Source organism: Lycium barbarum, chromosome 1, assembly GCF_019175385.1.
Source record: "Lycium barbarum isolate Lr01 chromosome 1, ASM1917538v2, whole genome shotgun sequence".
In the NCBI taxonomy this organism is placed as follows: domain Eukaryota; kingdom Viridiplantae; phylum Streptophyta; class Magnoliopsida; order Solanales; family Solanaceae; genus Lycium; species Lycium barbarum.
This window is the reverse complement of record NC_083337.1, coordinates 130,853,172-130,925,260: the sequence shown is the minus strand read 5'-3', so window position 1 is coordinate 130,925,260 and position 72,089 is coordinate 130,853,172. Positions and strand designations below refer to the sequence as shown.

The following is a 72,089-nucleotide window of genomic DNA, read 5'->3' as shown; positions in this document are numbered from 1 at the left end:
TTCGGGACAAAGCCCGAGGAGGATCCTGAGGAGTTTATCAGGAAGATGCGACGCACTCTAGATTTGATTAATGCTTCCGAGACAGAGTCAGTCGCGTTAGCTTCGTACCGGTTATATGATGTGGCGGCAAACTGGTACGAGTCATGGGGGCTATCCAGGGGGGACGGCGCTCCTCCAGCAGTTTGGGGCGATTTTTCTCAGGCATTTCTTGGACACTTTCTGCCCCCAGAGTTGCGACGAGCCAGATCTGATAGGTTCTTATTATTGAGGCAGAAGGGTCGCAGTATCCGGGACTACAGTTTGGAGTTTGATTCCTTGGCCCGATATGCACCTACTGTGGTGGCTACTATGGCGGACCGGATGCACAGATATATTATGGGGCTGGATCGGTATTTTGTTGATAGCTGCTTAGTATTGGCTGCTCAGCCCGGTATGGACATTGCCCGTATCCAGGCCCATGCCCAGGGCATGGAGGATCGGGGCAGAGGAGGACACCGGCCTGACAGGGGCCAGGATCGGAGACAGCCCAAGAGGGCCAGGTCATCTGGAGACTTTCGGGGCAGACAGCCCCAACAGCCGCAGCAGCCTAGCAGATTTTCATCTCAGCCAGCGCAGAGCGCGCCTCCCCAGCCTACAGGTCGCAGGTTCGATAGCCCAGGGTATTCAGGAGCAGGCCAGAGCTCCAGGGCTTCAGGTTCGCGGACAGATAGGGGTTCTGGTCAGATGAGGCCACCCAGGGTTCAGTGTTCTTTTTGCGGCAGATACCATACGGGAGAGTGCTACAGAGCCACCAGTGCATGCTTTTCTTGTGGCCGTCAAGGCCATTCTGTGAGAGATTGCCCGTATAAGGGTAGTTCGGGTGGTGCAGCGCAGCCTACCGGATCAGCCGCTGGGTCTTCATCGTCGTCAGTGGCTATGCGCCCTACGGGGCAGGGTTTTCCAGCACCAGCAGGTCGCGGCAGAGGTCGTGGTGGAGATTCTGGTATTAGCGGTCCTTCGAACCGCATTTATGCTTTGGCCAGCCGCCAGGATCAGGAGGCATCTCCTAATGTCGTTACAGGTACTTTATTGGTCTTCTCTCGGTCTGTGTATGCATTAATTGATCCAGGTTCGACTTTATCATATATTTGACGCCTTGTTGCCGGTAAAATTGGTATTATGTCTGAACCTATAGAGCCATTTGAGGTAGCCACACCGATAGGGGATTTTGTTGTAGCGAAACAGGTTTATAAAGACTGTTCTGTGATCGTTTGTGACCGTGACACTAAGGCAGATCTGGTAGAGTTAGATATGACTGAATTTGATGTTATTATGGGTATGGATTGGCTAGCTTCCTGTTACGCTAATGTTGACTGCCAGAATAAGGTAGTTCGCTTCCAGTTTCCCGGGGATCCAGTTATAAATTGGGCTGGTAATACAGCATCGCCGAAAGGTAAGTTTATTTCATACCTTAAGGCAAAGAAAATGATCAGAAAGGGTTATATCTATCATCTGGTTCGGGTGCAAGACTTGGACGCCGAGACGCCGACACTTCAGTCAGTCCCCGTGATTAATGAGTTTCCAGATGTTTTTCCCGACGAGCTTCCAGGTCTTCCTCCAGAGCGGGAGATAGACTTCTCTATTGACTTACTCCCAGACACTCAGCCTATCTCTATTCCTCCGTATAGAATGGCGCCTGCAGAGTTAAAGGAGTTGAAGGAGCAGCTGAAAGATTTGTTGGATAAGGGCTTCATCAGACCCAGTACTTCGCCTTGGGGAGCCCCGGTATTATTTGTGCGTAAGAAAGACGGGTCGCTGCGTATGTGTATTGATTATCGGCAGCTGAATAAGGTAACTATAAAGAATAAATACCCCCTCCCCAGGATTGATGATTTGTTTGATCAGCTGCAGGGCGCTAAGTGTTTTTCGAAGATAGATCTTCGATCCGGTTACCACCAGGTGCGAGTACGAGAGGCCGATATCCCTAAGACAGCTTTCCGGACCCGATATGGGCATTATGAGTTTAGGGTTATGTCTTTTGGGCTTACTAATGCCCCCGCAGTATTCATGGATTTGATGAACCGGGTATTCAGGCCATTCTTGGATATGTTTGTAATTGTATTCATTGATGATATCCTGGTTTATTCCCGGTCTGAGGCGGAGCACGCAGATCATCTGAGATCGGTATTAGGGGTACTCCGGCATCAGAAATTATATGCGAAATTTTCTGAGTGTGAATTCTGGCTGTCTTCAGTGGCTTTCTTGGGGCATGTTATTGCAGCTGATGGTGTCCGGGTGGACACACAGAAGATTGAGGTCATGAAGAATTGGCCCAGACCTATGACGCCCACAGAGGTACGCAGTTTCCTGGGGTTAGCAGGTTATTACAGGAGGTTTGTGGAGAAGTTTGCTTCGATTTCAGCGCCTTTGACAAGGCTGACTCAGAAGGGAGCTAAGTTCCAGTGGTCTGACGCTTGTGAACGGAGCTTCCAGTTGCTGAAGGAGAAGCTGACTACAGCCCCAGTTCTGACTCTCCCAGAGGGACCGGACGGGTATGTTATTTATTGTGACGCTTCTGGCATGGGGTTAGGCTGTGTATTGATGCAGCACGGCAGAGTTATAGCGTATGCTTCCCGGCAGCTCAAAAAGCATGAGAAGAATTATCCTACCCACGATCTGGAGCTCGCAGCGGTGATTCATGCTCTGAAGATATGGAGACACTATTTATATGGCGTTCATGTGGATATCTATACTGATCATAAGAGTCTCCAGTATATTTTCAGGCAGAGAGAGCTTAATTTGCGACAGCGGAGGTGGCTGAAGCTTCTGAAAGATTATGACGTGGATATTCTGTATCATCCGGGTAAGGCTAATGTTGTTGCCGATGCGCTTAGTCGGAAGTCTATGGGCAGTTTGGCCGATTTACAGCCAGACAGGAGAGAGATAGCCCGTGATATTCAGCAGTTGGCTAGTCTCGGGGTTCGTCTGGCCGATTCTGGAGATACACGGATTTCTGTTCGAGAGGTTTCTGAGTCATCTATCAGGGACGATATTAAGCGGCATCAGTTTGAGGATCCTGTCTTAGCTCGGTACAGGGACACAACCTATGATAAGGAGAGGACTCCGTTCGAGTTTTCACCGGACGGCACTATGTTATACAGAGGCAGGTTGTGTGTACCTGATATTGCAGGCCTTCGGCAACACGTTATGAGCGAGGCACATTATGCTCGCTATTCGGTCCATCCTGGGTCTACGAAGATGTACCATGATCTCCGATGCTTATACTGGTGGGACGGCATGAAGCGGGATATTGCAGAGTTCGTCGCCCAGTGCCCTAATTGTCAGCAGGTCAAGATTGAGCATCAGAAGCCGGGTGGACTGTTGCAGGAGATGGAAATCCCGACTTGGAAGTGGGAGGTTATTAATATGGACTTCATTACAGGTTTGCCTCGCACTCCACGGAAGTATGATTCCATCTGGGTCGTTGTTGATAGGCTGACGAAATCAGCCCATTTTCTTCCCATCAGGACTACTTATTCCGCCGAGGATTATGCCAGGCTCTATATTAGAGAGATTGTGAAGCTTCACGGAGTTCCTATATCTATTATTTCTGACAGAGGCGCCCAGTTTACGGCGCGTTTCTGGAGGTCGTTTCAGGAGGGTCTAGGGACTCGGGTGAGTCTGAGCACAGCCTTTCATCCTCAGAGCGACGGACAGGCCGAGCGCACTATACAGACGCTGGGGGATATGTTGCGGGCCTGCGTTATTGATTTCAGAGGCAGCTGGGATGATCACTTGCCATTGATTGAGTTTGCATATAATAACAGTTACCATTCCAGCATCCAGATGGCTCCGTACGAGGCTCTATATGGCAGGAAATGCAGATCGCCGATTGGCTGGTTTGATATTGGCGAGACAGAGTTGATTAGCCCAGATATGGTCCAGCAGGCCGTGGACAAGGTGAAACTTATTCGAGAGCGACTGTTGGCAGCCCAGAGTCGACAGAAATCATACGCGGATAAACGGCGTCGACCGTTGGATTTTCAGGTAGGCGATTGGGTATTCCTGAAGGTATCGCCTATGAAAGGCGTGATGCGGTTCGGCAGAAAGGGTAAGCTCAGTCCGCGTTATATTGGGCCTTATCAGATTGTTCGAAAAACTGGAAATGTCGCCTATGAGCTAGATTTTCCATCTGATTTGGAAGCGGTACATCCGGTATTTCATGTCTCTATGCTTCGTAAATGCGTCGGTGACCCTTCTAGAATATTTCCTGCTGATGATATTCAGGTGACGGAGCAACTATCGTACGAGGAGCAGCCCGTATCTATTTTGGATCGTCAGGTAAGGAGGCTTCCGAATAAAGATGTAGCCTCTGTTAAGGTACTGTGGCGGAACGATAATAGGGAGGAAATGACATGGGAGGCCGAAGAGGAAATGAAGAAGAAATATCCTCATTTGTTCTCTATACCCACAGGTAACCTTAAATCCCTGCTTTAATTTATTCCAATATCAATCGTGTGTCATATGTGATGTCTGTAAACATGAACTCCCCCAAAGTATTTTCAAACCCTATGAGATTAATTTAACATTCGAGGACGAATGTTCTAAAGGGGGGGAGGATGTTATATCCCGTATTTTTGAACCTCGGAGCATCTGCTGGGGTGGGGCCCACATACCGAGATTTTTTTTTGGAACATCTGAAAAGTCATATGAATCACATATGTAAAGTTAAACACAACTCATGAAGTACCTTTGGACCAAATCAAAGTGGAAACCCTCCAAACGAATATTTTTAAGAAAACGTTTTCGGGTGACCTGACTTTGGGGGGCAAAAACTGTATTGTAAGTTTGGAATTTCGAAAATACCTTGAAATAGAAGTTGTATATAATTGAATTAGCTTTCCATCCATAGGTCGTGGGTTCCCAGGTGACGTCGGTACAAGGAGATATGAACGTTTTAAGGTCGAAAGGTCAGTGGGCTAGGCCCAACTCGGGACCAACCGAGTTGGCCCAAAAAAATGAAAAAATAAATTCAGGCCCAAGTGAGGAGCCATTCGGCCATGGTCCATAAAAAGGATCCAAGCCCATGGAATTAAGTCATGTGGTCAATGAATAAAAGACCACTTAATCATCCAAATTCCATAGAACTTTCAAGAGAAAGAATAGGAGGAAAAACAAGAGAAAAACAAGAACAAAAGGAGGGCATTTCGGGTTTGGCCATAGAAAAATCACCCCTCAAAATCTTGCCTCTAAAATTATTTTCTTGTTGAATTCCTACTAAATTAAGTGTCCTCTACAACTTGGTGTAATTGTTTTGGAAGAAGGAGCACTTATTTCTTCAAGTTGACAACTTGTTCAAGTGAAGAAGTTTGTAGAAAAAGGTAAGAATCAATTCCTTTTTCTTGTGTTATGAAGGTTTGTTTATGTTGTGGTATGTGGAAAGGAGTAGAAATTATGGAAATAAGGAAGTTTGCAAAGTGGGTATGTATATATATATGTGGCCATGGGTGTATATATGTTGTATACATATATGAGTTGAATTTTATGTTGCATTCTAGTTGTGGTTATGATGGAAATTATATTGGGAATGAAAGTTGAATGAATTTTGGTTGAATTTGGAATATAGATGATTATGTCACTTTAGAATAATTTTGTGATATTATGGAAATGAAGTTGTTAAGATGTGAATTATGATTATGGTTGATGAATTTGAAAGTTGGAAATTTGTTATGAAGTTGTATGCCAAAGATTTGATGTTTTGCATAAGTTATGATTTTGGCGGAAGATTGTATATCATGTATATCGAGTGTATATCTTAAGGAAAACGATATGAAATGTTTCTAGAACTATATGGTGATGATCATGATGGTTGTTGAATATGAAATTATTGATCTTAGTTGAAAGTTGGGTTGAATTGAAGATTATGTCAACTTGTGAGAAAAATGACTAGTTGAAGGATATTTGTGTTTTTAATGTTCATTGTTGATATTGTTGTTGTCGTTTGGGTTGTTGTTGATGATTTATAGCCGAGTTGAATTCTCGGGGTGTCATATGTATAGGGGAAGTGCTGCCGAAATTTCGGTAGCCAAATATGCTTAAAGTTGAAATAATGGCATTAATAATTCACAATTGGTAAACTTGACCAATTGCAGTTTTTCGACGAAACGGGAAGTGAGTTTGGAAAGACTTAAGGAGCGCGAAAGGTATGTAAAGCAACCCCAAATTTTCCCTTGGCATGCCCCTAGTGTGTTAGGGTCGGATCCGGGCCTCCAAGGACCTCTTGGCCCTCGGAATCCGCAAGACAAAATTTCAGTTTTTCCTTCAGTAGAATTGAACCATTTTGATACGCTTTTTTTTTTCTGAAATTATGCAATTTTGCTCTAAATTATTCAGAAAATCATAGAATGTTTGTATAACCTTTTTAGGTGATACTATATGCGTACAGGGCACAATTTGAGCCCGCCGCCTTGGTTGTCCCAAGGCGGGCCCGCTATTTACGGTTTTGCCCCTAATGTGTTAAAGCTTCCTTTTTAAGCGATTTTTGAAAGAAATGTTTTAATTACCCTACTAATCGCTTAACGAATATTATTTTAAATATTCTGTTAAATATTATAAATTATTTTGACACTCGGAATGACTTCGGGAAAGTTATACTTCTGTAATTTATTATGATATCCGAAATACATTTATTATGATTCCGTCCGACCCCATTGGATTTGTTTGTCTTTGATACGCTTCATCGAGTCTTTGAAAACATTTATTATATTTTTAAATTGCATTAGTCTCTCACTACTCCATTCGTGGATGTCTCAATGTTTCCCCCACTGAGCCCGGGCCAGGATATGTTGTCAAGCGTAATTCTCTGCATTGTTCGTCGCGTCCCGATGTGAGGGGGCAGGTATACGCGTACATGGGTCTGTGGAGTATGATGTGCCATGTCCGCCTATTCTGATCTGATCTGTTATGGCCATTTTGATATGACATTATATGATACGGGGCCACGCCCCTTTTTCTGATTCCTCTGTATAGTGGCACCAGCGTCGGGAGGGTGGCCACATTCTGTCTGCCGAGTCCCGTGTCAGGGACCGGATATGATATGATATGACATATGTTTCTGTACGCATTCTGTCTGTTTTGGAAATATGCGTTTGACACTCTGGATTCTTTACTCATTTTCTGTAACCATTATGATTTGACTTCTGTGATTCCGCTTTACATATTCAGTACATATTTCGTACTGACCCCCTTTCTTCGGGGGCTGCGTTTTCATGCCGCGCAGGTACAGACGACAGGTTTGCTGATCCGCACGTTTAGGATCCCATTTCTGCTATTTTGGGGCGCTCTCTTCTACAGAGCCCATCTTTTGGTACAGTCTGTCACTGCTATCTGGATATGTACTTTGTTCAGGGTATGACGGGGCCCTGTCCCGTCTTATGATTATGATATGTTCTCTAGAGGTCTGTGGATACATCTGTGTGGGTTCTGTACATATGTTTGGGATATTCTGTTCTGTGATGGCCTTATCGGCCTATGTGTGCCAAGTCTGCTTTTCTGCTAAATTCTGTAGCGACCACTAATATTATTATTATATTATTATTCTGTTAATATGCTAATTTGGGGTATCGGGTACGTATAGGTGCCCAGCTCGGGCACTGGTCGCGGCCCACGGGGTTGGGTCGTGACAAAAGTGGTATCAGAGCGGTTCGTCCTCGGAATGTCCACAGACCGTGTCTAGTAGAGTCTTGTTTATCGGTGTGTTGTGCACCACGCCTATAAACAGGAGGCTACAGGGCATTTAGGATACTACCCTTCTTTCTGTCTTAGATCGTGCGATAGAGCTGTGTTATCAGGATGACCCCTTCCTAACGAGTGGCTATATTTGCAGATATGCCTCCAAAAAAGGCGACAGCGGCCCAAAAGGCCAAGTCAGTTGCCGTAGGAGAGACTAGCCGGGTCCAGAGGACTACCAGGGCCCAGGTATATATTGCTCCGGAGACTTTGCCCTAGACAGAGGGTTCTTCTACACCGCCACTCGTGGAGGAGATTGGGGCAGCCGTAGCTGCAGATCGGGGGACGACTCCATTGCCAGCTCCCGCAGTTCCAGTACCTGAGCCTCCAGCTCCACGGCCAGGCACTGAGGATCAGTCTATGAGGGAGGCAGTCCAGTTGCTGACGAGACTTGTGGCAGGGCAGGTTCAGGGGCATGGACTGGGAGGTGACCGGGCAGTCAGGCGTGATAGTTCGAGAGCCCGTGAGTTTTTGACTTGTAACCCTCCAGAGTTCTTCGGGACAAAGCCCGAGGAGGATCCTGAGGAGTTTATCAGGAAGATGCGACGCACTCTAGATTTGATTAATGCTTCCGAGACAGAGTCAGTCGCGTTAGCTTCGTACCGGTTATATGATGTGGCGGCAAACTGGTACGAGTCATGGGGGCTATCCAGGGGGGACGGCGCTCCTCCAGCAGTTTGGGGCGATTTTTCTCAGGCATTTCTTGGACACTTTCTGCCCCCAGAGTTGCGACGAGCCAGATCTGATAGGTTCTTATTATTGAGGCAGAAGGGTCGCAGTATCCGGGACTACAGTTTGGAGTTTGATTCCTTGGCCCGATATGCACCTACTGTGGTGGCTACTATGGCGGACCGGATGCACAGATATATTATGGGGCTGGATCGGTATTTTGTTGATAGCTGCTTAGTATTGGCTGCTCAGCCCGGTATGGACATTGCCCGTATCCAGGCCCATGCCCAGGGCATGGAGGATCGGGGCAGAGGAGGACACCGGCCTGACAGGGGCCAGGATCGGAGACAGCCCAAGAGGGCCAGGTCATCTGGAGACTTTCGGGGCAGACAGCCCCAACAGCCGCAGCAGCCTAGCAGATTTTCATCTCAGCCAGCGCAGAGCGCGCCTCCCCAGCCTACAGGTCGCAGGTTCGATAGCCCAGGGTATTCAGGAGCAGGCCAGAGCTCCAGGGCTTCAGGTTCGCGGACAGATAGGGGTTCTGGTCAGATGAGGCCACCCAGGGTTCAGTGTTCTTTTTGCGGCAGATACCATACGGGAGAGTGCTACAGAGCCACCAGTGCATGCTTTTCTTGTGGCCGTCAAGGCCATTCTGTGAGAGATTGCCCGTATAAGGGTAGTTCGGGTGGTGCAGCGCAGCCTACCGGATCAGCCGCTGGGTCTTCATCGTCGTCAGTGGCTATGCGCCCTACGGGGCAGGGTTTTCCAGCACCAGCAGGTCGCGGCAGAGGTCGTGGTGGAGATTCTGGTATTAGCGGTCCTTCGAACCGCATTTATGCTTTGGCCAGCCGCCAGGATCAGGAGGCATCTCCTAATGTCGTTACAGGTACTTTATTGGTCTTCTCTCGGTCTGTGTATGCATTAATTGATCCAGGTTCGACTTTATCATATATTTGACGCCTTGTTGCCGGTAAAATTGGTATTATGTCTGAACCTATAGAGCCATTTGAGGTAGCCACACCGATAGGGGATTTTGTTGTAGCGAAACAGGTTTATAAAGACTGTTCTGTGATCGTTTGTGACCGTGACACTAAGGCAGATCTGGTAGAGTTAGATATGACTGAATTTGATGTTATTATGGGTATGGATTGGCTAGCTTCCTGTTACGCTAATGTTGACTGCCAGAATAAGGTAGTTCGCTTCCAGTTTCCCGGGGATCCAGTTATAAATTGGGCTGGTAATACAGCATCGCCGAAAGGTAAGTTTATTTCATACCTTAAGGCAAAGAAAATGATCAGAAAGGGTTATATCTATCATCTGGTTCGGGTGCAAGACTTGGACGCCGAGACGCCGACACTTCAGTCAGTCCCCGTGATTAATGAGTTTCCAGATGTTTTTCCCGACGAGCTTCCAGGTCTTCCTCCAGAGCGGGAGATAGACTTCTCTATTGACTTACTCCCAGACACTCAGCCTATCTCTATTCCTCCGTATAGAATGGCGCCTGCAGAGTTAAAGGAGTTGAAGGAGCAGCTGAAAGATTTGTTGGATAAGGGCTTCATCAGACCCAGTACTTCGCCTTGGGGAGCCCCGGTATTATTTGTGCGTAAGAAAGACGGGTCGCTGCGTATGTGTATTGATTATCGGCAGCTGAATAAGGTAACTATAAAGAATAAATACCCCCTCCCCAGGATTGATGATTTGTTTGATCAGCTGCAGGGCGCTAAGTGTTTTTCGAAGATAGATCTTCGATCCGGTTACCACCAGGTGCGAGTACGAGAGGCCGATATCCCTAAGACAGCTTTCCGGACCCGATATGGGCATTATGAGTTTAGGGTTATGTCTTTTGGGCTTACTAATGCCCCCGCAGTATTCATGGATTTGATGAACCGGGTATTCAGGCCATTCTTGGATATGTTTGTAATTGTATTCATTGATGATATCCTGGTTTATTCCCGGTCTGAGGCGGAGCACGCAGATCATCTGAGATCGGTATTAGGGGTACTCCGGCATCAGAAATTATATGCGAAATTTTCTGAGTGTGAATTCTGGCTGTCTTCAGTGGCTTTCTTGGGGCATGTTATTGCAGCTGATGGTGTCCGGGTGGACACACAGAAGATTGAGGTCATGAAGAATTGGCCCAGACCTATGACGCCCACAGAGGTACGCAGTTTCCTGGGGTTAGCAGGTTATTACAGGAGGTTTGTGGAGAAGTTTGCTTCGATTTCAGCGCCTTTGACAAGGCTGACTCAGAAGGGAGCTAAGTTCCAGTGGTCTGACGCTTGTGAACGGAGCTTCCAGTTGCTGAAGGAGAAGCTGACTACAGCCCCAGTTCTGACTCTCCCAGAGGGACCGGACGGGTATGTTATTTATTGTGACGCTTCTGGCATGGGGTTAGGCTGTGTATTGATGCAGCACGGCAGAGTTATAGCGTATGCTTCCCGGCAGCTCAAAAAGCATGAGAAGAATTATCCTACCCACGATCTGGAGCTCGCAGCGGTGATTCATGCTCTGAAGATATGGAGACACTATTTATATGGCGTTCATGTGGATATCTATACTGATCATAAGAGTCTCCAGTATATTTTCAGGCAGAGAGAGCTTAATTTGCGACAGCGGAGGTGGCTGAAGCTTCTGAAAGATTATGACGTGGATATTCTGTATCATCCGGGTAAGGCTAATGTTGTTGCCGATGCGCTTAGTCGGAAGTCTATGGGCAGTTTGGCCGATTTACAGCCAGACAGGAGAGAGATAGCCCGTGATATTCAGCAGTTGGCTAGTCTCGGGGTTCGTCTGGCCGATTCTGGAGATACACGGATTTCTGTTCGAGAGGTTTCTGAGTCATCTATCAGGGACGATATTAAGCGGCATCAGTTTGAGGATCCTGTCTTAGCTCGGTACAGGGACACAACCTATGATAAGGAGAGGACTCCGTTCGAGTTTTCACCGGACGGCACTATGTTATACAGAGGCAGGTTGTGTGTACCTGATATTGCAGGCCTTCGGCAACACGTTATGAGCGAGGCACATTATGCTCGCTATTCGGTCCATCCTGGGTCTACGAAGATGTACCATGATCTCCGATGCTTATACTGGTGGGACGGCATGAAGCGGGATATTGCAGAGTTCGTCGCCCAGTGCCCTAATTGTCAGCAGGTCAAGATTGAGCATCAGAAGCCGGGTGGACTGTTGCAGGAGATGGAAATCCCGACTTGGAAGTGGGAGGTTATTAATATGGACTTCATTACAGGTTTGCCTCGCACTCCACGGAAGTATGATTCCATCTGGGTCGTTGTTGATAGGCTGACGAAATCAGCCCATTTTCTTCCCATCAGGACTACTTATTCCGCCGAGGATTATGCCAGGCTCTATATTAGAGAGATTGTGAAGCTTCACGGAGTTCCTATATCTATTATTTCTGACAGAGGCGCCCAGTTTACGGCGCGTTTCTGGAGGTCGTTTCAGGAGGGTCTAGGGACTCGGGTGAGTCTGAGCACAGCCTTTCATCCTCAGAGCGACGGACAGGCCGAGCGCACTATACAGACGCTGGGGGATATGTTGCGGGCCTGCGTTATTGATTTCAGAGGCAGCTGGGATGATCACTTGCCATTGATTGAGTTTGCATATAATAACAGTTACCATTCCAGCATCCAGATGGCTCCGTACGAGGCTCTATATGGCAGGAAATGCAGATCGCCGATTGGCTGGTTTGATATTGGCGAGACAGAGTTGATTAGCCCAGATATGGTCCAGCAGGCCGTGGACAAGGTGAAACTTATTCGAGAGCGACTGTTGGCAGCCCAGAGTCGACAGAAATCATACGCGGATAAACGGCGTCGACCGTTGGATTTTCAGGTAGGCGATTGGGTATTCCTGAAGGTATCGCCTATGAAAGGCGTGATGCGGTTCGGCAGAAAGGGTAAGCTCAGTCCGCGTTATATTGGGCCTTATCAGATTGTTCGAAAAACTGGAAATGTCGCCTATGAGCTAGATTTTCCATCTGATTTGGAAGCGGTACATCCGGTATTTCATGTCTCTATGCTTCGTAAATGCGTCGGTGACCCTTCTAGAATATTTCCTGCTGATGATATTCAGGTGACGGAGCAACTATCGTACGAGGAGCAGCCCGTATCTATTTTGGATCGTCAGGTAAGGAGGCTTCCGAATAAAGATGTAGCCTCTGTTAAGGTACTGTGGCGGAACGATAATAGGGAGGAAATGACATGGGAGGCCGAAGAGGAAATGAAGAAGAAATATCCTCATTTGTTCTCTATACCCACAGGTAACCTTAAATCCCTGCTTTAATTTATTCCAATATCAATCGTGTGTCATATGTGATGTCTGTAAACATGAACTCCCCCAAAGTATTTTCAAACCCTATGAGATTAATTTAACATTCGAGGACGAATGTTCTAAAGGGGGGGAGGATGTTATATCCCGTATTTTTGAACCTCGGAGCATCTGCTGGGGTGGGGCCCACATACCGAGATTTTTTTTTGGAACATCTGAAAAGTCATATGAATCACATATGTAAAGTTAAACACAACTCATGAAGTACCTTTGGACCAAATCAAAGTGGAAACCCTCCAAACGAATATTTTTAAGAAAACGTTTTCGGGTGACCTGACTTTGGGGGGCAAAAACTGTATTGTAAGTTTGGAATTTCGAAAATACCTTGAAATAGAAGTTGTATATAATTGAATTAGCTTTCCATCCATAGGTCGTGGGTTCCCAGGTGACGTCGGTACAAGGAGATATGAACGTTTTAAGGTCGAAAGGTCAGTGGGCTAGGCCCAACTCGGGACCAACCGAGTTGGCCCAAAAAAATGAAAAAATAAATTCAGGCCCAAGTGAGGAGCCATTCGGCCATGGTCCATAAAAAGGATCCAAGCCCATGGAATTAAGTCATGTGGTCAATGAATAAAAGACCACTTAATCATCCAAATTCCATAGAACTTTCAAGAGAAAGAATAGGAGGAAAAACAAGAGAAAAACAAGAACAAAAGGAGGGCATTTCGGGTTTGGCCATAGAAAAATCACCCCTCAAAATCTTGTCTCTAAAATTATTTTCTTGTTGAATTCCTACTAAATTAAGTGTCCTCTACAACTTGGTGTAATTGTTTTGGAAGAAGGAGCACTTATTTCTTCAAGTTGACAACTTGTTCAAGTGAAGAAGTTTGTAGAAAAAGGTAAGAATCAATTCCTTTTTCTTGTGTTATGAAGGTTTGTTTATGTTGTGGTATGTGGAAAGGAGTAGAAATTATGGAAATAAGGAAGTTTGCAAAGTGGGTATGTATATATATATGTGGCCATGGGTGTATATATGTTGTATACATATATGAGTTGAATTTTATGTTGCATTCTAGTTGTGGTTATGATGGAAATTATATTGGGAATGAAAGTTGAATGAATTTTGGTTGAATTTGGAATATAGATGATTATGTCACTTTAGAATAATTTTGTGATATTATGGAAATGAAGTTGTTAAGATGTGAATTATGATTATGGTTGATGAATTTGAAAGTTGGAAATTTGTTATGAAGTTGTATGCCAAAGATTTGATGTTTTGCATAAGTTATGATTTTGGCGGAAGATTGTATATCATGTATATCGAGTGTATATCTTAAGGAAAACGATATGAAATGTTTCTAGAACTATATGGTGATGATCATGATGGTTGTTGAATATGAAATTATTGATCTTAGTTGAAAGTTGGGTTGAATTGAAGATTATGTCAACTTGTGAGAAAAATGACTAGTTGAAGGATATTTGTGTTTTTAATGTTCATTGTTGATATTGTTGTTGTCGTTTGGGTTGTTGTTGATGATTTATAGCCGAGTTGAATTCTCGGGGTGTCATATGTATAGGGGAAGTGCTGCCGAAATTTCGGTAGCCAAATATGCTTAAAGTTGAAATAATGGCATTAATAATTCACAATTGGTAAACTTGACCAATTGCAGTTTTTCGACGAAACGGGAAGTGAGTTTGGAAAGACTTAAGGAGCGCGAAAGGTATGTAAAGCAACCCCAAATTTTCCCTTGGCATGCCCCTAGTGTGTTAGGGTCGGATCCGGGCCTCCAAGGACCTCTTGGCCCTCGGAATCCGCAAGACAAAATTTCAGTTTTTCCTTCAGTAGAATTGAACCATTTTGATACGCTTTTTTTTTTCTGAAATTATGCAATTTTGCTCTAAATTATTCAGAAAATCATAGAATGTTTGTATAACCTTTTTAGGTGATACTATATGCGTACAGGGCACAATTTGAGCCCGCCGCCTTGGTTGTCCCAAGGCGGGCCCGCTATTTACGGTTTTGCCCCTAATGTGTTAAAGCTTCCTTTTTAAGCGATTTTTGAAAGAAATGTTTTAATTACCCTACTAATCGCTTAACGAATATTATTTTAAATATTCTGTTAAATATTATAAATTATTTTGACACTCGGAATGACTTCGGGAAAGTTATACTTCTGTAATTTATTATGATATCCGAAATACATTTATTATGATTCCGTCCGACCCCATTGGATTTGTTTGTCTTTGATACGCTTCATCGAGTCTTTGAAAACATTTATTATATTTTTAAATTGCATTAGTCTCTCACTACTCCATTCGTGGATGTCTCAATGTTTCCCCCACTGAGCCCGGGCCAGGATATGTTGTCAAGCGTAATTCTCTGCATTGTTCGCCGCGTCCCGATGTGAGGGGGCAGGTATACGCGTACATGGGTCTGTGGAGTATGATGTGCCATGTCCGCCTATTCTGATCTGATCTGTTATGGCCATTTTGATATGACATTATATGATACGGGGCCACGCCCCTTTTTCTGATTCCTCTGTATAGTGGCACCAGCGTCGGGAGGGTGGCCACATTCTGTCTGCCGAGTCCCGTGTCAGGGACCGGATATGATATGATATGACATATGTTTCTGTACGCATTCTGTCTGTTTTGGAAATATGCGTTTGACACTCTGGATTCTGTACTCATTTTCTGTAACCATTATGATTTGACTTCTGTGATTCCGCTTTACATATTCAGTACATATTTCGTACTGACCCCCTTTCTTCGGGGGCTGCGTTTTCATGCCGCGCAGGTACAGACGACAGGTTTGCTGATCCGCACGTTTAGGATCCCATTTCTGCTATTTTGGGGCGCTCTCTTCTACAGAGCCCATCTTTTGGTACAGTCTGTCACTGCTATCTGGATATGTACTTTGTTCAGGGTATGACGGGGCCCTGTCCCGTCTTATGATTATGATATGTTCTCTAGAGGTCTGTGGATACATCTGTGTGGGTTCTGTACATATGTTTGGGATATTCTGTTCTGTGATGGCCTTATCGGCCTATGTGTGCCAAGTCTGCTTTTCTGCTAAATTCTGTAGCGACCACTAATATTATTATTATATTATTATTCTGTTAATATGCTAATTTGGGGTATCGGGTACGTATAGGTGCCCAGCTCGGGCACTGGTCGCGGCCCACGGGGTTGGGTCGTGACAAAAACAATGACGTTTTATACTTTATATTACCAACTATTCTAAAAAGTAGATAAAAATACTTTATTATATTTTTATTTTTCTACTATATAGAAGCATCGGTTTACTCATGTTTCGTCGACAGTCACTCTTAAAAAAAAAAGGGCTGGACCCCACCCTTCCCAAACTCATGAAAAAAAAGTGGACCCTACCCTCTCCAAACTCATGAAAAAAAAGATGGACCCAATATTAAAAAAAAAAAAAAAGGCAACGTCAAAAAAAAAAAACACGTGCACCCCATATACTAAAAAATCAAACAATATTCATGTAATTCCCAAAGGATCCCCATCAAGTCAATAATAGTGAATTCATTGCCACATGCATATTAACCCATTAGTGAGAGCAAATGAAATTATTGCACAACAAAAAACATGAACCTCATATTATTACTTTTCTTCAAAATATTTAATTGTTGTATTTGCTATTCCGACACATCATTTATTTGTTATGTTTACTAAAATAAATATACTTAAAATATATATATTTAAAAAATAAGATACAATTTAATTACTTTTTTATTTTTATTCTTACTCTCATAAATGTGAAAAGAGATTAATATCAAATGAAGATCAAATAATGAATAAGGTAAATTAGTCAAATTATAATTCTAATTCACGTTTCCTTAAAAAACCATGCAAAAGACAACATGACAAGTAAAATGAGTTAAACCGAGAATATTTACCAAAAATTAAAAAATAGCATTTATTCGTTTAAATAGAAAATTAATTTCTACTTTGTTTCGTTTCAAACATGTAAAATTAATTTAATAATTTGAATTAGAATTATCCAAATCAAAATTTGATAAAAAATAATAATTATTTTACACTTTTAAATTAATCGAATTAAAATTGAAAGTATCAACTGATGCTTAAATATTGCTATTATTTTATCTCAAAGAGAGGAAAATAGTTTATATTAATAAATTTTCGTAGCAAACACGAATAAAATAAAGTTTTAGATACGGAGCACAAACTACAATGTTATATTAATCGTATTTTGAATATATATATATATATATATATATATATATATATATTATCACTATCTAAACACAACTACATATACATAAATACACTATAATCCGAAGTGTTGGCCCGTGCTATAAGCCATCTAGTACTATATATAAGCATGAGTTTGGAGGTGGTTTCGTCGTCCACCTCCATCTCATGTAAAAAATAAAATTAAAAATAAAATAACGTGGACCCCATATTTAAAAAAAAAACAAGCAATATAAAAAAAACGTGGACCCCATATTAAAAGATCAAGCAATATCCATATAATTCTCAAAGTATCCCTCGTTAAGTCAATAATAGTGATTAATTTTTCAAAAATAGTTCTGTATATATTATTATGAAGCTTCATTTTTTAAAAGTTATTATTACAACTGATTACATTTTGTAGTTCCATGGGTGATATCTTATCTCACCAACTGTAATTCTCTAATCAAATTAATTGAATATTGTTACAACTGATAAAATAAATTTCTCGAATGTTTATTGCAGTACTGTTTAATATCCTAAAAAGAAACTAAGATGGGTATTACATTCTCAAAAGGCATTTTCCAATGTTTTAAGTTTCTAGTTATATACGGAGCACCGTAATAACCAAAATAATATATTAGTACACACTTATGATAGGTTAATTAAAAAAAAAAGGATAGAAATCTTATACCGCATCTATGCCAATATCATATGACACAATATACATAATCACCATATGTATAAAAAGTTTCATGTTTTAGCCTAAGGGAATGGTAATTCAAATGGCGTTTCCGTATTTAGAAGTAGTTAAAAATTCAATAAGTTTTGAAATTCTGATTCAAATTTGATTAACGCAGAATTTAAAAAATGTCTATTAGCCTTTTTCTTAAATAAAATTATATAAACTGAAACAAAAAATAATTCCATGACATAAATTATTGAACGTGGTCTAAAATTTGGTATCTAGTTTATTCATACATTACCAGGAACCCCCTCGTTCTTGGCTCATTTAAAGTTAAAATCTCCGAGAAATTAATAGTATTTCAATGGCGAAGGTTGGAGGCAATAGGAGCAGCAGTTCCAGATGGTCCCTGTCAGGATTTACCGCTCTCGTTACCGGCGGTACACATGGAATTGGGTAAAACGAACTTCAATACCGTAGTATTTATTCAATAGTTTTCAGTATATGTTTTTGGGTTTCAATTTGGATGAGTATTCAATTCATTTTAGGCATGCGGTTGTGGAGGAATTAGCGGAACTGGGTGCGACAGTATACACTTGCTCACGGAATGAAGCAGAACTCAACGGACGATTGCAAGAGTGGAACGCTAAAGGCCTTCAAGTGAAGGGTTCTGTTTGCGATGCATCTTCAAGGGAACAGAGAATTCAGCTCTTGGAAAATGTCTCCTCGGCTTTTGATGGAAAGCTGAACATTCTTGTGAGTTCTACAACATTCCCTTGTTAATGAATTGTTTGACAAATGGTCTCTATATGCAAAAAATAATTAATTACATATAAAGTTAACAAGTATTGTGGTGCTTTAAAATTGAATATTGTTTGTTCGAGTTATGAGTTATATCTTATTTTATGTGGCTTCAATTGGAACCAATTTAGCCAATTTCAACAGGGTTAATACTTATTTAATGGTGAAGAATAGGAAATACAGATGTACACAAGGGTGTGGCCTAGTGGTCAGTGAAGTGGGTTGAGCACTATGAGGTCTCAAGTTCAATTTCCAGCACAGACAAAAACACTAGGTGAGTTCCCATCTGGTCCTATTGTTGGGGGACAGAGCTACCTGGTACCTCTTGCTCGTGGGGAAGTGGCAGGTATCCCGTGGACTTAGTCGAGGTGCGCGCAAGCTGGCCTGGACACCACCACCAACAACATATCCAGCGGAATCCCACAATGTGAGATTTGGGGAGGGTAGAGTGTACGCAGACCTTACCCCCACCTTGAAAGGTAGGGAGGCTGGCCTGGACACCATGGTTATTAAAAAAAAAAAAGGAAATATAGATAGAAAGAGCTTATACAGACATTTATATTCTCTTGATTCATAGGTTCTTTCTCAGACTATTGTTGTGTATGGTATGATGGAAAATGTTTTCTTGGAAAACAAGTGAATTTTTTTACTTATTTTTTAGTGAAGTAAGTAAACAAAAACATATATATTTCCAAGAGCATTTATATGTAATCTAGAAAACACTGGGGGGTGGTATGGGGTGGGGGGTTCGAGGGTGGTGGGGTGGGATGGTCAAGGGGGCGGGGGTTGGGGGCGTTAGGTGGGTGAGGAGGAGACAATGAATTTGAAATGTCACTTATGGAACTTGTTTTTCTGATTTTTATTGGGGATGTCATTTTCCTCATTTTTGAAGAACTTGTTTAAACATTTTGACCAACCAAACATGAAAAATTGAAAAACATACCAATTAGAATGGTGGTGTTACATGTGTTTCCAAACTTTAAATTCCAATGTAATCCTTTAAAGCATCTTAAGGATTTTTATTAGTTATTAGTTCCAAAAAGAAGTTCTAAAGAAACTGTTGCATTCGCAATCTGCTCTTGGACATGTGTGCTTACTGTTTTGAGATGTCCCCGTTTCAAACAGTGTCAATTTTTTGAACCACATTATTGCTTTATCTTCTGGCATTAGATAAACAATGTGGGGACTAACATACGGAAGCCCACCACCGATTATACTGCTGAAGAATATGCGCGTCTGTTTGCTACCAACTTAGAATCTGCATACCATTTGTGCCAACTTGCTCACCCTCTTTTGAAAGCATCTAGAAATGGTTATGTTGTCTTTATATCTTCTGTTGCCAGTCTGGTGCACCTGTCATCTGGTTCTATCTATGGAGCAACAAAACGTTAGTTGTACTCACTCTATCGCTCTTTTGACTCCATGAACAACCGAAGATTGAGTGCTGAGATTTTTTCTTTTTCTTTTTTACTAACTTCAGGGGCAATGAATCAGCTCACGCGGAATTTGGCTTGTGAATGGGCAAAAGATAGCATTCGTGTTAATGGTGTTGCCCCTTGGTACATAAGGACGTCTTTGGTAGAACATGTAATATTCTTGATCTTGCTTATGCATTTGAGTTTATGATTCTCTTTGCACAAGTAATTGCAGATTGGAGATATAGATATTGAAAGGTTACCTGAGGAAAAAACAATTCTTTGATTTCACTGAGGCCTGATCGATGATGTAGTTCAGACTGCATTACATGCTCTCTAAGTGTCGTTTTAAGAGTTTTAAAGTTCACAACAAACAAACTAAATATGCAGCATGCCACATCATGAGCACATAGTGAATTATTCTTTTGCCTCTTGCTCGGCATTCGGGTATGTTACTCGGACTCTTCACTTTAGGTGCAGCGCCCGTGTCGACACGACATGGGTGTGGGATCCGTACCCGATCTGGTCAACTATTTTTGGGTACTTTGACCAAAATCGACGGAGAAATTCCAGACAGATCCAATGATTTCTATAATCAAAATATAAGCTAAGGTGGACTTGAAGAAAATGGAATACCTTGTATATTGAAATTTCTATGTCACTCCTTTTCCTTTTATCTCCTTTCGGGATTCTCCTCTGGATCAACATTTTCTCCTCAAATTTTCCACATATATCTCATAATTTAGGTTTTATAATTCTATTTTTAGATATTTCAATTATTTTTAGCCGAATCCTCGGACCTGTATCCATACCTGGATTCTTATCCCCGAATCTTAAAATTTAGATCATGAAGGATTCGACCTCTAGATCCGCACCGGTATCGGACACCCGCACCGAGTCCGAGCAACTTAGCTTGTTGCACAATGTGGCACATATCAAATTCAAAAACAACCATTACACAAATACATGTTGTGGCATCCTCTAACGTACAGACTGCAACAAGTATATGCATTGTAAAATGGGTCTTGTATGTTTTTAAAAATACCTTATACACACACCCGCAAGGGTGGCTCAATTGGTTGAGCACAGGGCTTTCATAATGGAGGTCTCAGGTTCGAAACCCCCTGCCTACGATAGCAAGGTATTTGCCTTCTGGGTCGAGCTCGTCGCACGAGGCTTGCCTAGTGCGGGTTATCTCTCCTGTGTGGTTTGCGAGTTATTGCACAGGAGCTGGGTTTACCCTGTGTGCACCCGAAGGGTAGCGGCTGCGGGTTTCCATGTCATCAAAAAAAAAAAAAACTTACATGGTGTATGGCAAATGGTAAAATAGCTTTCTGTCATGAGCTTTATGAGAACTAACTAAATTCATCATGAACTATCTAATTTTGTTATTTACATCGTCAATGGCCCGTTTAATCTGGATTTACACCATGTAAGCCCAATAAAGGGAGGAAGAGTTCCCTACCAAGGGTTTCTCTGTTTTCAAGGCTCGAATCCGACACCTTTGGTTAATGGTGGAGGAATCTCACCCATCCCACCACACTCCTTTGGTGTTATCTATTGGATCTTCAGCATATTCATTTAAGGAATGTATTGGATGTTGAGTAAATAACAGCTGGCAACTGCTAAAGCACTTGGATTCATATATCTATAGAAAACGTCATCATTTCCGGTGTTCACTTGGAAAAGGAATAGCACATGGCGAACAATTATTGTGCTTTTCTAGTTCCTTAGATCTATTCTTCAATTATTTTTCCTGTGAAGTCGTACTCTTTTCTTCTGTAATTGAATTTAATTTAGTTTCTTTTTTGGTAACGATTTGTATTCACAGTAAAATTCAGCTTCAATGGAAGCTGAATTGTAATATTTACAGCAAAAGTATAAGCAACACCCAAAAAAAACTTACACTTGTCCTATTAAATCTACCAGGTCTCCTATCTCCCCCCACAAATTTTGATTACACCAAAAATAGAAGAGATTTAGACAATTCATTCTAATTTTCTGGATAGAGCTACTAGTGCCCTAAAAAATTCTAGCGTTCCTTTCCTTCCATATTATCCACCAAACAGAAGCTGGGATGATCTGCCACTAGTCTTCTTCTCCACCTCTCTTCCCTACACTCTTCCAGCATCTGAGAAGCTCCACAGTAGTATTAGGCATACTCCAATTGATTCCAAGGATACAAAAGAACATGTTCCACAGATTTGTAGTTGTCTTGCAGTGTAAGAAAAGGTGCTTATTGGTTTCACCATCTTGACCACATAAGGAACATCTTGAACAAATTTGAAAACCTCTTCTTTGTAATTTCTCGTGGGTCAGGCATGCCCTTCTCGCAACCAACCAAACAAAACAAGAGACCTTGAAAGGGATTTTTACTTTCCAAATGAGCTTCCAGGGCCAAATCTCCATCAAGGTTGTTCTATGGTTGAGGTTCTAGTAAATAGATTTAACAGAGAAAGTTCCTTTGTTGTTCAATCTCCATTTTAGTCTGTCAGGATAAACTGAAGTTCCTCCAAAGGAAGCTAAGAGTTGAAGCATATTGGTTAAGCTTTCAATTTCCCAATCATAGAGGGCTCTTCTGAAAATAAGATCCCACCCTTGAGGGCTCCAAACTTGAATGATTTGTGCTTGAGCTTGGAGGCTTATAAAGTATAAGTCAGGGAAAGTTGATTGAAGGTTGTTATGGCCAATTCAGTGGTCTGGCCAAAAAGTAGTCTTTCTGCCATCGCCAACTATGGTAGCTACATTAGCCCAGAATTCATTCCACTGGAACCCAATAGATTTCCACACACTAGTACCATAAGGGCCATTAACTTCTTTAGTAATCCATTGATCTAGCATCCCATATTTCTGGGAAATGAATCTTTTCCATAAAGCATTGTCCTTTGAATTGAATCTCCATAGCCATTTCTGCAACAAACTTTTGTTGTGCAAACCCAAGTTCTTAATGCCTAGTCCACTCTCTTTCTTGTTCAAAATGATTGAGTCCCATTTGACCAGGTTCTTGCATCTCCTTTCATCATCAACTTTATTACCTTGCCAAAGAAAGTCTCGTCTCAGTTTGTCAATCTTTTTCTCTACTCCTCTGGGAAGTGGGAAGAGAGACATCATGTATGTAGGGAGGGCATCCAAGACAGAATTAATGAGTGTAGCTCTGCCACCCAAAAGAGAGGTATTGGGTTTTCCACCTTGCCAACTTCTTGTTACATCTCTCCAAAACTTCATCCCAGATTTCTTTGGATTTGTTTTTTGGCACCTAGAGGCATCCCTAGGCACTTAGTGGGGAGGGAGCCCACTTGACAACCAAGGTTCCATGCTAGATTCTGAAGATCATCGACTTGACTAATTGGATAGAGTGAACTTTTGCTCTAGTTGACATGAAGACTAGACAAGGCTTCAAAAATGGCCAGGATTGCTCTGAGATGTCTAATCTGCTCCACTTCAGCATCACAAAAAACTAGTGAATTGTCAGCATATAGTAAATGATTGATCTCCATATGGTTGCTAATAGTGGACTGAGAGTCGAAGCCTCTGATCCAACCATTAGATTTAGCTGTCCTAATCACGTGATTAAGACCTTTCATAGCAATAAAAAATAAGAAAGGTGACAATGGGTCACCCTGTATGAGCCCCCTTTGAGATTGAAAGAAACCTGCTGGACAACCATTTATCATAACAGAAAATCTGACATTAGAGATGCAAAATTTGATCCAGTTTATCCATTTGTGCCCAAAGCCCATGTCTTTCAGGATCTTTAGCAGATAGCCCCAATTGACAGGGTCGAAAGCTTTTTCGATATCCAATTTACATAGAATTCCCAGCCTTCCTTGTTTGAATCTAGAGTCCACTAGCTCATTAGCTAGTAAGGCTGCATCTATAATTTGCCTCCCTTTCAAGAAGGCCATTTGGTGTTCATCGATCAACTTCCACATGACTGTTTTTAGTCTTTCTGTGATGATTTTAGAGATGATCTTGTAAACTCCTCCGATAAGGCTTATATGTCTGAAATCTTTAAGTTCTTCTGCCCCATTCTTCTTTAGTATCAATGCAATGAAAGTAGCATTGAAGGATCTCTCAAATAATTCATTGTGATGAAAATTAAGAATGGTTTGCATTAGGTCTTCTTTTAGAATATCGCAACATTCTTTAAAGAAGCCCATTGTAAAGACATCGGGGCCCGGAGCCTTGTCGATTGCACACAATTTGATGGTATTTAGCACTTCTTCTTCAGAAAAAGGTCTTTGCAACCATTGATTTTCCTCCTCAGTTATCTTGGGGCAGCTAGCATAATTCAGAGAAGGCCTCCATCATTCGGTTTCTGAATATAGCTTCTCATAAAAATCAACCATAGCTTCCTTGATATCAGCCTTAAGTACCACTTCTTCACCTCCAACCATTAATCTGCAATTGTGTTGTATCTTTTGTGTGATGTTGCCACCTTGTTTTAACCACAAGACCTTGGATTTTTTGTCTCCAACTTGCTTCTTCATTTTTGGCTAGATCTTCCAATTCAACCATAACAGTTGCCCTGATCATCATTTCCTCTTCATTAAGCTCCCTATTATCCTGAATATGGTCCAGATCAGCCAGTTCATTCAATAGGCTATTTTTCTTATTGACTAGATCCCCAAAGTTTTGCTTGCTCCATTCTTTAAGCTTGTACTTCAGCATCTTTATCTTGCTGCTAAGTTTGAAATCTGGACAGCCATGGACCTCAAATTCAGTCCACCATTTTGAAACAAGTTCTTTCAAACCATCAACCCCAAGCCACCAATTTTCTAACTTAAAGTAAGAACCTTTGTGTTCCCAGATACCGCACTCGAGAGAGATTAGAGTGTGATCAGATTCAGTTCTGGGCAATAATCTTTGCCTTATATCTCTGAAGGCCTCCTCCCATTCCTTAGAAAAAAGGAACCTATCAAGTCTGGCATCACTGTTGTGATTTAGCCCCCTGAACCAAGTATATTTTCCTCCATTCAAAGGAGGATCATGAAGTTCCATGTCCTCTATCCAGCTTGAGAAATCAGTCATCACATTGGTGATTCTATGACAGAACCTTCTTTCAACCATGAGTATGATTGTGTTAAAATCCCCACAAGTAACCCAAGGGCCATCCCATAACCCTCTGATTACTGAAATTTCCTCCCAGCATTCTGCCTTAGCCATTCTGGTATGGGGAGCATAGACCCCTGTAAGACACCAATTGAAAGAATGATGAACAAAAGCAAAGTTGTAAATTCATTTTTGCTAATCCCCTTGTTCCTAGGTGTTTTTATTTTGCTGGGTGTTCCTTCCTTTTCCACGATCTATTTCCTTTTGTCAAGTTTAATGAATAGTGCTAGTGCCTCTTCCTGGTACTCTTCAAAAGCAGCGCCATATATGTTGCTTAACTCCAAAATATTGGACTTCACCCAATTGGAGGCCCTAGTTTCAGCCTCAGAATGTTCCTGAGGCTGCATGGTCACTGGTTCCGCTTCGTGAACTTGCATAATTTGCAAATTTGTGCCATTTTGTTCTGCTGAAATTACTTGCTCCGTCTCATCCTCGATAATTGTCATTGCATCAATATCCTTTTCTTTTCCAGTTTCCTGGTGATTCAGAAAAGAAGAAGAGGGATGAGATGATGGGGTGACTTCCTTGCACGCCGTGTTGGCAGACTCCCAAATTGAAAAGCTTTCCAAGAATTTAGAAGCAGTGTCTTTCAATTCTGAGAGAAGTGAGGCATTCGTATCTTCTAAGAGGTTCTTTTCAATAAGTGGAGCCTCACGTGCTGCCTCACGCGGCTCACTTAAAGGCTGAGGGAAAGTTTCTACTTCATCAATCTCCTTTTGGTCCAAACAATTAAATTGATTTGGGCCCAACATAATATGGGCCTTTTCCCTATGAATTTTCAGGTCCTGGTTTGAATTTGAAATTTCCACTTGAACAGCTGTCTCTTGGGGCCCACATGACGTGCCCACGTGGTCAAAGAAAATCCCCTTTTTCTGTATCATATCTGCACACGTACCCTTTGTCAGGGTTTTTGATATCTGTTGGACAAAACCTTATACTCCTTTTCCTTCTCCGATGGAAAAACTTGCCAGAATTTCAACCCAAATTTGGATGGTAAAGAGGATGGCCCCTTGCTCTAAGGTTACTTCTCTGGGAATCTTTTTCCCCTTTCCTCTAATTTTGATTTTATCCCATTTCAAATGATTACGGAGTTGTGTCTCTTCTTCCGTCTCAATCCAACCCCCACAGTAGTCTCTGATGGCCTTAAAGACATTTTGAGACCAAAATTGAAGTGGTAAACCAACTAGTTTGTCCTCGACTGAGTTGGGCAACTCATCGTGGTCAACAGCTCCTGACAATGATGTCCACCACTGAAAGTTGACTGGTAATTTCTTCCAACGTCATTCCCCCTCCATGATCTGTTCAGCAGTGATTCTAAAAAAAAAATCAAAGAGAAATTTTCCATCTCCCATCTCGTATATGTTCAATCCATGGGCTTGCTTCCACAGAGAGCTGGTCCAACGCCTAACCGCTGAAAGTGTGGGAATCTCCGATGAGTTCATAGGGAAAGTACCAACTAGACATTTATTGAGAACTTCATTCTGGGAGTTTAGGGCCTCTTTAATATGGATGGGTTTTCCTTTCATTAATGGCTTGCCATCAATAACTACTTGATTAGACCATTTAATGTTTCTGAGAGCATTTGTATATGGATGATCCTTCGATGCCAATCTTGGTTCTACAACAGTGATTCGGCGTCTCTGACTGCTTAAAAATCTACCAACCTTGTCAGCTAAAAAGGTCCAACCTACATTAAAAGCCACTTCTGGTATAATAAGCACTGATTTTTTCTTTCCTCTGATGCTTATAATACTGATATATCTGCCATAGCTATTATAATTTCTGGAGCAAAAAGTCTCGGAAAATTGTCTTTCTTCTTCCATCTTCTCACAAAGTTTCCTCGGGTCTTAGATGCTTCGCGAAGTGTCTGGAAAATCCATTCCATGGTGTTCCTGTTGAACGAGACTCTTCTGATGAAATTCTTACTTCTCTTAGTCCAATCGTACCATGAATCAGCAGTGTTAGAAGACTTAGCAATATCATAGGACTTGAACCCAACAGCAAAATAAATGATATTCTCCATTTGCTAGAAGTAGTGATCTGAGTTACTAGAAGAAGAAATAAAAGGAGTGATTTTCCGGCATAGTTCCCAAGGAGAACTGGTCGGAAGAAGATTTGAAGAGGAAAGGATGTGAAACTAGGGTTCTGTTGATAGTCTGAATTTTTGGTCTGAGAAAAGGGAATTGTGTAGATTTTTGTGGAAGACAGTAATTGGAGGTCATGTCGGAGAAGCAGTTGCGATCTCCGGCGAGAAGATTAGAGGAGAGAGAATGTCGGGAGAGGATATTTTAGGGCTTACCTCGTTTCCTGTGCCTGAGAGCAATTGATGCATATTGTTAACTATGAATTTAATTTAATTTCTTGCTCTTATATTATTAAGCATAATTGTAGTAATATATTTCTAGATGGCTAATGACTTTGGAAAATGGTTAAGTCTAATTAATATCTTTTTGCTTTCTCTAAAGGTAAAAAGAATTTAAAAAGTTCCCTGAATGTGACAAGAAAAAATTGTTATTGCTTTTTCTGTGTAGAAATTTTTGTATGTTTTTGAAGACTAGGGTTGCTTTTTGTGATATGTATTGCCAAAGTATGTTGATGATTCCTCTTAGGAGAATTGTTATCTGGAGTTAATATCATTGAATCTAGCCCTTCCTTTATTTTATATTTATATTATCTTTTCACTTAACCACATGTTTTCCAATTTTTACTGAATTTTATGGTTTTCTTTTGCAGTTGCTTGAAAATAAAACATTTTTGGATGGAGTAATATCTAGAACTCCCCTTAGACGTCCTGGAGAATCTCAAGAAGTTTCATCCCTGGTAGCTTATCTTTGTCTACCTGGGGCATCTTACATTACCAGGCAAGTTATAGCGGTTGATGGAGGATTCACAGTCAATGGGTTCGAAATGACAAGCTTCTGATCTTTGTTCTCGTCTAGAGATGGTAGCCGAGCTTATGCCTTGAATATCTTTTATGTGTAGATACTCATCTTCTTTGTTTCTTAGTGATCAAGTTGAGACCATCATGAATAAAGCTCTTTTAATATCTTCCTTAATCCTTGTTTATCGGATCATAAGATGGCATCCCTCATTAATTTACCCCACTTGCCTTATTTACAGAGTATAAAATCGAGTTTTCTATCTTTTTATTTGGTTCTCTGGGAACAGCATTTTCTGTAGTTGATTATGTTGGGTATCATTTTAAGTTGTTTTTCAGCCTGCACGTTCCTTGCAATTAGTTCTTTCAAAGTGCACTTTTGTATTTTGTTTAAACTGTGCGGCAGGAAACTTTTGATTATTTGCACATGTTTGTAAAGAATAGCGGAAGATTTTTGAACTCATTCGACGTGTGGGTTCTTCTCTAAAGAACTTTCAATTCAAAGGAAAGGTGATGCTAGCAGCTTGTGATCGAGTTATTCCGGTTTGGCAGTAGTCCCTGTTATTTGCATATGAGTCATAACAATGTTGATAGCTCCTATTTTCATCAACCCCCAATGTGGAAGTGTTAAAACTTTCACCCAAAACAAGATTGGCGTAGATCTCATTGAATGAAATCTGGAATAGAACGACTCCTAGTATGGTCTAAGATGCAGCTGTGTTGATGTCTTCCCATCTGCCTAAGTCTTGGTGGGCAGAGTTACCTGGTTAGCATGTGGAATAGTTGAGGTGCGCGCAAACTGATCCGGATAACCTGTCATAAATAAAAAAGAAGAAGATTACAGCTGGTGTATTTTGACTTCACATTTAATGACCTCATCGTCTATCATTTTATGTAGTGTTATTAGGCTTCTTAGAATATTGTGATAATAGTATCTGATCTAGGTAAGAGTTGTAATTAACCTTTGTTTTAGTAATTCTCTCTTACAAGTTAGTCCTAAATACACACGTAATGGTTTTATTTCGAGAGAGCTGGATTATTGATTCCTTTTTGGTCGCAGCTGAATCATTGACAGAAAGAAGTTTTGTGATGATGTGCAAATTTTCTGATCGTAGCGAGGGTTAAGGTTCTTATTGTTCGCTCCCTCCTTGAAATTGCACTCTTCTTTGGAGATGATAGTCAGAAACAGACTTGAACTACATCACTTTTCGCGAGTTTCATACCCAAATTATCGGTTATTCCCTTTTCCTACTTGAACTATCAACTAGGTGTGTTTTTAATAAATAGATGGTGATAGTTCGTAATAGTTCAACTAGGTAAAGGAAACAGCCGATAGTTGGGGTATGAAATTTGCGAAAAAGTAATAATTCAGGTCAGGCATATTTTCAATCAATAACTCTTCTTCTTTGTCGTCTTCCTTATGTCAAAACAGTTTATATTTGCATAAAAATATAAATTAGTGCATTGGAAATGTCCAGCCTTCATTTGTTGGCAGATATGGAAAAGAAGGAATGCAATTTTGCATGGTAATAGTATGAGCAAGGCTAAGGTTATATATGGGATAATCAAAATCTATATAACCTTGTTAGATCTTTATATCCTTGGTTGAAGAATGTTCCGCAGGATTGGCCCCATTTCGTTCAATACTTGGAAGGATAAACACTCCATACAAAGATTAGATTAGTGCATTGGAAATGTCCTCATGAAGGGTGATTTAAATGCAACACATATGGTGCTTCAAGGGGTAATCCAAGACCAAGTTCAGCAGCTTTTTGTGTGAGAAATGAGAGGGGAGATTTGATATATGCTAGTGCAAGGAAGCTGCAAGAAACAACAAACATTGGTGTAGAGGCAAGTGCAATCCAGGATGGTATAGCATATTGTATTGCAAATCATCTGGTTCCTGTGGTTATAGAATCAAATTCATTGACCATGATCAATATTTTAGAAGGGATATGGGATAGTCCATGGAAGATCAGTGTGGAAGTGAGAAAGATTAGGCAATCGAGAGATATAGGCCATGTGCAGTTTGCTCATATCATGAGAGAAGGCAATGCACTGGCAGAGTTTTTAGCTAACATGGTTTTTGATTTTGCAGGTTCAATCCAAATACATAGTTTTCAAGACTTACCAATAGCTGCAAGGAGGATTCTGAATAGTGACGAGTGAAATGCCATATATTAGGTATTCAACACATAAGATCAGAGAGCCAGATTGATGCAAGATGATGCTACAACAGCCTGAATGGAATTGCAATAGTTAAGACTGTATAGTCATCTAAGGTTATCCTATCTAGTGTGTGGTATTAACAGTTTCTGCTAGAAGGATCTCTTTAGCTGATTATTAGAGGATACATTCTGTATTCAACTTGTTGTCCACATGTTCTACATGGTTTCTCATTCATACTAAAAGGCAGCAGCTTCACAACACCATCAGATAAAGAGAGTGCCAATTTACTGCTTGACTTGTTCACATGGATTTGATACCATAGCACCTGGTGAGAGCTTGAGGTGTCTGATAGTGGCATCAATCCAAAGCAGCAAATGAGGGCAGACTTGACCGATTGATGGAAGTTTGGTTGCATCTGCATCACACTTAGCTTTTGTTTGTTTCTTTCTCTTTTTCTTAGTTAGTCTAGATTGGTTTTTATCTTTGTTCTGTGACTTTTCTTGTGTAAATATGTCTCTTTTTATTAATAAAACATCACCAGCTCTTTCTGTGTGATCCTTTTGCCAAAAAAAAAAAAAGAAGTAACTTGAATCGGAATTTCAATCAGCTTATTCTAATGTGTGTGATATATATCATATAATACTAAAAGTGGGAAGTCCCATAGTTAAACGTTGAATTACAATAATACCCTTTAGAAATTGAATGACCAATTTACCCTCTACCAAGTAAATTACGTCCTATTAATTAAATAATAACTAATTAATGACATCCTAATACTATATCAGTTTCGCCGAAAAAATGCACATAACCTGAAGTTGGCTATTAAATTAAGATCCCATATTAAATGGTAAATTATGGCTTTTAGTCTTCAGAGAACTGCCAATTAATCACAATTCAAGTCTCTTCCCCTTCTAATAAAGTGTCCACGTCCACGTCCAGTAAACATTAATTTTCCTTTACATTCCATTTACTCTAATTTACTTTCAAGTTTTTGCTCTTGTTGGCTTCTCATTTTCCTCTATGTTTTTTAAATGAACCTGTAATGTAATATTTTCACCTATCAATAGAGTGTATTTCATAGACATTTGATATCATCTGTCCTTCCCAAATCGTTCCAGTTTCATGCATGAACTCGACACCAAATTATTTGGGGGTAAAGTTGGTTGGATACGAAAAGAGCAAGGTATTAGAATTTATTTAAAATTTTATAGTGCAAATACATTTATTCTCTTTTTATTATTTGTAAGCGTCAAAATTAGCATTTTTATCTAATTCTATGTAATATAGAACAAGAATATGGATTGTTTTTCTTTCTGTTACTTAAAAAGTAGCTACTAGCTTTAGCCACTCGAATTTTCGATATTCCTTTTTTATATCTTATCAAACGATTAGCATCTTCTTCTCTCATGTACGGTTTTGTAAAGCGTCAGTAAGGGTGATTTATCTGTCAACTTTTCCACTATCACCAAAAAAAAAAAAAAAAAAAGCCCAAGCTTAACCTTATGTACAAGTGTCAGAGTACGATTAACCTCTGGATTAAATCACTACTTATATACCCGAGTTTTATTAAAATTTATTGATTGTGTTACAAGATAATTGATCACGACACCATTTTAATTTGATGAATTATACAATCATCCCCCTTTTCTTCTTTTAATTCCGTTTTAATTAGTGTTGTCATAGATTATGATTCGATTATTGAGTGTTCTTTAAAAAGTTCAGCTTGTGTTCTTTAAAAAGTTCAGGGTATGTATCTTTTTTATTTAATATTTTGTTGCTCAAAATTAATTAAAATGCTACACTAAATCTTTTTAAAGTGAAACTTTTGGTAATATTTGACAGATATAATATGTTCCATTGCGAAACTACTATTGACAAGGACTATAATTTCACATCCGTAGCCATTATTCTAATATTTTTTATTGAACTTGAATTTTTCTTTCCTCCTAATTCTTAGATTTGATTTGAAATATTTGAATTTCAATTTAAATCATGCAAGTGAAGCACCAAGAAGTTGCTAACGTCATATCAAAATTCACAATAAATATTCTTTTACCAAAATCACATATCAAAGTACTCATAATTTCAAAACAAACAAAAGGTACATATATGATGGTGTAGGTCGCAACTGCTAACTAAGCTACTTTTACCTACTTTCATAAGTACACTGGAGACAAAGTTTCCTGGCATGTCGGATAAAGTTAAACATCATAGCCACCATTACGTTATAGATTCATCCACTATGGTAGTAGCATTTAGTACTAGGAGTTGGGGGGTTGGGTTGTTGCAATTCTCCCTTTAAAATAGGAACCAAACCAGCTGTCCTACATATTTTGCCATATAAGGAATCCACTTATTTCTTGCTCCATTAAATAGTGGTACACTATTCAATGACGAAGGTTGCAAGGACTAGGTTAAACTACATTTGCACAGGTTAAGTATAGGTGAAATCAATGAACGAGTGAAGTAATATGTTTGCTCAATATTTGCTTATACCAAAATGAGCAAGTCAATTGATACGTGGGCTCTGGGAGGTGGAGATGAAACAAAAATGAGAAAATTACATCATAAGTCAAGCTTTTAGAATTAAGCACATAAATAGCACAACTTTTAAAGTTCTTCAAAAATAACAGATTTTTTACCTTTATGATATATTTAGGAAATTATTATACCAAAAAGAATCCCCCTAAATTAGGGATTCAATAATATTTACTCATATTTTATTATCATTTATCTCCCTTCTTTAAGGGATAAACCCATATCTATTATATAATTTATCTTTCTTCTTCAACAGATAAATATCTATCTTTATCAATTCTCTTTCTTATACACCCCTCAACTGCTACTACATCTTCTTATTCATTTCTATTTTTTCTATTGGAGGTTGAGAGTTTTCAAAAAGTTGGGCGAGGCTAAGATTATGAAAAAAGAGATTGAGTTATATTAAAATAATTATTACAAAATCTTTAAAAGATCATATTTATTAAAATCTAATATATCCAACAAATTCACAACAGATTCGAAAGTGAATTATTATATTATTATGTATACTGCATATATAAATATTATTTGGAGCACATAAAATTATACGAGGTACAAAAATTTATCACACAAGATATAATTAAAGTATACGTGGTATATGAAATGTATACAAGGTTTAATAAAATGTATAACAAAATTATATGAGGTATATAAAATTTATTATACAAGGTATAATAAAAGTATATGTGGTATATGAGTTGTATCCAAGGTTTAATAAAATGTAAACAATTTATAACAAAAACTTATACAAGGTATAACTAAATGTATATAAGATATAAAAAACAATTACAGAAGAATTGATAAATATTTTGTATAAGTTTTTTCTGATAGAAATTTAATTTTAAAATATTACTTACTCTCTCCTCCAAAAAAATTGTCCTGTTTTGAGTTGACACAAAGTTTAAGAAATAAAGGAAGATTTTTGAAATGTGTGATCCAAAACAAGCCTTAGATATTTGTGTGGCTGTAAATCATCTCAAAAGGTTAAATTGTTTCTAAATATAAAAATGGGACAATCTTTTTGGGACAGACTAAAAAGGAAAAGAGGATAATTTTTTTGGGACAGAGAGAGTATATGATATTTATATAATCAAAAGAGTTACAAGAGTGCATATGCTTAAAATATTGGGTATCGTACAATTAATGTTTTGTTTACCTTTTATATGCATATAATAGGGATGAAGAAGTTATGGTGTTGAAACTAGATGTAACCGATTTGGAAGATATTACTAACAAAAAAGTAGGAATATGGGAGGTTTCCTTATACATAGAAAGTTGCTTTATTATAGAACTCTTAATTAAAGTGCTACTAAAAGTTTACTACATTTACTTGTTAACAATATGTAAATATTTTTATATTTTTGTCTACTTACGTTTGTTTCCCAAGAAAAATTACTAGGAGCCTGTTTGGATGGGGTTAAAAAAAGCAGCCCAACTTATTCTTTTTGGCTTATAAGCTGCTTTAGATAAGCTAAGCCAAACGGGCTCAATTATATTTTTGGGCTTATTTTAAGCTCAAAATGGCCTTAAGCTGGCCAGCTAAACACTCAAAAAAGCTAAAAAAACAACTTATAAGCGGTTTTCAGCCTTTTTTTTTTTTTGCGCGGATTGCCGTTCAAATTGGTGGTCTTTAAGTATTGCCCCTCGCCTAACACCCTGAGGTTGTGGGTTCGAACCCTAGCTCAGTAAAAAAAAAATCGCAAGGCAGAATTTTCGTGAGGCAAAGGTTGAGGCAGAATTTTGCAAATCTGCCATGCAAATTCTGCCTATTTGGGCCTTAAGGCAGAATTTGCATGGGCACAGGCAGAATTTGCACTGGCTAAAATTCTGCCTGTGCAGGCAGAATTTAAAGACCACCATTTTGAGGGATAAAAATTAAAGACCACCTCCAGCGAAGGGCAATCCTGCAAATTGCTCGTTTTCAGCAACTTATAAGCCAATCCAAACGGGCTCTAGGTCATAATTCAATTTGCGCAACTAATATTCTGGTTCTTTATTTGTCTATTCTTTTATAGGTTGTTTAATTACCAAATCAAAATAATAAAAAGTCTTTTATCTTTCAAAACTATATCCAAATAAAAACGAAACCCCACCTCCCCTTTCATTATATATGTTTTTTATGAATCAATTTGGGTTACATTTGAGGCTCAATTAAGGGTAGAGGGCTAGCTTAATTTGTGAGCTTCCGGCCTTCCACAAGTAAAATAGAGGGTTTAAACACCATTAGAATCATAAGACTAGCATTCCCTTTTGCTTTCCCCATTCTCCCTCCCCTAATGTAATAATAAAAAAAAAATATGAAGCTCAAATTGGCCTAAACTTTTAGATAAACGAGTTTGGGTTATGCTCAAAATAATCCGCCAATAAATATACATCTAGTCTAACCTGCCTAAGTCTAGGCGGGTTGGACGACTTATATATTCATGGACTAATTACACCTGCCTATATATATATCCACACACATACATACTCCCTCTATCCCATTTTATGTGATACACTTTTCTTTTAGCCTGTCCCAAAAAGAATGATACATTTCTATATTTAGAAATAATTTAACCTAAAACTTCCCTTTTTTTCTTAATGAAATGATTTAGAGTCACACAAATATTTATGGTATGTTAATTTTAGACCACAGATTTCAAAAGTCTTTATTTTTTTTCTTAAACTCCGTGCCTAGTTAAACTATATAACATAAGTTAGGACGGAGGAATAGCATATATGGAGTTCTAGTTTTTTCTCCTCTCAAAATCCTTTATTTGGAAAAGTATTCAATTATGGATGTATGATCATATTCTTTTTAGGCATGCTGTTGTGGAGGAACTAGCCGAGCTGGGTGCGACAGTCTACACATGTTCACGTAATGAAGCAGCGCTTAAGGAATGCTTGAAAGAGTGGTCCGCGAAAGGCTTTAAAGTGAAGGGTTGTGTCTGTGATGTATCTTCAAGGGATCAGAGAGTTCAACTCATGGAAAACGTCTCCTCTGCTTTCGACGGAAAGCTGAACATTCTTGTAACTTCTATAACTTCTCCTCCTATGTAGGTATTGGTCAAATGGCCCAGGAATGGAGCCCAAAATACTATATTCCTCTGTCCCACTTTATGTGACACATGAAGGGTAAAAAAGAATTTTTCTTTGATAACGATTTTTTTAATACTAGTATCAGCCTTTTGCATATTTTAAATTATTAATTATTGTGACTTATAGTATGTAATCTAGTTTTATATTGAAAAACTTGAAGGATTTATTTCCGAATTCACACCGAAATTAGATAGTTTGATTCTCTTGTACTCTAAATCGTCTAAAAAAAATGGGACGGAAGGAGTACCATTTTGTAATGTGTATAACCGAATATAACCCAAATTGCTAGCATTAGTGTTTGTGAACTCGATGAGTGGTATGTGGCCAAAACCATTTTAGCAGATATCCAAAGCCTATTAAGCATTAACATTCTTTTTTATTAATAGAGTTCTTTGTCTGACTATGTTTGATTGATACTGTTCTAATTGAGTAAGTTTTCACATGTGTTTTCAAAGTTGCTCTTGGACATGTTTGATTGATACTGTTCTAATTGAGTAAGTTTTTACATGTGTTTTCAAGGTTGCTCTTGGACATGTATGCTTTGTGTTCAAATTTTCTGAGCAATGTTATTGCCTTATATATATTTTAATTAATTCGGCAATAGATAAACAATGCCGGGACAAACATTAGGAAGCCCACTAATGTAGCGTATACTATTTTATGGATTAAAATGCAAGCTGAGTATATATTACGTATATTTCACTACTATATACTATATATTATTATTATTATTATTATTATTTATGTATATTAACTAGTATATATTATATATAAACAAACAAAAAGTATTATATATATAATACAATTCCTTGAACAAGTATATATATTCTTATACTTTTTTTTTGGTGAAGAAAAAACTTTTTTATTCATCTCCACGCGAACATTTACAATGAAGAATATAATAATCAGGAGTCAGCTCCCCTATTCCTAGTGTTGCTCTGCCCTTTTGGTTCTCTACTTCCTTTTACAGTTTATATATTCTTATACTTATATATCACGCATATTTCACTACTATATACTATATATTATTATTTATGTATATTAACTAGTATATACTATATATAAACAAACAAAAAGTATTATATATATATATATATATATATATATATATATATATATATATATATATATATATATATATATATATCTTTGACCACATGCATTATTATATATATTAGGCATATATTGTTTATTATATTAAATATATACAAATATAAAATTTAATTGAGTTAATTTTCCTATTTCATGGAAGAGAGAGAAAAAAATTAAATAATAGATATGTGACGGCAGAAAGGAAGTCAAGTTTTATGGGATGGGGTATCAATTATTATTAAGATCCTATTTTAGTGGTAATCCATAAGTAATTATATTATTCTAATTCTATCTATGTATTGTATATTGTATACTTTATACGTATCAAGTATATTGTAATATTATACAAGGTATATAATATCAAGTATATTGTGCCATTGTATACATTATATAATATTAAGTATACCATATACAACATATAACATTGATATAATATTAATTATTGCGCTATTGTATACTTTTACATAATATTAAGCATATTATATCCAACATTTAACATTGGTATATCAGCTATTTTAATGAAATAAAATACATATATAAACGCAGGCACACATATGTACAATTAAAAAGTTACAAATTATTTTTATACTGAAGCGTTGATAATAATTACTATATATTCATGTACTTTTATTAAGACTAGATTAGTGTACGCGCTTTACGCGTGACCAAAGCGCGTATCTCATTTGATAGCAAACACTATAGAAGAAAATGAACTTAGCTATGAACTTCGTCGCTAAATTGCTCATAGATAATTAAATTTTTTTTTTTTATAATTCATTGCTAATCAATCGCTAAATAGTATTAGCGACGAATTTTACTATTTAACTTTTTGTCGATAATTCATGTTTATTCCGTAGGAAAAAGAGATCTAAGTTGTTTACATGAAGGTAAAATTTTGTATTCGTTTTAAAACCCAAGATGTCGTATCCGATTCCATATTCACTATGAAATTATTTGTCTAGCCGTCTTTGATAATTTGGGATGCTTTATCAATTTATTTTATTTTTAAACCTTCAATTAATGGCCACTTTCATTTTTGATTATCGAACTTATTGATTAGTTCAAATAATAAACATATTTATATAAGGTAAACTTTTAATTGATTTAAATTCCGAAATAGTAGGACTTCCTACATAGTGGTTCAAATACAGAAAGATTTAGTAAGCAAACTATTAGTTGAATTTAAAGTGCTAAATATTGGGAAATAATTTAATTACGATTTTGTTCAATATGCAGAGTAAAAAAGACAAATGACATTTGACTTTTACCTCTCTTTTTTTCTAGGAAAAGAACGCAAGCTTCTAAAAGCAATCAATCATAGTCATTGAATCAGTGGCGGAGCCACATAAAGCCGAGGGTGTTCATCCGAACCCTCTTGGTAGAAAAAAATACTGTTTTTACAAGGTTAAAATTATTTTTTATATATATATATAGTAGATGTTGAACCCTCTTAGGCTTCTTCGTATGTTTATTTTTTATATTTTGAACCCCCTCGGCGGAAATCCTGACTCCGCCACTGCTTTGAATCAAGTATGAATCATAAACAATCAAACATCCAGTATGAATCATGAACAATCTAACTGATTTAGTCGATTAACTAAAATTTTGTATCCCAACAATATTACGCTAAAAAAACAGAACGTTCTATTTATATTGAGTAGTAAGAGAGTTGTTAATTATGGTTCACAACTAAATAATGATCCATCTTGAGAAATTGGCAAAATCATCTTTAAATTGTTCTAGCCCAACATAATTTATGGTCAGCTCCAAGTCATATTCTGCATATGGCTGAGGTTACTCTTATAAATTCTACTAGATGATGAAAGTCCGTGCTAGCACGGGTCCAATACAAAAAATAGTATCATACTTTTCTTTTTAGTCTGTCTAAAAAAGAATGACATATTTTTATGTTTAGAAATCATTTAACTTGAAACTTCCCTTTTTACCTTTAATGAAATGATTTAAATCCACACAAATATCTATGATTTGTTTTAGACTACAAGTTTCAAAGGTCTTTCCTTTCTTTTTTAAACTTCGTGCCTAGTCAAACTATGTCACATAAATTAGGACAAAGAGAGTATCTTTTAGTAATATAATTATGGAATTTTTATTATAGAAAGTATTATAATTCAATTAATTGAAAATATCAATAAATTATTTTACTTAGTCCGCTTTTCCCATATATGACATTCCTAGTTTGGTTCTCCAATTGAAAGATTTGAAATACACCTTCTCCTACCGAGTTTCATGTCATCATCTCTTTCTACTCAACAACACAAAAAAACGCTTTAATGTATTAGCATCTGTTGTAATCTTCAATTTTTAAGTATAGACCAACTTCATCATTTTAAAAATAAAATAAAATATGTGTATACATTTCTTGACCGTTTATATTTCGTCTTCTTGATGTTATTCCTCATTATTTGTGTGAGACATATGTGTCTAAAATTAGTGCATTTTTATCCTTACGCAAAGGTATAAGTTTTAAATCTTTTGGCTTTATGACTTCTTTAGCGTTTTTGTGTTAAATTTAAATTGTTATTTTTTTCCCCTAAATTTCTCTTCATTAAATTTTCTCTAAGCATACCTTTATTATTTTCTGAACTAATATTATTTAAATGTCCTTTTTTTTTTGCAATTATCTCCTACTTCTTCACGTGGATCCCACCTTAATTTTTTTTAATTATTTTAATTAACTATATTAGAAGAGTGGGTGGTTGACGACCAATCCCACTCTTCTAATATAGTAGAAAAATTTATAAATTCTAAATTTATATCATAGAATTTTGATCAAAATATGTTACAACAGATCTTGATCCTAACAAATTACTTAAAAATCAATTGAGATTAGAAGTAGAACATATAAAAAACACGGTTTGATAACCCAGAAAAGCGAGTAAACAACTTACAAAAAATTGTTTAATTGTAGAGAACGTGTAGAAAAATATTTTCCCCCTAATTAGTAAATAAAACTTAAATTCTTTTACACATTCGTAGTAATATAAAATGAACCATTTATTAACTTCCACGTTTCAATTATATGACATTTTTTCACGCTGCAAATTAACAATGTCTGGAATCACTTTATTTGTATACAACTTTTAAATTTTTTACAAACTTAGACTGAGATGTGAGATTTTATTTATCAAACCAACTCTTTCATTCTCTAACATTAAAAGTATACTTAATTATCTTCAATCTTGCATTTATTTTTACTAAGATCATTAAATTGTATAAAAATAATTTAGTATAATCTATAAAAATAATTTATTATAATCTATAAAAATAGAATAATTCAAACCTACATCAAGCACTAACTATGTTCTTACTTATTCTCTGTAGATTTTCTTCCTCTTTTGGTATTACCTATCTTTATCAAATTTTTTGTTACATAATTCGAATAAGAGAAATAATTTATACAAGATATTTAATAAATAGGATATGCTTTGTTTCATTAATAAATTATTTTAGATTGTCTTGTATTTCCTTGCATTACTTCACTTATTACAACAGAAAAGGGACAAAAAACTAAGAAAAAACTATCTCTCTTAGAAAACAAGCTTTTGTTGGAAAATATCAAAGCTAATGATATCGGAGTGAAATTAATGCAAAATCCTGCAAAACTCTAGAATAAATTCATAAATGTTGTTTGGTACGTGGAAAGTTAAAAATAATTCATCTCTGCATTCAATAATCTTCCTCTTGTTGTTTGGTTTATGGTCAATTGATAATTGAATGCTCAAAAAACCTTCTGCGGACGTGCTTACGAATTACGAGAATAAAACACGTTCTCAAAATATAAATACAGAGTTTTGACATCTAATGCTTTCAGAAAAAAGAAAAAAAGAAAAACAAAGAAGAGTACTTTTCTAACCATATTGAAAGAGTGGAAGCAGAACGACAAGAGGTACTCGAATTACATGAATATTAAGACAATTACGTTACAGATGTCAAATAAAGAAAGGATTCTCTCTTGCATGTTTTAAAAAAAAAAAAAGGATTCTATCTAAATTGTCGTACGGGAGATTGGGTGGGGGAATTAGGTTTACGTTACAAAGAAGGAAAGAATGTAATAGCCAAATTTTAGTTTAGTTAAAAGTCTAAATATTAAGAAAATAATTAAATAATTATTTTAAAATATTAGGAAATTATTAAATGACTGTTTTGTCTATTGTGAAGTCTTTTAATGAAGGCCAAAAAGCTCAATCAACATCTCTAAGGCCCTTCGTGCTTTTAATATAATATAGATTAATATATTTAAATAGTTTCTATAAAAAATAATTGCATCAAGTGAAAAGTAAAAGCAAAAAAAGAAGAAGAAGGAATTGAAAAAGAATCTTTTCAAAATGATAGATGTTGGATTTAAAGGTCTATTAAAAAAAAATATTCATCTAATTTTATTTTATTTGGAAAGCTACATTAATTCTCTCTCACGTCCTCTTCATATTTGAAAGAAAGATGGAACAGAGAGAGAAAGAGGGGTGAGGGAGAAAATAGATTTTGATCGGTGAGAGAACAATATTTGAAAAAAAAAATGAAGATTGTGGGTAAGTGAGAGAGAAGTACCTTATTTTTAGGGAAATACACTGCAGTTACAAAAACAAGTTATAAATAGCAATTTGATAAATAATTAAGCTACCAAAAATAATTTAAAAAAGATAGCTATTACTAATAAATAAGTCTTAGAGGTAATTATGGGCTGTAAATTTTCCTAAAACTAATATATGTCCATTGATGAGGTAGTTGTCAAGATGTTAATGAGATAAAAATGTTTTCACGTAGCATGATTCACAAAAAGACATTTACCAAACGGACAGATACCATATTTGATCAAGTTATGCCCAACGGTCTCAGATCATCATACATTTTCTCCTTAAAACATCCAAAAAAAAATTAAAAAAATTATATTCCCTCTATTTCAATTTATGTGAACCTATTTCTTTTTTAGTTCCTGTCAAAATGAATGACATCTTTCCTAATTTGGAAACAAATTCACTTCATGAAATGATTTACAGCCACACAAATATTCAAGATTTATTTTGAACCACAAGTTTTAAAAGTCTTCACTTTTTTTTAAATGTCGTGGACAGTTAAATAGGTTCACATAAATTAAAACGGAGTAAATAACATATACACTTATTCTTTTAAAAAGTTGGGGGCCCCCAAAATATGGGGCCTAAAGCACTCACTTGAGCTGCTTTGTACTTCAGCCGCCCTTGCTACCATGCTGATGTGCTTGATAACCAACTGTTATAGAAGAAAAGGACCAATCTTTTATTGTTTGCTCTTCTCCATTGTGGATGGTAAGCAGAACATACAAAATCTTGGATTAATTCTTCCTCTCATCATGCTAAATAGTTGACAGAAATATCCTTAAAATCATCACTATTCCTTCAAAATGTTCATCTATGTACATTATGTGTCTAAAACTGCCCACAAACACTTTCGATTATCAGATGCTTGGCCGTACGTGCTTCCTCCCAGATTATTGCGCACTAAAATCTTCCACAAGTATTCTGATTATACTTTTCTTCAATTATTTTTCTGCATTCTGAAGCAACATTATGATCTAACTCTTGTTCAACTTTACGTATGTATATCATATTTTACAACGCTCTTGTCGATGATAATTGCTAAGAAATCATTAATGCTTTTTAACATGGATTGAATTTAAATATCATATAGACTGTCACATATATGTATAAAGTTGTCAAGCATATCTTTGTAATATATGTTTTCTACAACTCTCTAATACGTTACAATGAACCAAAATAGTTGTAATCATGTATCAGAGAGCTGACGACACTTTGAAGTTGCATGTTCACTTTGCTGATTCTCTTAAACGAAATAGGATGTCAAATGACCGATTATAAATGTATATGATAAAAATCGGGTCAATGTGTGACCGGTGAGATCAGAGCCGAGGATAAGTCCAAATGAGCACGAGCATGTTCAACCTTTTCTCCACACCGGGAGTGTCGTACCAAATGTAATTGACCTGAGACAAGATAGGCGTGTCCGTTGGTCCGGATATACCGACCCTAAATCAGCGTGTCTATTGGTCCGGATAACCGGTTGTGAGGTTGCCACGCGTCATGAAACCGTTCCGCCATTTGCGTTGACGACCGTACGGGTGTCAGACCGTACGGATCAACCTTATCTTTTTTAAGGTTTTTTATTCATAAAGGCTTTTTGTATTGTATCTATGACCCATGAAGCATACCTATAAATAGAGGACATCCTCCCCTTTTTTAGGTTAGCTTCCTTTTCATATCTCAATATTGTAATCATCAAATATATAAAAGCTCTCTCTCAAAGATATTGGTCCGGATTTTGTGGTGTTCTTCCTTAGCTTGCTTGTCCTTTCAATATTACTTAATATATTTGGCATAAATCATCAATCATAGTACACATACATATAGCACAAACACGTATACATATAGAATCCATTGACACTTCACACCAACCAAATAGATTAAAGTTCATCCACATATCCTATACCTAGCTTACAAATCTAATTGTTACCCAAAATTCTAGGTAAACAGTTTGGCGCCCACCGTAGGGCTAGGATAATAGTGGTGCTTTAATCTTCCTGCTTCCTTTTTTCACCTGTTGATTGAAGAATTTGCAAATTTCCACAAAAAACGGATGAAATGGCAAGTAGCGGACATTCCGGTCATGTGAACAACAATGACATAGTAGCTGAAAACGAGAAAAACAGTGGGTTACGAAACATATCTGCAGATCCAGTCGACCCAAATTCTGTCGACTCGAGAGAAGGCCTCAACCGGCAGAATACCGTGAATCAGGAGAATGCTGCCTTTCCGGCCACCAATCCCATGAATACTCATAACTCAATTACTTTATCCCGGGCTCAAGGCCAGAAAACACCGAATACTCCAGATGAGATTAATTTATGTTTAATATTTTAAATATTGTAGGAATAAGGGACTGCCATAGCCGAATAAGGGATTGCTATAGCTCAGCTTCAGAGCAAAAACGATAAGGCATCTCTGGTAAGGTCAAAAAGGGTCACCGAGCCAAGGCAGGATGAAGCGCAGCTAGTCGAGAGCAATGGATCCGGAGCCGGTTCACCTACTGAAGTTCTGAAGATGTTCGAGACCTTGGCAAAACGGATCGATTCAACGGAGAAGAGGGTGGAAACATATAACTCTCGGGTGGATCAGATCCTAGGAGCTCCACCGATTCTGAAAGGGCCGGATTCAAAGGGATTCATTCAAAGGACTTTCCCTCCGAGTGTGGCTCCGAAGCTGATCTTGAAGAGGTTCAAGATGCCGGATATTCTGAAATACAATGGTACAACGGACCCGTAGGAACACGTGACTTCGTACACCAGTGAAATAAAAGGCAATGATGTCGAAGAGGATGAAATTGAGTCCGTGTTGTTGAAAACATTTAGGGAAACACTCTCGAAAGGAGCATTGACCTGGTATGACCATCTGCCCGAGCATTCTTTCACTTCTTTCGAAGCGTTCATCAAGGCCCATGCTGGGGCCAAAAAAGTGTAGGCCCGGAAGGCGGACATCTTCAGGATATCCCAAAGGAACGATGAGTTGTTACGAGAATTTGTGAACCACTTCCAAAGGGAACGGATGGAGCTCCTTCCGGATCCAGAAGAATGGCCAGCGCAAGCTTTCACCAAAGGGCTTAATCCTCGAAGCTCAACTGCTTCATTCAAACTGAAGGAGAATTTGTTAGAATTCGAGGTAGTGACCTGGGCAGATGTCCATAACAGATACGAAGCCAAGATTTGGGTAGAGGACGACCAGCTTGAGCTCCCACCGGGCCTAATAAATTTGAACAAGAATACTGAGAGGGCAAGGAAAAATTATTAGCCTGAAGCGAGAACATCGAGAGAAAGGTACCGACCATACTCTCAGTCTAAAAAATCGAGCTTCAGGTAAAAAACATCGAGGAGCGACCCCAGTCACTTTACAAGCACTGACCGTTCTTCGAACAGCCGAGGCTTGTCATTCAGAAGTGATGCCGGCAGTTCAGTCAACAATAAGGACATACTGAGATTATCGGAGTACAATTCCAACATCAACACCTCAGACCTAGTCTCGACAATCGGACGAATCACCGAGGCTAGGTGGCCGAGGCCGTTAAGATCTGACCCAGCTCAGCGGGACCCCAATATGATGTGTGAGTATCATGAGACCCATGGGCACAAAACTGAAGATTGTTTCCAACTGAGAGAGGAGGTGGCTCGGTTATTAAAAAATGATTACCTCCGAGAATTTCTGAGTCAGAGCGCCAAAAACCATTACAAAGGAAGGGAGAATCACAAGCGGGCCGAGCTCGAGGAACCTCAACATGTGATTAGCATGATAATTGATGGTACGGATTTGCCATAGGGACCAGTGATGAAAAGAACAAAGGTCTCGATCGTAAGGGAAAAGTGTACCCGAGATTACGGGTCCGAGGATTCCATCTCTTTCAACGATGAGGATGCAGATGGCATCATGCAACCGCACAATGATGCCTTGGAAATTTCTATCCTTATTTTTAAATCACAAGTTAAATGTATTTTGATTGACCCAGGTAGTTCAGCCAACATCATCCGTTGGAGAGTGGTAGAACAACTGAGGCTACTCAACCAGATTATGCCGGTAGCCCGGGTACTCAGCGGGTTCAATATGGCAAGCGAAATCACGAAGGGTGAAATCTCTTTGCTGGTCAACATTGATGGGACTATACAACAGACGGTGTTCTACGTCATCGGAGGAGACATGAAGTACAATGCTTTACTCGATAGACCTTGGATCCATAGCATAAGGGAGGTTCCATCAACACTACACCAAATGCTGAAGTTCCCCACTCCGGAAAGGGTAAAGACTATCCGAGGTGAGCAGCCCGCAGCAAAGGAAATGTTCACAGTGGAAGAAACACCCCTTGTTCAAGAGAAACTGTTACACCTCGGAAAATTTCCCGTTGGTACGCAAGTAAATGAACTAATGATGTGTGCGAGGAGTGCGAGTGTATAATGTTTCATGGGAAATGTATGTAAAGGGGTGTGGATGATTAGAATGAAAAGTCGAGAAATGAGAAAAAATTGAAAGTTGGCAAAACTGCCAGTGGTCGTATATTGCAAAATACGGACCGTAAAGTGCAATACGGTCCGTAAACTGGCAGACGTAAACTGCCATGCAAAGGCTTCAGCTGTCTGCCAGTGGTCGTAAAGTGCAAATACGGACCGTAAACTGGTATACGGTCCGTAAACTGCCAGGTCGTAAACTGGCATGCCAAACTTCAACTTTCTGCCAGCTGAGAAAAAGGTATAATACGACCTGGTTGATGAACCGTAAAGTGATTTACGGCCCGTAAACCATGGTCGTAAATCACCATGCATGCAGGCCAAAGTCTCTGGTCCTGATTAAGCTTAAAGACGACAACGAGGGACGGTCCGTAAAGTGGAATACGGACCGTAAACCTCCATGGACGACCACTGTTCACCCAGCACAGATTTTCCAATTCATTAAATATGAGGATCAAAAATTATTTTATTTCATTACAACATTACACCACTTCTCTCTAAAATTTCTCTCTACATTTATTATATGAGTTTCCAAGGATTATAAGTCATCCATAACATTAAGACAAGTGAATCAAGGATAAGGGAATCATCAAGGATCATCCAAGTCAAGAAATCCAAATGGAGAAAAACTAGGGTTTTGCTTAAAGAAGAGTATTATCAACCAAAGCTTGTTCCTACAACTTCTAAGGTAAGATTCATGATTTTTACAAGATGTTTAAGGTATTGGAGAATTAAAATACATGGATTGTAGAAAATGTGGTCAACTAGGTCATGAATGATGAATAGTGACATTTTGAGAAATAGTTTGAATTGAGTTATGAATGTTGTTGTGTTGTGATATGAATGTGTTATAAATGGTATTGAGATCATGAACTAAACACTTTAGGCGAATGGACGAAGATGGGTGTTATGACCATGAATGTGGGTGAATTAGAGGCAAATTGAGGAATCTAGATAATGTGGATAATGTGAATGACTAATGGCCATTGTTATGATATTAATGAAGGTATAAACGCTAGCATTGGAAGGGAACGTGCAAGTGTAGAATAGTTCGACGGAAAGGTATGTGAGGCTAACCCTTCTTTCATAAGGCATGATTCTTTGGCCATATTCCTAATTCCTCTAAATGAGTATGTTGTCTCCAAATGGTTGATATTCCGAGCTCATAAGCTCACGACCCTTGATACGTGCTACGAATGTACTACGCACCCCATTGACGAGTAAGCATAAGATAGAGATGTAGCGAAAACGATGATGATAGTGATGACGATGATAATAATAATGATGCTAAAGGTGCCTACGGGCTATTATATTCACATGTGCCTATGAAGGGCTATAATGACACCCCGAGCTTATAATGCCGGGTAGAATATATGTATATGGATGTATATATGTATGTATATGATTACGTAACGCGCGCACACGTCTGCAGATGGTACGGATAGACCTGAAGCCTTGGTAGGGCCAGGTAGAAATAACATTGAGCCTTGGTTGGCCAAGTACGTACGAAACACCGAGCCTTATGGTCGGGTACGCTATGTATGTATATAAGTGTATGGCTATGTATATAATATGAATATGAATGTGAAAAGACTATGTATATGAATGCGAATAGGGGCATGTATACGAATATGAGCACAAGTATGGTACGAGTATTATTATGGGATACGAACGACGATGTATGCAAGTAAGCGATATGATGATGATGATATTACTGTCTCCCCTCCTATGCTATCTTCATATGATATCTATTATGCTTCTATATTGTTGTTGATCATACTTTACATACTCAGTACATTCTTCATACTGACGTCCTTTTGTTTGTGGACGCTGCGTCATGCCCGCAGGTGCACAGGGAGACAGACTTGATCCATAGCTGCTTATTCAGAGATTGCATAGCAGAGCTCCATTTCTTTCGGAGCCGTAGCTTTTGGGTACTTATTATTTTGTGTATATAAAATTATGGGCATAGCGGGGTCCTGTCCCGCTCATACGATATGTCATACTCTTAGAGGCTCGTAGTCATGTGTATGTGAGTAGAGATGTTCGGCCATGTCGGCCCATGTTTTGTATATCTTTTGTTGGCCTCGTCGGCCTTGTACTTATGATGTGGCATAGATGCCTATGATATGTTAAATGATGATGATCGTCTAATGGGATCAATATGATTAACGATAAGAAAAGCACAAATTGACTTATGGTACACCTAGATGTTATGTTATGTACGATACGGGGGTGCTCGGGTGGGGTAGCACCTGGTGCTCGTCGCGTCCCCCTAGCCGGGTCGTGACAAAAGTGGTATCAGAGCAGTTCAGTCCTAGGATGTGTCTACGAGCCGTGTCTAGTAGAGTCTTGGTTATGGGTGTGTTGCGCGCCACACTTATAAACGAGAAGCTGCGGACATTTTAGGAATATATGACCTTCTTTCTTCATAAGAATCGTGCGATAGAGTTATGACGTAAGAAATTCTTGTTCCTAAATCGTGTGTTATGTATTTCAGAGATGCCTAAAAAGAAAAAGGCTACAACATCCCAAAAGGACAAGACGGTGGCAGAAAAGCTGGCTGAAAGAGCACCGCCACCGGTAGTAGAGGAAGATGAGTCCCAGAGTGCGGCTCAATCTCAGTCCTCCCAGACAGTGCCTATTACTGAGGAGCACGTGGGAGCCTCAGCCCCAGCTCCAGCTCCTCCACCGAATGCTTCGGGCCAAGACGTGAGAGAGGCCATTAATTTGTTGACTCAGTTGGTTGCAGCCCAGACTCAGAGGCCAAGCGCAGGGCAAGGTGACAGGACTGTTAGTGCAAGGGCCCGTGACTTCATTGCTTTGAAACCCTCGGAATTCTTTGGGTCGAAACTGGAGGAGGATCCCCAGGATTTTATTGATGGTATGCTAAGGACGCTCCGGTTGATACATGCTTTAGACACCGAATCGGTGGAGGTAGCGTCATATAGATTGAGGGATGTCTCAATCCAGTGGTATACGGTTTGGATGGCTTCGCGGGGAGCCAATGCACCTCCACCGGTATGGCAAGAGTTTGTTGATGCTTTTCTTCGTCATTATATGCCTCTGGAAGTTCGGCGAGCTAGGGCCGATAAATTCTTGAATTTGAGGCAAGGTAGCATGAGTGCTACTGAGTATAGTCTCCGCTTCAATTCCTTGGCTAGGTATGCTTCGGCCATGGTAGCGGATATGGGCGATCGGGTGCACCGGTTTGTGAAAGGCCTAGGGCCACACTTGATGGATAAATGTTTAACTGCGTCCCTTCAGGATGGCATGGATATTGCACGCATTAAGGCACATGCTCAGGAATTAGAGGAACACCTACAACAGCGGAGAAATGAACGTGAACAGGATAGGGGCCATAACAAGAGGGCCAGACTTTCGGGTTCGAGGAGCGAGTCCAGGGGCGGACACAGACAGCAGTTTCCTAGCCATTCAGGCTATTCTATGACCAGTACACCTCCACAGTTCACGGGGCAGAGATTTGACAGATCTACTCGTTCCGAGCCGAGTCAGGGTTATTCGGGGTCTCAGTTTAGAGGTGATTCAGGCCAGTCAAGGCCACCTGTACCACGATGTTCCCAGTGTGGGAAGTTGCATTGGGGTCGATGCCGATTGGGCTCGGATGGTTGCTATTCATGTGGTCAACCAGGCCATATCATGCGTGATTGCCCCTCAGTACAGGGTAGAGGTAGGACCCAGCCAGCAGGGTCGGTAGCCGAATCATTAGCATCGGTACGCCCTACGGGGCCAGGTTCACATGCGCCAGTCGGCCATGGTAGAGGTAGAGGCAGAGCTCCCAGTACTAGCGGTCCTCAGCACCGTATTTATGCTTTGGCTGGACGCCAAGATCTTGAGTCTTCTCCTGATGTGGTCACAAGTATATTATCGGTATTCTCTCATGATGTATATGCTTTGATTGATCCGGGCTCCACATTATCATATGTTACTCCATATATTGCGGGTCGATTTATAATTGAGCCGGAGTCTATCAAACCTTTCGAGGTGTCTACACCCATGGGTGAATCAGTAATAGCTAGCCGAGTATATAGGAATTGTGTGATTGTGATTTGTGATCGTCGTACCATGATTGATTTGCATGAGCTAGAAATGGTAGATTTTGACGTTAGTATGGGCATGGATTGGTTGGCTTCTTGTTATGCCAATGTTGATTGCCGAATGAAGATGGTTCGTTTCCAGTTTTCGGGAGAACCCGTCTTAGAATGGAAAGGGAGTGCGGCATCACCAAAAGGTAGGTTTATTTCCTATCTAAAGGCATGGAAAATGATCACGAAGGGGCACATTTATCACCTAGTACGAGTTCAAGATGTAGAAGCTGAGTCGCCGACTCTTCAGTCAGTTCCGGTAGTGAACGAATTTCCGGATGTGTTCCCGAAAGAGCTTCCAGGCCTTCCTCCCGAGCGAGAGATCGATTTTGCGATTGATGTACTGCCATACACTAATCCCATATCTATTCCTCCCTATAGGATGGCACCCGTAGAGTTGAAAGAGTTGAAGGAGCAATTAAAAGACTTGCTTGAAAAAGGCTTCATTAGGCCTAGTTCATCCCCGTGGGGAGCACCCGTATTGTTCGTCCGGAAGAAGGATGGCTCTTTGAGAATGTGCATTGATTATCGGCAATTGAATAAAGTGACAATTAAGAACAAGTATCCCCTCCCGAGGATTGATGATTTATTTGATCAATTGCAAGGTGCCAAATGGTTTTCAAAGATTGATTTGAGGTCCGGGTATCACCAAGTAAGAGTTAGGGAGAAAGATATCCCTAAGACAGCTTTCAGAACAAGATATGGCCATTTCGAGTTCCGAGTAATGTCGTTTGGGCTAACTAATGCACCGACAGTGTTTATGGACTTAATGAACAATGTATTCAGGCCTTTTCTGGATCGATTCGTGATTGTATTCATCGATGACATCCTAGTGTATTCTAGATCCAAGGCAGAACATGCGGATCACTTGCGTATTGTCCTTGGAGTTCTTTGATCCCGGGAGTTATTCGCGAAGTTTTCCAAATGCGAGTTTTGGTTGAACTCAGTGGCATTTCTGGGCCACATTGTTGCAGCTGACGGTATTCGAGTGGATAGCCAAAAGATTGAGGCAGTGAAGACTTGGCCGAGGCCCACGACCCCTACGGAGGTTCGTAGCTTTTTGGGCTTAGCCGGTTATTACAGAAGATTTGTTGAGGGTTTCTCTTCTATTTCTGCACCGCTCACCAAGTTGACGCAGAAGTCAGCTAAGTTTCAATGGACAGATGCTTGCGAGCGTAGTTTCCAAGAGCTGAAAGACCGACTGACTTCAGCCCCAGTCTTGACACTTCCAGAGGGATTGGAGGGATATGTTATTTATTGTGATGCTTCAGGCGTCGGGCTAGGATGTGTATTGATGCAAACTGGTAAGGTGATTGCGTATGCTTCTAGACAATTACGGAAACATGAGCAGAATTATCCTACCCATGACTTAGAATTGGCCGCGGTGGTCCATGCTTTAAAGATATGGAGACATTACTTATATGGTGTCCATGTGGATGTTTATACAGATCATAAGAGCCTTCAGTATATCTTCAAGCAGAAAGAGTTGAATTTGCGGCAACGACGATGGCTAGAGTTGCTAAAAGACTATGACGTTGAAATCCTGTACCACCCGGAAAGGCAAATGTTGTGGCTGATGCTCTTAGCCGTAGGTCGATGAGAAGTCTAAGTGATGTACGACCAGGAAAGAAAGAGATGGCCCGTGATCTTCAGCAGCTAGCTAGCCTAGGAGTCCGAGTGGTGGACTCAGGTAGCAGCGGAGCTACTATCCAGAATTCAGCAGTTTCATCATTAGTAGCGGAAGTAAAAGAGCGACAATATGAGGATCCCATCCTAATGCAGTACAGAGATACACTCCCTCAGAAGGAGGAGTCATCATTTGACATTTCGGAAGACGGAGTTCTCCGATGTCAAGGCAGGTTATGTGTTCCCGATGTGGCAGGTCTACGCCATTAGATTTTGAGAGAAGCTTATTGTTCCCGTTACTCCGTTCACCCCGGAGCGACGAAAATGTATCATGATCTTAAGACTATATATTGGTGGAATGGGATGAAGAAAGACGTAGCGAAATTCGTAGCTCAGTGTCCTAATTGCCAACAAGTGAAGATAGAACACCAAAAGCCGGGTGGCTTATTGCAAGCTATAGAAATCCCGACTTGGAAGTGGGAAGTGATTAATATGGATTTCATTACAGGGTTACCCTGTTCTCGACGTAAATATGATTCTATATGGGTGATCGTGGATAGACTCACAAAGTCAGCGCATTTCTTACCGGTCAGAACGACCTATATGGCAGAAGATTATGCCAAGCTTTATCTTAAAGAGATAGTGAGACTCCATGGCGTTCCGGTATCTATTATCTCCGATAGAGGAACTCAGTTTACATCCAAGTTTTGGGGGTCTTTCCAAGAAGGTTTAGGGACCCAAGTGCGCCTAAGCACGACGTTTCACCCCCAGACCGATGGGAAAGCTGAACGAACTATTCAGACTCTCGAAGATATGTTACGGGCATGTATGATAGATTTTGGAGGAAATTGGGATGACCATTTTCCACTCATTGAGTTTGCTTACCATAACAATTATCATTCTAGCATTCAAATGGCACCGTATGAAGCTCTATATGGGCGAAAGTGTAGATCCCCAATTGGGTGGTTTGAAATCGGAGAAGCCAAGTTGATAGGGCCAGATTTGGTCCAGCAAGAAATAGAGAAAGTCAAGCTTATACAAGATCGATTATTAGCGGCTCAAAGTCGCCAGAAGTCCTATGCAGATAATCGTCGAAGGGACTTAGAGTTCCAAGTTAAGGATTGTGTATTCTTGAAAGTGTCGCCAATGAAAGGCGTTATGAGATTTGGCAAAAAGGGGAAGCTCAGTCCCCGGTATATCGGACCCTATGAGATTATACGCAAAATAGGCAAAGTGGACTATGAGCTAGATCTACCTCCAGATTTGGAGTCAGTCCATCCAGTATTTCATGTCTCGATGCTTCGGAAGTGTGTTGGAGATCCTACGAGGATCGTCCCAGTGAATGTTATTCAAGTGACAGAAAAGTTAACTTATGATGAAATACCCATTGCCATATTAGATAGGCAAGTACGGAGGCTTAGAAACAAAGAAGTGGCCTCAATTAAAGTTCTGTGGAGAAATAACAATCGAGAGGAAATGACATGGGAAGTAGAAGAGAATATGCGATCCAAATACCCACATTTATTTCAGCCCTTGGAAGAAGTCCAAGATGAGACGTCAAAATCATAAGGTATGCATGTTTTCCTTTTATACATTCAGGTCGTGTGTGGCCAAATTTCTAGTGCTGTTGTATTATTGCCCTGTGAGGCATTGTTATTGTGGGTTTTTGTGACAGGGTGGTAGTGCCACATTACAGAGGAAACTCTGGTGAAATTTTTATAGAATTCCCCAAGCCTTTAACATTCGAGGACGAATGTTCCTAAGGGGGGTAGAATGTTACACCTCGGAAAATTTCCCATTGGTACGCAAGTAAATGAACTAATGATGTGTGCGAGGAGTGCGAGTGTATAATGTTTCATGGGAAATGTATGTAAAGGGGTGTGGATGATTAGAATGAAAAGTCGAGAAATGAGAAAAAATTGAAAGTTGGCAAAACTGCCAGTGGTCGTATATTGCAAAATACGGTCCGTAAACTGGCAGACGTAAACTGCCATGCAAAGGCTTCAGCTGTCTGCCAGTGGTCGTAGAGTGCAAATACGGACCGTAAACTGGTATACGGTCCGTAAACTGCCAGGTCGTAAACTGGCATGCCAAACTTCAACTTTCTGCCAGCTGAGGAAAAGGTATAATACGACCTGGTTGATGGACCGTAAAGTGATTTACGGCCCGTAAACCATGGTCGTAAATCACCATGCATGCAGGCCAAAGTCTCTGGTCCTGCTTAAGCTTAAAGACGACAACGAGGGACGGTCTGTAAAGTGGAATACGGACCGTAAACCTCCATGGACGACCACTGTTCACCCAACACAGATTTTCCAATTCATTAAATATGAGGATCAAGACTTATTTTATTTCATTACAACATGACACCACTTCTCTCTAAAACTTCTCTCTATATTTATTATATGAGTTTCCAAGGATTATAAGTCATCCATAACATTAAGACAAGTGAATCAAGGATAAGGGAATCATCTAGGATCATCCAAGTCAAGAAATCCAAATGGAGAAAAACTAGGGTTTTGCTTAAAGAAGAGTATTATCAACCAAAACTTGTTCCTACAACTTCTAAGGTAAGATTCATGATTTTTACAAGATGTTTAAGGTATTGGAGAATTAAAATACATGGATTGTAGAAAATGTGGTCAACTAGGTCATGAATGATGAATAGTGACATTTTGAGAAATAGTTTGAATTGAGTTATGAATGTTGTTGTGTTGTGATATGAATGTGTTATAAATGGTATTGAGATCATGAACTAAACACTTTAGGCGAATGGACGAAGATGGGTGTTATGACCATGAATGTGGGTGAATTAGAGGCAAATTGAGGAATCTAGATAATGTGGATAATGTGAATGACTAATGGCCATTGTTATGATATTAATGAAGGTATAAACGCTAGCATTGGAAGGGAACGTGCAAGTGTAGAATAGTTCGACGGAAAGGTATGTGAGGCTAACCCTTCTTTCATAAGGCATGATTCTTTGGCCATATTCCTAATTCCTCTAAATGAGTATGTTGTCTCCAAATGATTGATATTCCGAGCTCATAAGCTCACGACCCTTGATACGTGCTACGAATGTACTACGCACCCCATTGACGAGTAAGCATAAGATAGAGATGTAGCGAAAACGATGATGATAGTGATGACGATGATAATAATAATGATGCTAAAGGTGCCTACGGGCTATTATATTCACATGTGCCTATGAAGGGCTATAATGACACCCCGAGCTTATAATGCCGGGTAGAATATATGTATATGGATGTATATATGTATATGGATGTATATATGTATGTATGTATGTATGTATATGATTACGTAACGCGCGCACACGTCTGCAGATGGTACGGATAGCCCTGAAGCCTTGGTAGGGCCAGGTAGAAATAACATTGAGCCTTGGTTGGCCAAGTACGTACGAAACACCGAGCCTTATGGTCGGGTACGCTATGTATGTATATAAGTGTATGGCTATGTATATAATATGAATATGAATGTGAAAAGACTATGTATATGAATGCGAATAGGGGCATGTATACGAATATGAGCACAAGTATGGTACGAGTATTATTATGGGATACGAACGACGATGTATGCAAGTAAGCGATATGATGATGATGATATTACTGTCTCCCCTCCTATGCTATCTTCATATGATATCTATTATGCTTCTATATTGTTGTTGATCATACTTTACATACTCAGTACATTCTTCGTACTGACGTCCTTTTGTTTGTGGACGCTGCGTCATGCCCGCAGGTGCACAGGGAGACAGACTTGATCCATAGCTGCTTATTCAGAGATTGCATAGCAGAGCTCCATTTCTTTCGGAGCCGTAGCTTTTGGGTACTTATTCTTTTGTGTATATAAAATTATGGGCATAGCGGGGTCCTGTCCCGCTCATACGATATGTCATACTCTTAGAGGCTCGTAGTCATGTGTATGTGAGTAGAGATGTTCGGCCATGTCGGCCCATGTTTTGTATATCTTTTGTTGGCCTCGTCGGCCTTGTACTTATGATGTGGCATAGATGCCTATGATATGTTAAATGATGATGATCGTCTAATGGGATCAATATGATTAATGATAAGAAAAGCACGAATTGACTTATGGTTCACCTAGATGTTATGTTATGTACGATACGGGGGTGCTCGGGTGGGGTAGCACCGAGTGCTCATCGCGGCCCCCTAGCCGGGTCGTGACAGAAACCGACACATAAGAATGGTGAATCGGCCAAAGACAAAAGCCTCAAATAGCAATTAAATAGCACGGAGCAAAAGGATATGGACCTGACTGGGAAGGAAGATGACTTCGGAGTGCCCAGGTCATTTTTAATACCGGATGACTCGGATGCAACCAAATCCACCATGGAAGAATTGAAGCTGGTTGTTTTGTTCATGCATCTGCCGGACATAAAGGTATATCTGGGCACGGGGTGAACCTTGGAGCTCAGAGACAAGTTAATTAAATTTCTTCAAGCTAATGCCGATTGTTTTGCGTGATCCCACATAGATATGACAGGTATACCACCCGAAGTAACAACTCACAAGATCAGCCTTAATAGGAAATTCACTCTGGTTAAGCAGAAGAGGAGACCGATGGCTGAAATAAAACATGCCATCGTGAAAGAAGAGGTAACAAAACTTTTGAAAATAGGTTCTATCCGAGAGGTCAAATATCCGGATTGGCTGGCCAACGTCATGGTGGTACCAAAGAAAGGTAACAAGTTTAGAATGTGTATTGACTATGAAGATCTGAACAAAGTCTTGGCCGATTTTGTAACGGACTTTACCCCCGGTATGGTGCCCAAGATAGAAAGGGAACTCTTAATAACTTCCGAAAAGACCTCGGGCATCTGGACCCTTCATACAGAAGGGGCGTCCAACTTAAAGGACACCGGGCTGGGCATTGTTTTAAAAATCTCGCAGGGGAAGTCATTAGATAGTCAATCAGGGCGGTGAGGTTAACTAATAATGAAGCCGAGTGTGAGGCTATGATTGCAGGTCTTGAATTGGCTCGGAGTCTTGGAGCTGAAGTGATCGAAGCAAAGTGCGACTCTCTACTGGTTGTAAACTAGGTGAATGACATCTTCGAGGTTAAGGGCGAGCGGATGCAAAAATACTTAGAAAAAACTCAGGTGATATTACATCGGTTCAAGGAATGGATCATGCAGCATGTACTCAAGGGACAAAACAACGAAGCAAAAGAATTTAACCCCGGTAGCATAGTTCAATTGATGAACTCAGCAGTGGAAAACGGCCAGGCCGAGATAAACACAATGGGCCTAACGTGGGATTAGCGTAATAAATACATTGACTACTTGCAAGATAGGAAACTCCCGAGCGACCCAAAGGAATCACGATCGCTCCAGACCAAATCAACTCGGTTATGCTTGGCGGATGGCCAATTGTACCGCCGATCTTTCTTCGGACCTTTGACCAAACATTTGGGTCCCGGAGAAACCGATTACGTGATGAGAGAAATCCATGAAGGTACCTGCGATAATCACTCCGGTACGGAATCCTTGGTTCGAAAAATTATCAGAGCTAGTTATTACTGGAACCGGATGGATGTGGATACGAAAAGTTTTGTTCGAAAATGTGATGGGTGTCAAAGGCACGCCCGATGATTCATCAACCGGGAGAGTTGCTGCAGCCGGTGATATCTTCTTGGCCGTTCATGAAGTGGGGGATGGACATGGTCAGTCCTCTGCCATAGGCACCAGGTAAGACTCATTTCATTCTGTTTATGACTGATTACTTCTTAAAATGGGCTGAAGCGCAGGCTTTTGAAAATATTAGAGAAAAGGAGGTTATTGACTTCATATGGGACCATATTATCTGTCATTTCGGTATCCCGGCCGAAATAACCTATGATAACGACCCTCAGTTCGTTGGCAGCAAGGTCAATAACTTCCTCGAGGGTTGAAGATCAAGAAGATAGTATCGACTCCGTATCACCTGAGTGCAAACGGGTAAGCAGAATCCATGAAAAAAAAAAATTCAAAATCTTAGGAAAAGACTTGAAACATCGAAACATAAATGGAGGGAAGTGCTGCCGGAGGTATTATGAGCTTACAGAACGATGTCAAAGTCTAGCACAGGAGAGACACCATTTTCATTGGTCTACGGGGCCAAGGCTCTAATTCCCGTAGAAGTTGGTGAACTGAGCCTCCGGTTCCAATACGACACCAACGGGTCAAATGAGGAGGCTATGGCCGTAAAGCTCGACCTGGAAGACGAAATACGCAAAAATGCGCTGGTCCGTTTAGCGGCTCAAAAACAACGAATGGAGAGGTACTACAACAAGAGGGACAATCTTCGACATTTCCAAGTTAAGAACTTAGTACTTCAGAAAATTACTTTGAATAGCAAGAACCCCGATGATAAGAAATTGGGTCCGAGCTAGAAAGGACCGTACAAGATAACCGGAGTAACTGGTAAAGGGTCGTATCAACTGGAATCCATGGATGGGCAACAGCTGCGCAATAACTGGAATGTGGCTCATTTGAAGAAATACTATTGCTAAGGTATGGGCCGTTGACCCTTGTAATCATATTTTATTAACCTTTCCTTTTTTGCAGAAGTGGTATCGAGATAAACCCTGAGGGGGTAGAGTTAGGTCTGAAAACACGTGTTGCACTCTTTTTCTTAGTTCGGTTTTGTCCCGAAGTGGGTTTTCCGATAAGGTTTTTAACGAGGCAACAAGTACAATGTGTTACCTTATGAAAACAAGGCAAAATACTCGAAAGCGGAAGGCTTGCCCTTCACTAGGGACTCAATAGTGTTTTTCCAATCATACTTATCGGATAAACACTAGGAGACTATCATACTCACATCAAGGCTAGAATGAGTTCAGCTCACCGAAGCAAATGAAGAAAGAAACAAAGCCTACTCCGGAATGCTCTTCAAAATTTATACTTCTTATTTCTGTGTAAACCCGAACCTTCTGTGTTAGGTTTCAGTGTAAGGGCCAAATGATCAAAACGAATCGTGTCTGGCTAGTATTTGCTACGACAAAAACAGAAGGAAATGGATGAAATCCTTATATTATGTACGTACAAACACTTGCAATATAAAGAAGCGTTATGAAAAAATACGTCTCGGACACGTCTTTTTATTAAATACCCTATACCGGGGACTGTTGTCAAAAATCAACAAACACAACAAGGTCACGTTGATTCGAGCCTAAAATCTTTTAACACCCTCAAATGGGTTCTGCCGTCTCAAAATTTGACAAAAGGCAGGGATTTAGGTATTTGAACCTAATCTATTATAAGTAAACAGTCGGTAAAAGTTCAAACATTTTTTTTTTTTAAAAAAACTTGACCTAAAATGCCTAACGTGATTCGAAGATGTTCGAATTCACAAAGCATAAATAAGCCCCGCGGGCAAACCATTCGATTAAATCCTCGGTCAAAAACGTACCAAACGGAGTAAAAGCCAATACTCAATGAGTTAAGATAGGCTCAATTCGGACAAAGAGGTAGCTTCAAACCTTGATTATTCCTTATGAAACAAACATTTAAGGCAAATATCGTAACATAATTTGGATAAAAGAATGAAGAAAACAACAGCCAAAAGGGAAATATGCATTTCATATATAAACCGAGGCTTTACACTTAGACTTTTACACAAGTCAAAAACAAAAACAAAATGAAGGCTATAACAAGCCCTAGTCTACCCGGTATGGTTGGAAACGGAGTTCTCAGAAACTGTCTGCTCGGAGTCATCAGAGTCGGCATCAAGGGCTTTCTTGGCCCCGCTATCGACTTCTTTGGCTTCGAGTATCCGGGCCTAGATGTCCCCCAACCCTTTTTTAACTTGTTCGAGGGTAGCCCGCCGGGATTTCCACCGTTCATACTCGATCAAAATCATAGAACGAGCCTCGACAGCCTCCATATCTTTAAGAGACTCTTCTAGATTGGCCTAGGCTTTTTTAAATCTAGCCTATAGCTCGGACTTCATTTCAACAAGGGCAATTCGAACTTGATTGACCGATTCAAACTTGACCTGAAGTAGATCATTGGCCGCAGTAGCCTCCTCGAGCTTGCTCTTGTGATCATCACTGACCCGAGCTCGAGTCGAGGCTTTCTCCTCTGATATCCTCGGTTTTTCCTTGTCGGTTGCTCTCTCGAATTCAAGCTGGTGAAGTCTTTCTACCACCTTCTCGGCATCAGCTTTGACCGAGTCAAGTTCACCCAGAAGTTGGGCAATAGTGGCCTCGAATTCACCAAGCCTCGTAGCAAAGCTGGCATTGTCTTGGCCAAGGTCGATGTTATCCGCTTCCAGGAGCCAGTTCTGTTCAATCACATCGGCTAACTCGGCCTTTAAACGAAGGTTCTCAGCCTTTGCCGCTTCAAGCTCGGATTGAAGGCTGGGAAGAACAATGGCCCGGCTCAGCTGACCTTCTTTCTCTCGCAGGTGAAGTTTGAACATCTTCGTCTCCCGGCCTTGAGCATCCAGCTGAGTCTTTAAGTCATCAGCCTCGAGTTGGTCCCGGATAAAGCCTTCATTAACTAGCACAACAATTTGCCGAAGAAGAAGCAAACCAAGTTAGGAAATTGATTAATAAGAGTAGAGAATCGCACATTAATATTATGAAAAAGCGAGCATGAACCTTACTAGGTTGCCTGTATGCATGCCCTCGTTTATAAGGCACTGCCAAGAAAGCTCAACCATTTTTTCCTTGTCCGAATTTGAAATGAGAGGCCTCAGATAACTTGTAATCCCCACAGGACAGGATAAAAAACTACAGTCCTCGGGGACGGTGACCACGGCCGACCTCATCCTCTTCGGTTCTACACTTGGGGCTGGAAAAATACCTACAAAGTTGGACCTCACACCTGTTTCAGTGGACCGACTAGCCGCCTTCGTGGCCGGAGGAATGGGAAGATGACCAAACCCAACAGCTTCTCCGGTTGTAGGAGGAGTAACTGAGAATATGTCATCGAGGTTATCGGACCTCGAAGCAGGAACAGAAGGAGAAGGAGAGACCGTAACAACTTCAGCAGCCCCGGTAGTTGCAGGTACCTCAGACGTGGTAGCTTGGTCGGTGTCGGGCAATGGACCGGTAGCCATTATAACCTCGTTGTTCGGGACTGATTCAACCCTCGGCCGGGACAGATCTTCTAGGTCTCTTCACCAAAGGTGCAGCTTCGGGCGAGGCATCACCTGAAATGTCTATAAATTCCATAGATGGAGGAGGAATCAGAAAAGGAACATCATCTTCCCCACCTATGTTCGGGGTTGGAATGGCAGTTTCTTCCTCAGCTGTGGTCGGGGTTGGAATGGTTGCCATAACGGGTCTCCCCACAACTATGCGGATCACGATGTCAGGCTCGAGCTCGTCCCTTAGGCTTCGAACATCGCTCCTTGAACTCTTAGTTTTCTTCTGACCCTTGGTCGAGGGTTTTTTTTTGCCTTTTCTCGGCTACAACAATAAGTCGGAATGATCCGGCCGTATCAAAGTCTGGGCCCGGTATCGCCGGCTCATCCGTTGGTGTAGGTCATGCCTCCATAGATCCTTTGGGTAAGCCTGAACATCAAGGTCAAAAGAGTTATAAAAAGAAAGGGTAAAACAAAAAGATGCCATGAGTACCAGATCAAGCGAAGGATTACCGTGGTTCTGTGCTGTCCACCGACCACTAGACAATTCTGCCTTTGTCCGATCGTGATGTAGGTGTTGGCTAATGATTGCCTCGACCCACTCGGTAAAGCTCCGGGCAGCGGAAGGTATCTATGCCTCGGCTGAGATATTGAACAAAGTCAATAAATAAATAAATATAGTTATGTATATATACAAGGGACTAAACTTGAACAAATGTGGAGGAAAGATGACTGAGGTACTTACGTCTATTATTCCACTTTTTCGGAAAGGGCATGTAATCAGTTGGAATGATGTCTGCGGTCCTTACCTGGACATAACGTTCCAACCACCCTCGATCTCTATCCTCGTCGAGTTTGGAAAGAATCGGGTTCTGGCATAGTTTGGAGACCTTTATCACGCCTCTTCGGAAGATCCTCAGACAATATAATCGGATGAAGTGTGCCAACGTGAATTTCTTTTTGGCATTATTATCCAGTAGATGGAGGCAGTCCACAACCCTCCAGATAATCGGCCCGATTTGGGCTAAGCATACATTGTATATCCGGCACATCTCGAGAATAACCGAATCAATTGGGGGGTCGAGTTTAAGTGTGAATGGGTACGTGTAAACGTACAAGAACCCTTCCTTGTAGTCGGTGATGGACTCGTCAGGGCCGGGGGCAAACACTTGTATCGGATGCTTATCCCTTCCGCATTCGGCCAGGACTCGAGAAAGGAGGTCCTCTGTAATTGACGAAGGGTACCGTCTCACGTTGAAACCCCTATCCGCGATTTGTATTAGCTTCTCAACAGCAAACTCATGATTATAATTGGGTTTGGCCGGTATTATGTCCATACAGTTTGTTCCACAAATGTTTTGCCTTTGGATTTAGAAGTAGGCTCGGCACCCGGGGAAGAAACTGAGGGTACGTCCTGGGAAGCAAAATCGGTGTTGGTTGACATTTTAGCTAAATATGAATTTATGAAGAAGTTAGTATGAAGATGCAGATGAAGATTTCAAGGCAGGAACGAAATAATGAGTATGAAGATTTGAAGGTTTGAAGATTCGAGTTGAAGATGCTAAGGCTTTGTTGCAAAAAATATTGAAGATTCAAGCATGGATGAAAAGTTAACTAAAGAGGTTGAACATCAGACAAATGAAAGTGAAAAGTGGAAAGTAAAAAATGCAACTTTGGCCCTTAAATAGGCGATTCACTGCGGCGGTTACAAAGGTCGGCCAATCGAGAGACGACACATGTCCGAGAATTAATGGGACGTGATTTGAAGCGACATGGGTTAAGGCGGTTTTCGAAGTTGGCCATTTAGGGTGAGACACGTGGCCGAAGTCAGAAGGACGTGACATAATGGTTCTCGCCTATTTTGAAGATAAGAATGAGCTTATGAGACCATCGGTTTTGGAATCTTCCACTTCCCATCACTCTGATGAAACTATGATCCAGAAAGTGTTGGGACTATCTGTATACGGTAAAAATCGGCTAAATGTGTGACCGGTGAGACCAGAGCTGAGGATAAGTCCACACGACCACGAGCATGTTCGATCTTTTCTCCACACCGGGGGTGTCGTACCGAATGTAATTGACCCGAGACAAGATAAGCGTGTCCATTGGTCCGGATAGACCGAGTCTAAATCAGGGTGTCCGTTGATCCGGATAACCGGTTGTCAGGTTGCCACGCGTCATGAAACCGTTCTACCATTTGCACTGACGACCGTACGAGTGTCAGACCGTACGGATCAACCTTATTTTTTTTAGAGTTTTTTTTATTCATAAAGGCTTTTTGTATTGTATATATGGCCCATGAAGCATACCTATAAATAGAGGACAACCCTCCCCTTTTTTAGGTTAGCTGCCTTTTCATATCTCAATATTGTAATCATCAAATATATAAAAGCTCTCTCTCAAATATATTGGTCCGGATTTTATGGTGTTCTTCCTTAGCTTGCTTATCCTTTCAATATTACTTAATATATTTGACATAAATCATCAATCATAGTACACATACATATAGCACAAACAGGTATACATATAGGTATAATTACAAACAAATCCATTGACACTTCACACTAACCAAATAGATTAAAGTTCATCCACATATCCTATAACTCGCTTACAAATCTAATTGTTACCCGAAATTTGGGGTAAACAATAAATGGAGCAATTCAACCAATAAAGTGAACAAATTCAATCATAATAGCCAAGAAATGAGCATTCCTACTACCTTTAAAAAGGATCATTGCAGAAGGCCTGATTTTTCTCCTCGAAAAACGTTTCCATTCGAATAGAACTTTCATTAGAGAAACAATTCTTGTTATAATCAGAAGTAAAATCTTACTCACATAGGGCTCCTAGCAATGATATAAATATAAAATAACACCATAAAATAGTGGACATCACAAATATTACCATAGTTGCTTTCCCTGAGTGACGTGAACGCTAATATCCCGTCTAACCATTCAACGTGAAAAAGACGAAAAAATCAAAATCTGATATTTAATGGTAAATGTTGTAAAAACTTTTATTCCTAGAATTAAGAAATCCACAAAATTAAAGGACCGCAAAAGATTGCATTCAACAGTATCAGAATCAATAATTACACGGTGCCATTATGTATAGACCTAAGGATAATCTTACACATATCATTTTTCAAAAAAAGTAAGTACAAGTTAAAGTTCTAAAAGCGTAAATTTAACAACATAGGTTAGTCATTGAAACCCCATTTACTTAGAGAACCAAAAGAGGAAAAACAATGTCTCGAATAGAAGATTAATCAAGTACTCAATGATAGCATGTCTTGCTCCTTAGGATCCTTGTAATATCAATTTCTTTATGATGATAGTGTTCAGATCAGTTTATAAGCACCTTAACTATTTCATCGGATACGCCTTCAAGGAGAAAGATAGAAAGACGAAAGGTCTAGCATGGTCAGAGAATCCAATATCAGACACCTAAAAAACCTTCGAAAACATTAGAATAAAACATAAACGACGACAATCCAAGTTAGAGGCAGATCCATGATATGAAGCTTATGAATTTCTATAGCTATCTCAAATTAAACATACAATAATAACTGAGTCCACAATAAAACAATTATAGATATTTACTGAATGTTACGCCATAATATGCAGAATTTGAATAAAAGCTGCCTAATTTTCATGAACCCGTAACTTATGATCTAAATCGGCCACTGTGCAAAGCTAGCAAGCCAGTATATCTATTGATCCTTTGGTAGCGAGCGAGGAACTGGACGAAATTATTCATTAACATCTATTTCATATATATCAGCCTTATAAACCAAAACAATCCAAAATTTCGAAAACGAAAAAATACGACAGAGATTAAGCCTGTTAACTGGTCCGCTTACATAACCTATACCTCGCTTACAGATCCATGATATAGTAATATATGTTATAAGTATATATAGTATACATAAAACTTAAGTTATATAAGTATATATAGTATACATATAACTATATATATACTATATATACTTACAAATAATTTATAGAAAAAAACTTAACTTATAAATAACTTAAATTATATATATATATATATATATATATATATATATATACACACACACACACACATATATGCTGTTAGTTTAGTAAATATATAAGCTTTAGTTATAAACTTATATAACATATATAAATATACCTACAATATACTAAGAAATACTATAATATACATATACTATACAAAAAACAAAAAAAGGTTTTTTTTTTTTAAGTTTATAACCGGCCGGTTCCGGTTTCCAATTTTGGAACGGGTTAACTAGCAACCGGTGACTGGCTCTTTTACTTCAACTGCTAGCGACGAAACAGCTGAATTCTGAATGGTAGCTCCAACATTGCCTAAGTCCACTACCCGAACTCCTAGGCTAGCTAATTGCTGGAGCTCACGAGCTAACTCTCTTTTCTCTGGCTGAACGTCACATAAACTTCCCATAGATCTACGGCTAAGAGCATCAGCCACAACGTTCGCCTTCCCGGGATGATATAGGATGTTAACATCATAGTCCTTCAACAACTCTAACCACCACCTTTGCCATAAATTCAATTCTTTCTGTTTGAAAATATACTGAAGGCTCTTGTGATTCGTATAAATATCCATATGGACACCATACAAATAATGTCTCCATATCTTCAATGCATGAATCACCACAACTTACTCAAGATCATGGGTTGGATAGTTTTCTCACGTTTTTGTAACTCCCTTGAAGTATAAGCAATCACCTTACCATGCTGCATCAACACATACCCTAACCCAACGCCCGAAGCATCACAATAGACAACGTAGCCTTTCGATCCTTCTGGAAGTGTCAGTACTAGGGAAGAAGTTAATCTATTTTTTAACTCCTAAAAGCTGCGTTCATAAGCATCCGTCCATTGAAATTTAGTTGATTTCTGAGTTAGCTTCGTTACTGGTGCCGAAATAGAAGAAAAACCTTCTACAAATCTTCTATAATAACCAGCCCAGCCCAGAAAACTGGGAATCTCTATAGGTGTTGTAGGCCTTGGCAAAGTCTTCACAGCCTCAATCTTTTGGGTATCCACCCGAATACCATCGGCTGAAATAATATGCCCCAAAAAGGTCACCGAATTCAACCAAAACTCGCACTTAGAAAATTTTGCAAATAGCTTTTGAGTTTGGAGAACTCTAAGGACAATAAGTAAATGTTCCGCATGTTCTGCCTCAGACCAGAAATATACTACGATATCGTCAATGAACACAATCACAAATAAATCTAAGAAAGGCCTGAGCACATTGTTTATCAAATCCATGATTACCGCCGGTGCATTAGTTAGCCCAAATGACATTATCGGAATTCGAAATGACCATATCTTGTTCTAAAGGCCGTCTTAGGAATATCTTCCTTCCTAACTCTCACCTGATGATACTCGGATCTCAGATCTATTTTTGAAAACCATTTTGCACCCTGCAATTGATCAAATAAATCATCAATCATTGGGAATAGATATTTACTTATGATCGTCACCTTATTCTGTTGCCTGTAGTCAATGCATATTCGCAAGGATCCATCTTTCTTCCTTACAAACAACACAGGTGCTCCCCACGGGATGAATTAGGCCTAATGAAACCTTTCTTAAGCAAGTCCTTGAATTGCTCTTTCAACTCTTTCCATTCTGCAGGAGCTATTCTATAAGGAGGAATAAATATGAGCTTGGCATCCGGTAGCACATCAATAGCAAAATCAATCTCTCGTTCTGGGGGAAGGCCTGGAAGCTCATCCAAGAATACATCCGGAAACTCATTCACTACAGGGACAGACTGAAGAGTCGGCGATTCGACTTCCATATCTTGAACCCGGACTAAGTGGTAAATACAACCTTTAGCAATCATTTTCCTTGGCTTGAGATTGGAAATAAACCTACCTCTCGGGGACGCTGTATTTCCTTTCCATTCCAAAACTGTTTTTTCCGAAAACTGAAAGCAAACTATTTTTGTTCTACAATCGACATTAGCATAGCAATAAGCCAACCAATTCATGCCCATGATAACATCAAAATCCACCATCTTCAACTCATGTAAATCAGCCATAGTACGATGATTATGGATCACAACAACACAATTTCTATATACTCGACTAGTATTATCGGTTCACCAACGGGTGTCGATACCACAAAAGGTTTAATTGATTCCGGTTTCAACCCAAATCGACCAGCAATATATGGATAACATATGACAAGGTGGATCCTGGATCAATCAAAGCATATACATCATGAGAAACTACCGATAATATACCTGTGACGACATTAGGGGAGGACTCAAGATTTTGTCACCCAGCCAATGCATAAATATGATGTTGGGGACCGCTAGAATCGGGGGTTCCTCCTTCACCTCTACCGCGGCTGACTGGCATCTATAGAACTTGCCTCAGAGGGCATATGGATGACGAAGACCCAGCTGCCGACCCTGAATGCTGGACCCTACCCCTACCGCCAATCGAGGGGCAGTCGCGCATGATATGGCCTAGCCGACCGCATGCATAATCAACATCTGAGCCTAATCGACATTGGACCCAATGTGACTTCCCGTACTGAGAGCATCATGGCATGGGTGGCCTTGCCTGACCCGAGTCGCCTCTGTAATGAAGACCTGAAGCTCTAAAACTCTGACTAGGCCCGGAGTGAGTAGATCTATCAAATCTCTAGCCCATAAACCATGGAGGTGCACTAGTCATGGAATGGCCTGAATGCCTAGAAAACTGCTGTCTTTTCCCTCCTCTAAACTCACTAGTCGGACCCGAAGATCTAGCCCTCTTGTTACAACCTCTGTCAAGCTCATGCTCACCTCTTTATGGTTGTTGGCTTTCCTCCAAATTCTGGGCATGGGCTTGAATGCGAGAAATACTCATATTGTCCTGAAGGGACGCAGTCAAGTACTTATCCATCAAATGTGGCCCTAAGCCACTCATAAATCGGTGCACTCGATCACCCATATCCGCTACCATGGCCGGAGCATACCTAGCCAAAGAATTGAAACTTAGACTATACTCTAAGGCACTCATACTTCCTTGCCTAAGATTTAAGAAATTATCGGCTCTAGCCTGCTGAATATTTGGGGGCAAGTAATGTCGAAGGAAAGCATAACCAAATTCTTGCCATGCTGGGGGAGGTGCATTGACTTCCCTTAGAACACAACCAAACCGTATACCAATTAACTGCAACATCCCGCAATCTATATGATGCTAACTTTACCAATTAAACGTCCGAAGCATGCATTAGCCAAAGTGTCCTCAACATTCCATCAATAAAGCTTTGAGGGTCCTCATCCGGTTTTGACCCGAAGAACTCCGAAGTGTTTAAGCTAATAAAATCATGGGTTCTTGCACTATCCGCCCTATCACCATGAACCATACCTTGCCGCTGGGCCTGAGCGGCAACTAATTGAGTCAGTAATTGAATGACCTCTTTCATCTCCTGGCCTGAAACCTCTGGTGGAGGAGCTGAGGGTGCTGGAGCTGGGGCTGAGACTCCCTGATGCTCCTCTGAAGCAGGTAATGAGTGTGAGGACCAAGATAGAACCTCATTCTGGGACTCACCTTCCTCTATATTCGTTGGTGGTACTTCTTTCAACCTACCTTTCTGCTACTATCTTGCCCTTTTGGGCTGCCGTAGCTTTCCTCTTTACAGGCATTTCTGAAATACATAACACACGGTTAAAGGAAGAGAAATCCTTATATCATGGCTCTATCGCATGATCTTATAAAGAAAGAAGGTCATTCATTCCTAAAATGCTCGCAGCCTTCAATTTATAAGTGTGGCGCGTAACACACCTATAAATAAGACTCTACTGGACACGACTCGTAGACACACCCTAGGATGGAATTGCTCTGATACTACTTTTATCACGACCCAATCAGAGGGCCATGACGGGCACCCGGAGCTAACCCACTGGGCACCTCCCATCATACCCCATCGAACACCTCCCATCATACTTTCACAATCATGTCTAGGTGAGCCACAGGGCCTGCTAACAATCTCTATGCATTAATAACACCATTTCCATTGGCTAGGGCACTTTTATATCAACATCAATGAACATGCCCATATATATATATATATATATGTGTGTATATATATATATATATATATATATATATATATATATATATATATATATATATATATATATATATACACAAGCCGGCGAGGCTGACAAAATGATATAAAAAATATGAGCCGACAAGGCTAAAAGACATCTAATTGTACATGACTGTCTACGAGCCTCTAAGATGAGTGTGTAACATCATATAGATAGGACAAGGCCCCGCCATGCCCATATATACACAAAAGAGTGGTAGAACAGCTGTAGCTCCGAATTAAGTGGAGCTCCTCTAAGTAGTCTCTGAATAAGCAGCCTACGGATCAAGTCTATCTCCCTGTCCACCTGCGGGCATAACGCAACATCCACAAATAAAAGAACGTCAGTACGAACAATGTACTGAGTATGTAAGGAATAATCAATAGCATAATAAAAGCATGAAAAGTAACATAAGACGGAAGAGTCATGGGATGATAGAGCCACATATACCTTTAGCGACGTTCATCATATTTACTTACCCTTTTTCTAATGGAAACCTTCTATTACATACACTTATATATATAGTAGTACTATACCTGATCATAGAGGTTCGGTGTTTCACATATCCGATCATGACAAGGCTCGGTGTTATACATACATTGCCCTACTAAGGCTCAGTGTTATATATACCTAGCCCTACCAAGGCTCAGTGTTATCCGTACCCAACTGTAGTGGTGCACGCACAATATACATCATACCCGAGCACATAGGCTCGGTGTTACATACAGGCCATATATACATACTTACTTATACACCTAGGAGTACTTACATAGCGTCAACCTCATCATCGTCCATATATTTTTCTTGAGAGGGTCAACTATCATAGAATGAGACCAATGGTATCATGAGGATATCAAGAACTATGAGCCCTTGTGATTCTAGGAATGGAATCATCATGGAAGACATTATGGATTTCACATGAAGGTATACGACAAATGGGAACATGGCTTAAGAAGAAGGATTAGCCTTACATAGCTTTTTGTCTCCTTAACTACTTACCGTTTATCTCCAAAGCTTGAGAGATCTACATTCAAAAGGCTTCACACCATGGTTAAGTCTTATAGACACTCTTAAATTCAAACTAGAATAATTCATGAGTTAACGAAAATTGGGCAGCATTTCCCCTATTTCATCGACTTTCACCATATCGCAAAATAACTCCCCACCAACTATAGTAACATCCACAATATCATAATCAATTAGTCATATTCCATTAAGTCTCAAAATTCGTTCTCATATTCAACTTATATCAACAACTTTATACCAACCCTTTGCACAATTGCATACAACACTTCCTTGTCGTTATTATCACCCTTCACAACAATATTATACTCATACCATTCTAAAAATCACATCTTAAACTAATTTATCACTCAAAATATCATTAATTCTACATTTGAGCTTTATTTTATACTTTCTTGCCTCATCCAAGTTATTCAACAACCAAGCATGCTTAAAAACATGAAATAGACATGAAAACTAACCTTTTATCTCATAGGAATGAGATTTAGATCAAGTTACCAATTTGTATGAAAACTCTAGCTTTAATACCAAAGAAATTCTCGAAGTCTACCAACCCTAGTGAGTCTCTCAACACATGGATATCTTGATTATGCTATTTGACCTTTGATTTCTCTCGAGTTTGAGTGGAATATGATTGGGAGAAGGTTCTAGAGATTTTAAGAATTTGGGAGGAGTGGGAAATCAAAAATAAAACAAGGGTCGTTCATATATACAAAAAGAAAAAAAAAGCTTCTCGACTGATTATACGACCATTTATATGGTCCGTATCCATATAAATGGATTGTATAATCCCACTATGGGATTACCCTTCACTGCAATGGTTATACGGACCACTATACGGGCCGTATAAGTTATACAGTTCGTATAGTGGCCGTATAACCCAAATTTTTTGAAGCTTTCTCTTGTTGATTCATTCAACCTCCAATCCTCATGGAACCCTTATTGACACTTATATAACACTTTATTAACCATACAAGAAGCCTTATACCTCCTCCTCCTCAAGACATTACTAAATAAATATTAGCTCAATTATTGCGAAAACCTTTCCAAACATGACCCGCATTTCACTTTGTTTGACGAACTTAGTTCCACCAATTCATATGACTTCAAAATCTTGCGGTATGATCTTTAAGCTATCTAATACTCTCCTTAATCTCATAAGGACTTCATATTCACCTTAAGCTCACGTTGATCCACTCACAATGCAGTAAGTCCGAAATCCTCGAGATGTAACAACAACTATTCATTTATAGTAGACTTCCGCTGATTTTGTTTCATAATTGTGATCTTAGATTTTATTTAGTTATTTATCGCTTGTTTAATAAAAAATGAAAGATTATTGAAAAAGGGCTTGGTGTTATTGATTTATAAGGTTCTTCCGATGTTATTCATGACGTCAGATACCTGTCACGTTTAGGGTGGGTTTTAGGGCATGACAATAACTTTTCTTTCTCCATATCGACATGTTTTCCTAAATTTGATGCATACGCATCAGTGTCGCGACCCAACTCGTGGGTCGAGCGGGCACCCACGCCAACCCTTTTAGTTGGCGAACCCTTCCCTTATTCAATCATTCAAATTAAGCATACCAAAAGAAACAGAAGTATCTAAGTAGTATCCACATTATATAAAGTATATAAGTAGGGAAATACAACAACTACCCAAGGAATCTGGTCAAGTCACAGTACAAAAGCTACTGAGTATGAGCATAAGGTTGAATAGTATAAATACATCAAGTCTGAACAGTACTGTCTCGAATACAAGGGATAGACATCATGATAGATGAGTTTTTTGGGTAGCGGATCGGAACACGTCTCACCTTGGAAACTCCAATTGACTGCCTCGGGAACTCACTCACGAGGGCCTGATGTGGAAACTGTAACAAATTCTACACTTAGAAAAAAATGCAGTATGGTAGCATCAGTACAAGCAATATATATTGGAAGGTATCATAAGCCGACAACAATTAGTTCACATATATGAAGAAGGAAATCAACAAATAGACATATAAGCAGTCAGATATAGTCACTAAGAACATTCATGTAAGACGTGTAGTAATATGAACCATAATAGGTCTCAGTAGTCTACAATCATAGCCTAAGCGGAAACCTCTAGTCCTCGAATCCATCAAGTGTCTAGATAAGTAATTAACAAGCACAAAACAACTCAAATGAATCATCAAACAAGAAATCAATGCGGAAACGTACCATGCAATGCAATAAATGCAACAATCAGAATCAGTGATATGAGGGGAGGTAATATGAATGCAGGTGCTATGCAATGCAATACGCTGGCCAATTGTCCCATACTGTACACACATGATATGGACGGAAAAGCTTCATTTCTAGATAGTC

General features: G+C 39.7%; 2 protein-coding genes across 2 annotated transcripts; both read left to right on the top strand.

The window, feature by feature from the left end:
* The first annotated feature begins 17,936 nt into the window (after positions 1-17,936).
* On the top strand, positions 17,937-28,092 carry LOC132637802 (tropinone reductase homolog At5g06060-like). The gene is made up of 5 exons (XM_060354839.1): positions 17,937-18,079; positions 18,172-18,379; positions 19,595-19,811; positions 19,905-20,011; positions 27,685-28,092. The coding sequence occupies exons 1-5, from the start codon at positions 17,988-17,990 to the stop codon at positions 27,871-27,873; spliced, it is 813 nt and encodes a 270-aa protein (XP_060210822.1). The 5' UTR covers positions 17,937-17,987; the 3' UTR covers positions 27,874-28,092.
* Positions 28,093-35,196: 7,104 nt separating this feature from the next.
* On the top strand, positions 35,197-36,255 carry LOC132601657 (tropinone reductase homolog At2g29170). Its single transcript, XM_060314750.1, has one exon. The coding sequence runs from the start codon at positions 35,318-35,320 to the stop codon at positions 35,576-35,578; it is 261 nt and encodes an 86-aa protein (XP_060170733.1). The 5' UTR covers positions 35,197-35,317; the 3' UTR covers positions 35,579-36,255.
* Positions 36,256-72,089: the final 35,834 nt, after the last annotated feature.

Bases quoted from the DNA above. Each gene is read 5' to 3' on its own strand.
- LOC132637802 (XM_060354839.1), top strand. From the start codon at position 17,988: ATGGCGAAGGTTGGAGGCAATAGGAGCAGCAGTTCCAGATGGTCCCTG. The intron at 18,380-19,594 runs GTGAGTTCTACA...TTCTGGCATTAG, and splicing joins ATGGAAAGCTGAACATTCTT to ATAAACAATGTGGGGACTAA. The intron at 19,812-19,904 runs GTTAGTTGTACT...TACTAACTTCAG, and splicing joins TATCTATGGAGCAACAAAAC to GGGCAATGAATCAGCTCACG.
- LOC132601657 (XM_060314750.1), top strand. From the start codon at position 35,318: ATGTATGATCATATTCTTTTTAGGCATGCTGTTGTGGAGGAACTAGCC.